The sequence below is a fragment of the Dama dama genome, chromosome 12, assembly GCF_033118175.1.
Source record: "Dama dama isolate Ldn47 chromosome 12, ASM3311817v1, whole genome shotgun sequence".
In the NCBI taxonomy this organism is placed as follows: domain Eukaryota; kingdom Metazoa; phylum Chordata; class Mammalia; order Artiodactyla; family Cervidae; genus Dama; species Dama dama.
In genome coordinates, this window is record NC_083692.1 from 63,347,831 (window position 1) to 63,419,919 (window position 72,089).

The window sequence follows — 72,089 nt, forward strand, 5'->3', positions numbered from 1 at the left end:
TGATGAATGTTCACTAAACTTATTGTGGTAGTCATTTCATGATGGTGGTGGTGGTGGTTTAGTCACTAAGTCGTATCCAACTCTTGTGACCCATGGAGTGTAGCCTACCAGGCTCCTCTGCCCATGGGATTTTCCAGGCAAGAATACTGGAGTGAATTGCCATTTCCTTCCCCAGGGAATCTTCCTGACCCAGGGATCAAACCCGTGTCTCCAACATTGCAGGCGGGTTCTTTACCAACTGAGCCACCATGTAAGTCAAATCATTACGCTGTATACTTTAAACTTATACAGTGGTCTATGTCAATTATATCTCAATAAAACTGAAAGAAAAATTTTAAAAAACGCAAGAGTTAACATCAGCAGCCTACACCTTATACATTCCAGAACTACTGACTCGAGGGGAGTCATTACAATTTGACATTTAATTTAAAACCTTTATATATGAAACAAGCAGAATTCATATGAAATTAAAGCAAATACTAGATTTAAGCAGGATAAAAATAGATCAAATGAAAAGTAAAGATGAAGACACTTGGTACTAAGTAACATAGGATCCTCAAATTGGTGCTTCTCACATTTTTCTTCAGATAATGATAGTGGACAGTGAATATGTTCCCTAAGCCCTTCAGAAAGAAGAACTCTCTTTGAAATTATTATTTCTCTTAAAATAAATTTTTGTAAATTTTATACTTTACAATAAAATACTCTGAGAAAACAAGGCATGTGTGTCCTGTGCCCTGGTATCCCTATGGTGGTTACACAGGTGTAAAAAGAACAGAACTAAAACACACAAATTAGAATTATGAAAAAAAATATGATAAAATAGAAAACACAAAAGAGTCAATCCATAATTAACATGTCAGATTCAAACAATATGGCTGATCTCTAAGTCACGGTCTGGTAGGGATATCATAATGTCCCTAGGAGACTTGCCCTCATCTCTAGATTAAGATAGAAAATGCTGTGGTATATTATGATAAATCCCAATAATTACCTTGTCATAAAACTCATCACACTACTATAACTTATGTGATTTTCTCCCTTCTCCATGAGTAGGCTTTATAAGGCCAGGCAAGTTGAACTTATTTACCACTGTACCCCCAGTGTCTTAAGCAATGACTGTAAACAACCGTTTTCCATGAAACGCAAAGCTATTGCTAGCCTACACTGAATATCTGATTGCCAGTGCTAGGACTTAAGAAAACGTATCAAAAAGGAAATAATCCATAATATTTACATTAGGGACAATAAGAATGGTTTTTTTTTTTCTTTGCCCTAATATTATAGTTTTTGAGGGGGGGGGGCGGGTTAAGCTTAAAGAAAAATTTACAAAAATTTGAAAGGGATAAGATTGATATCACAGAAGAGTAAAAAGCAAGACAGTTTTTCTTCCTCTTTCTTGGTTCTTGTCTCATCGCAACAAAAATTTGGAACCATGGACGAAAGTGAAACAACAGACAAATTACAACTAAGTTTGGCTCAAGCAGACAGATCTTTTATTAGACAGACACTCTCAAGACATGGGAGCAAGCCAACCCCAAAGGAGTCATCCTCCTCCTAATGATCCCTCCTGGCCTTCACCTTTTTATATGTCCTGTCTCTTCGTTTTGGTTGTGCCCTGTGTAAAACAGGGCTTGTGCCAACCACCAGTCAATGAAAGGGAATGCAAATGGGCAAAAGCTCAAGGCCAATTGACAACTGCAAGCTATAGAGCAGCGGGCCTTGTTGTGTATGTCTTCCCATAATTCAGTCTGTTATAATCAGATGTATATATGTAGGCCTCAGTTCAGTTCAGTTCAGTCACTCAGTCGTGTCCAACTCTTTGCAACCCTGTGAATCACAGCACGCCAGGCCTCCCTGTCCATCACAAACTCCCGGAGTTTACTCAAACTCATGCCCATCGAGTTGGTGATGCCATCCAGCCATCTCATCCTCTGTCGTCCCCTTCTCCTCCTGCCCCCAATCCCTCCCAGCATCAGGGTCTTTTCCAATGAGTCAACTCTTCACATGAGGTGCCCAAAGTACTGGAGTTTCAGCTTCAGCATCAGTCCTTCCAATGAACACCTAGGACTGATCTCCTTTAGGATGGACTGGTTGGATCTCCTTGATTTCCAAGGGACTCTCAAGAGTCTTCTCCAACACCACAGTTCAAAAGCATCAATTTTTCGGCACTCAGCTTTCTTCACAGTCCAACTCTCACATCCATACATGACCACTGGAAAAACCATAGCCTTGACCAGGCCTAAGGTTACACAAAGAGACAGACATGACTGAGCTACTGAACTGAACTGACTGAAGGTTACTTGAGGAAGTTCCATACGTTAGTTTGTATCCACTGTGTGCATAGGGCCCATGTGCAGGAGTTGGAAAAGCCTCTGTGGTTATTTTGTAGCCTATCTGTGAGATCTCCTGGGTGTGTCTGGGATGGGGTTTAGAGGTCAGCTTGCACCCTTTTCAGTTAGGCCACCCCTCATTGCTCATGGCTAACTTCCTATCTAACAGAAACAAAAGAAGAATATTTCAAAACCTGGAACTGTTTTTCAGCAAAATCATTAAGAATATAATGATCAAGACAAGAAGCCATGGGAGTTAGAAGATGAAAAATATTTTTAAAAGATAAATAAATTTGAAAACGAAGAACACTAAAGGTAAACATTGCTTTATTAGATGACACAGCTTTGCTTATATGAGATTTGAACACTGAATTTCAGATGGATTTCAAACTATCAATAAAAAACAATGAAGAAAAGAAAGGGGATTGGAAATGTAAATCCGAGTAATTATTCTTTCTTGATCTTCTTGAAAGAGTATGTTATGTGCTTGGTGACAATATAAAATAGGAAATATTTTGAAGTATACGTACTGAAGTAGTTATCTGGAAGCATATCATGGATAATATTAGAAATTTATGGCATTTCTGAGCAACTGAGCAAGGTGACAAAAACACAGATTTTCTCTCCCCCTCAAAAGGAAATGATATTAATAAATATTTCATTTTTTAAAAACTAGAAAAACAGGAAGAATGCCAGAGAAAGCAATAAGGGATTCCTGGATAATATGTAATAGATGAGAGTAAACTGATGGGGAAATTCAACACCTCCAGAAACCCACAACCACACAAAAGATACAAGAAGAATTTTCCAAACAAGGAATTCTCCCAGCAAACCATAGATCAGAGGTATGAGGGTCTGGGGATATAGGAAAGGAAAGAGCTATGGGGATTCTACCAGGTAATTACTGTAAAGGGGCATCAGTTCAGTTCAGTTCAGTCACTCAGTCGTGTCTGACTCTGCAACCCCATGGACTGCAGCACACCAGGCCTCCCTGTCCATTACCAACTCCTGGAATTTACCCAAACTCATGTCCATTGAGTTGGTGATGCCATCCAACCATCTCATCCTCTGTCATCCCCTTCTCCTCCTGCCCTCAGTCTTTCCCAGCATCAGGGTCTTTTCATATGAGTCAGCTCTTTGTATCAGGTGGCCAAAGTACTGGAGTTTCAGCTTCAGCATCAGTCCTTCCAATGAACACCTAGGACTGATCTCCTTTAGGATGGACTGGTTGGATCTCCTTGCAGTCCAAGGAACTCTCAGGAGTCTTCTCCAACACCACAGTTCAAAAGCATAAATTATTTGGCGCTCAGCTTTCCTTACAGTCCATCCATACATGACTACTGGAAAAACCATAGCTTTGACTAAGCAGACCTTTGTTAGCAATGTAATGTCTCTGCTTTTTAATATGCTGTCTAGGTTGGTCATAACTTTCCTTCCAAGGAGTAAGCATCTTTTAATTTCATAGCTGCAATCACCATCTGCAGTGATTTTGGAGCCCAAAAAAATAAAGTCTGCTACTGTTTCCACTGTTTCACAATCTATTCACCATGAAGTGATGGGACCAGATGCCATGATCTTAGTTTTCTGAATGTTGAGCTTTAAGCCAACTTTTTCACTCTCCCCTTTCAATTTTATCAAGAGGCTCTTTTGTTCTTCTTCACTTTCTGCCATAAGGGTGGTGTCATCTGCATATCTGAGGTTATTGATAGCTCTCCCAGCTGTCTTGATTCCAGCTTGTGCCTCATCCAGCCCAGCGTGTCTCATGATGTACTCTGCATATAAGGTAAATAAGCAGGGTGACAATATACATCCTTTTCCTATTTGGAACCAGTCTGCTGTTCCATGTCCAGTTCTAACTGTTGCTTCCTGACCTGCATACAGATTTCTCAAGAGGCAGGTCAGGTGGTGTGGTATTCCCATCTCTTTCAGAATTTTCCACAGTTTATTGTGATCCACACAGTCAAAGGCTTTATCATAGTCAATAAAGCAGAAATAGATGTTCTTCTGGAATTCTCTTGCTTTTTCAATGATCCAGCGGATGTTCACAATTTGATCTCTGGTTCCTCTGCCTTTTCTAAAACCAGCTTGAACATCTGGAAGTTCACAGTTCACGTATTGTTGAAGCCTAGCCTGGAGAATTTTGAGCATTACTTTACTAGTGTGTGAGATGAGTGCAGTTGTGCAGTAGTTTGAACATTCTTTGGAATTGCCTTTCTTAGGGATAGGAATAAAAATTGAACTTTTCCAGTCCTGTGGCCACTGCTGAGTTTCCAAATTTGCTGGCATATTGAGTGCAGCACTTTCACAGCATCATCTTTTAAGATTGAAAGAGCTCAACTGCAATTCCATCACCTCCACTAGCTTCATTTGTGGTGATGCTTCCTAAGGCCCACTTGACTTCCTAGTCCAGGATGTCTGGCTCTAGGTGAGTGATCACACCATCGTGATTATCTGGGTCGTATAAAGGAGAATACTTGCATCTAATTCAATTTGTGTCCAAGATAATGTTCTAAATAAATTTTAAGATGGGAATTCTAACTAAAGATACATTTTGATTGGGCAGTGGGACCAGAAAAGTGGCCAGTAACCTTACAGCTGCTAAAATGAAAAGGAAGCTTTCATGTTGCAAGAAAAAAGAGCTACTTGCCCAAACCACCTGTCCACATCCCCTCCCACCCACACATCAGAGATACAGCTCTATAATGAAGACAGAATTCACTGTCTTACAAACATATTTTTTAGGAACTCCTTGCCAGGATAACAGGGCTAAAGAAACATAACTCACAGAACAATTGGAACTCTCCTGCAATAGTAATGGCAGTGTCAATTAGCACATCCACTTTGGAACCAATTTGGTGAGAACTATATGTCCCTTCTTTCCTCTGATATGTCCTTCACACCTCTTTATGAGTTATATAAAGCAATTATCCTTCAATTGAAAATATATAAAAAATTTTTTAAAAGAAGTTAATTTAAAAGATCACAATATGAAAGAAAAAAGTTTTAGAAAAGATAGGAAAACTGAACTTTCACATCTAGTAATGGCAGATGAATCAGACCAAATCTCTTGTTTAGGCCAATTAGAAAATTTTACCAAAATATAAAATGTATAAAATTATCTATTGAATGCATGGGTGTATTAACATTACAGTGAAGAATTACATAGTCAAAATCTATGACAGATATATCCAGAAATGATTTTTGCCATTTTGTGGGCATTTGCCATTTCCAGAAAACACAGATGAGAGGTTAAGCAGCACTTCTGAAAAGCTCAAGTTTGAAGACAGGATTTCATGAAGGATTAGAGCCCTAATAAAGCCCCCACAGTTTCCTTTAGAAACTGCAAAGGGAATGAAGTGAAATAGAAGTAACAAAATTCTTGCACAGAATGTAGTCCAGCATTCAGTCATTTGCATGGCCCCAAAAAAAATTACCAAATATTCAAATTGCTACTTCCCCAAGGCACTTTGTCAGAAATAGTCTTTTGTGAAGGCAAATATCATCATATAGACCTTAAATATTTTACAAACAATTTTTCAATACAATGGCAAACATTAAAAATAAACTGGCAAATGAGAAGATCAAGACAGCATAGACAAGAAGAAGTAGAATCAACAGACCATAAAAGCAGGATCACTAAAACTATAGATATTTAAATGGTCAGATATAGATTTTAAAATAACTGTTCTTATCAAATAAATAAATTATTAAATTCAAACCTTAAGCAAAGAGTTAAAACAGAAAAATGGCATAATCTTGAAAGAAAATCAAGTAGAAACTTTAACATTAAAAAATACAACTGAAATTAAAAACTTTGTGAATGGATTTAAAAGCAGATTTCACACTGGTAAAGTGAGACTATATTAATGGAAGATATGCCAAATACCATAATTAAGCACAGAGACAAAATATGAAAAATATCAAATGAGGAGTAATAAGAGACAAGTTACATATTATAATTAATTGTAGGGCCATGAGAAAAAGATAAAGAAAATAGAGTAGAATTAATGTTTGAAAGATGATGGCTAAGAACTTCCTAAAACTGTTAAATATATCAATATGCAGATACAAAAATCCATATAAGCCCAATTGAGATGCCAATAATCCGCCTGTCAATGAAGGAGACACAAGAGACACGGGTTTGATCCCTGGGTTGAGAAGATACCATGGAGTAGGAAATGGCAACCCAGTCCAGTATTCTTGCCTGGAAAATTCCATGAACAGAGAAGTATGGTGGGCTGCAGTCCATGGGGTCACAAAGATTTGGACACAATTGGCACACATGCCACAGAGACATTAAAATGGAACTATACAGTGGGAGTAGATCTTCAAGGACCTTCACACAGAGAACGTGACTGGCCAGAAAATCTGTCAGAGAAAGAAATCTAATTGTGTGAAGTGCTCCTTGACAAAACTCTTTTGATGTAACTTTAGGTAAAAGGGGGTAAAAAGAAAGATTCAATTACAGTATTTTTTGATTCTCCTCTTCAAGAGAAAGAGTCTTTGAAGCTCAGGCAAATCTCAGTCTAGGATTTACATGGTGTTAAAGAGGTTATGAAGCAAGAAGTTTAGGAAAAGTCAGAGGGGTTTCTAAGATTTACATTGGGAAGAACTGATAGAAGCCAGCAGAAAAAACAAAGGAAAACAAAAACTAGAATGGGTCCTGAAAGTGAGATATGAGACATGAAAAATTCAAGACTCTGAGAAAATTAGTTTGAGAAAGAGTTGTATCAAGGAGATGTTTAGAGAAAATGAATTTGAGACATTTTCATAAAAGTAGTCAAAAAGGTAAGATAAAATATTAATTGCTGAAAATATATAGACTCTTACTATTAATATGTGCCAGGCACACTTCTAAGGACTTATATACATTAAAATTTTCAGTCACTATAACAAGACAATGAGCAAGGTACAAGTAATTTATACAGAGGGTTTAAATTCCATCTCATAAGTATATAAAAAGAGAGATGGGGAAAGCAGAATCTAAGAAGTTATAAAGGACATTTACTTGGGTGTTATTTTTTAAACTGCTAAATATTTAAATTTTCCTGTGAAAGAAGTTTCTTGCAAGGCTGCTAAAAGTGAGCCACACAACAGCTGTTACATACACATTACATCAATGGTTCTCAAACTTTGGCATCTTATCAGAATCACCAGGAGGGCTTCCCTGGTGGCTCAGAGGTAAAGAATCTGCCTGCCAATGCAGGAGACATGGGTTCGATCCCTGGTCCAGGAAGATTCCACACGCCTTGGAGCAACAAAGCCCATGTACCACAACTATTGAGCCTGTACTCTAGAGCCACCACAACTACTTATCGCATGTTCCTAAACCACTGAAGCTCTCACCCTAGAGCCTGTGCTCTGCAACAAGAAAAGTCACCACAGTGCAACTAGCCTGCACACTGCAACTAAAGAGTACCCCACTCACTACAACTAGAGGAAAGTCCATGCAGCAACAAAGACCTGGAACAGCCAAAAATAAATAAGTAAAGTTATTTTAAAAAAAAAAGAAGAAGAAGAAGAATCATCTGGAGACACTGGCAAAAATCCAGAGGTCTTGGCCCCATTCCACTCCAACAAGCCTGGCCCTCCCTATCTTTTATTAGCTCTGTAAGTGATTCCAAGTTACACAAAAGTTTGAGAACCACTGAGCTCCATAACATTTGCTGTTGTCATTTATACAGCTTCCTGTTAACCCCTAGATTATCAGGGGAACTTCTTATAAAGTCTACTCTATCCTTTAGGTCTCTTCTGTCTAAATGATAAAGCTCAAGCTCATTTGGAGACAGGACCTGTTAGAGTACAGGCCAGCCTAAGAATCCAGTCTCACTCATAATTCCTCCAGTTTTCACTCTCTTCCCCAACCCACTGGAACACATGCTGCAGCCTCAGTAACTATATTACTGTTCCCAATATTTAGCCCCTGCTATTGGATCTTACTTTGCAAATATGATTCCTTCATCCTGGAAGAAGCTTTCTACTCTGCCTAAAACAAAACTGACCTGAAAATACCTTTCATCTTTCCTAAACTTTTCAATTTCTTTTAAGCTATAGACTGTGAGCAATAATGATGAGTCAATGTCAATTCATCAATTGTAACAAATGTGTGGGATGTTGATGGTGGAGGAGATTGTGAGTGTGTGGGGACAGGGAGTATATGGAAACTCTACTTTCTGTTCAATGTTGCTGTGAAGCTAAAACTTCTCTAAAAAAGAAAGCCTATAATTACTATGTTAGTATGTTGGATGTATATGTATACAAATAAAATCATCAGATGTTATAGATTGCAAAATAGTACACACAGTGAAATTCACATGCTGTATATAGTTACTTATATATTAAATTAATGTAAAATAAGAAAAACAATTTCAATTAATTGTTTCACTTTTTTTAATTAACAATTAATTTCACTTTTTATATTTTTCTTTACAGTTGCTGAATTTCACAGGAAGAAGGTAAATAAAAGGAAGGAGATAGGGCAGAAAGAGGAGAGGAAGATGGAAAGCAATTATGCCATTTTCCTCTATATATGAGAAATTCACATTATAACTCTAAGAACCGCTGTTTAAGGAGCAGCTCTCAACCTCCATATTTCATTGTTATTATGATGATAGGCTTGAAATATACTTTTTGAGAATGTTAGATTATTTTTGTCCATAAAGACTCCTATAGTTTGGGCCTAACTAAAAAAGTCATCTTTCTCAAGCAAAGAAATACAAACTTCAATATTCATTTCAATCTGCTTACCTCACAGAAAGCACCCATTATCCATTACATGAATACAAGCCAAGAAAATAGTTATAGGCTAGATTGAGTTGGCTCTAAAAATGCAATTGCAAAATTCACAATCTGCTCTGCAGGCCTTCAATTCTACTTATGTAATGATTCTACACACACAGCAGTTTTTCAGTATGTTCAGAGGCAATTAACAGAAATGTTACCAACTTGTGTGTTTGATAAATCTGTTTTAAAGACACAAAAAGCAGATAGTTTAACACTGTAAAGGTGAATCTTATCCAAGTTCAAATTCAGATAGGATAAATGTTAGAAACCAGGTAAATGAATATTTTACATCTTAATTTTCATTAATGTGCCATATTGGTATAAGTCATTTTCATTTTTGGTTTACTTTTTTCTCAAAATAATACATATCTGATCAGTAGCATTTTGTAATCAACCATATGTCTCAAAAATCTATATAATACATGGTAGAGAAAGAATCCATGGATCTGTTTATTCCTATTTTCTTTTCCTACTTGGAAGGAATAGGAGAAACTATAATATTTCACAGAGGAATAGTAATATAAATGTGCACATATTTTAGAATAAACAGAAGTAAGCACATACTTCTTAACTTGCACCAAATGAGAGTCATCAGAGTTTAAAACCATCCTTGTGCAGTGCAGAATTGAGGTAAAACAATAAAGGTAAGCATTTGCACTGACTTTTACCATCAGGATTTCTAAACTAACCATTTGCTTCAAAACACAGACTAGACAAACAGATTGTCAAGCTTTCACTGTTCCTCTATAAGATTCTGGCCAACTGTCTCGCTGACCCAGCTGTCCCAGATGACCTCTCAACAAGGACCTTCTTTTTTTTTTTTTTTTTTTCATTTATTTTTATTAGTTGGAGGCTAATTACGTCACAACATTGCAGTGGGTTTTGTCATACATTGACATGAATCAGCCATGGAGTTACATGTATTCCCCATCCTGATCCCCCCTCCCACCTCCCTCTCTACCTGATAAGGACCTTCTTCACTTACAACTCTGCAAGCAAGCTAAAATAATGATAGAAAATGAGGGAAAGTCAATATTGAAACTTTAAATATATTGGCTCATAAAAATATAAGCCTAAACTAACTCAAAATCAGTATCTTAAGGATGAAATTTTTAAAATTAGAAATATAAGACAAGTGTTTATTCACAAAGAAAATAAATCACATTGTTTCTTACACTACTCATATATTTAAAAAGAGACACAATGCTTTAAGTTAATTGTGTGGAGACATGTAGAAATCAATGCCTTTAAAGTACCTGGTCTTAGAAACAGCTGCCTTAAATAATGCCATTTGGGGATCCTGATGCATGGTCACATGAAGCTCTTTGCTTCCTCTCAAACTCGTAACACTTGGCCCCAAATTTCCTCTCTCGGTCTTTCCACCATCAATTCGGTCACTCAGTTGTGTCTGACTTTGCAACCTCATGGACTGCAGCACGCCAGGATTCCCTGTCCATCACCAACTCCTGGAGCTTACTCAAACTCATGTCCATCGAGTTGGTGATGCCATCCAACCACCATAGATAGCATATTTAAGCAACATGTTGATGTTGTATTGACTACCTACAGCTTCCAAGCATGTGCAAAGTGCTGGAAATTCAAAAAGAATAAAATGTGAGCCCTCCCTGAAGATAAATAAAGACACTTCTGTGCATAAGGAAATCAGATTCAGACATGCAAAGATCATTGACAGAGGAATGTATGTTCTGTTCTCTGCAACAGAAATGACATTTATCTGAACCAGTACAGTGTCAGGAAACACATGCAACTTGTATATTGACAATTAAACCAAAATAAGAAAGCTATTCCTAGTAGAAAGGGCACGAAACAAAACAAAGAATAGCAGGAGAAAGTGTTACTCAGAGAGCCACCTGAGTGACTGGACTACAGGCCTAATCATGGAAATTTTATGAACTGCTCTTCTTCTGAGATCTTAATGGGAACTTGAGGCAACCTGAAGGCCACTGCTCAACAGAACAAGCAGGGGAAGGAGAGCCAGGTTACCTCTGGTTTTAGTCTTCTCTGATAACACACCAATAGGCACTGTCCACATAGGCTTGTCTGACTTTTTCAGTTGAACTCCAGAGTGGTCTTAGCACAAAAAGGTTCAGTGAAGAGAACTGAGAACCTGCAGCTCCAGAGGGCACCAGGCATTGGGTCATAGCAACAGGAAATGGAGCCTCAGTGCCAAACTTGGATGGAGTGAGGCAGCTCAAGGCCTACAAAGTCAGATGACAGCACAGTAGGACCCCTGCCAACCAAGGCAAGCAAGACATCATGAAAGGCTTCAGTTCCTGTGATGCAGTATAGCTGGTCTCTGGGAACACATCAGCAGTCAGTCAGCAAGGTGAAAATAGATAATGAATTATAAAATAAAGACAGAAAAGACAGTTGCATTTTGGGTAATTTTACCTCCATTCTCTTTTCCTCCCTCTGCCTCTTACTGAAAGAGAGAGAGAAAAGGATAGAAAGAGAGAATCAGATTATACAACCCATTTGGAATTAGAGAATAATAATACATACATCACTCAAACAAGTAGAAGATTAAACATTTTTATGTCTGAGAAATTCTCAGCTAAATGAGGGTCTGAGGACTCAACAAATGAAGCCAGATATGTCTATTGCTTCTGTCTTTTAGCACCACATGCACCTGAAGGAGGAAACAGACAGAACAGGCTCCATCTTGAAAGCAGGACTCCATCTTGGGCCGGACTGTGGACTGAGTTATATGCCCAGTATCTATGGAAACGACATACCAACTGGAAAACCAGGCCCTCTGGATGGAAGAGCCCCAGGGCTCGTACCTAGACTCTCTGTTGCCTAAAAGAATACCCTAATTATCTGCGTAACCGAATAGAATCATAAATTCTATTATGCTTATTGGGGTATGACCACAGACCTATTGATAATTGTCCACTGTTAACTACCTAGGCTTGAAACATATGAATCACGAGTTAACCTTGATTGTATCTTTCTTTTCCTTTGTTCAGACTAGTTTCAGGGAATTTGAGGAGGTGGGTTTGGGCACGTACACTTAGGGTATATAAGGTTTTCAGAAAAACTGGTCAGGGTCCTTGGCTAAGAGGAGATTCTGCCTTGGGCCCACTGGTGTAATAAGCTGCACTTCACTATCTGCATTGCCCTTCTGAGTGAGTTTGTTTCCCAGAACGCATGGCTACAACACACCCTTTGCTACATTTTCCTCTTTTCTTCTCTTCCCCTACTTGCAGCCCAAACCAACCTTTCCCTTTCCACTCCTCAATACCAAAAAATGGAAGACATGGGCAGAATTCAGAGAAAGAATGATGCATATTAAGATGGAAAGAAAATATGGAGATTTAAAAAGACAGTCTGATTGGAAGGGAGCAAGGACAAATGGAAAGGTTGAGAGAGGAAGAAAAAGGAGGCACGGTAAAAGGGAGAAGATGGCAAACAGTGCATCATGGTTTGTTTTATCTTCAAATATTTTAAGATTTTAAGAAAAGAAAGATGAATTGAAGACGTCAGGATGCAATGATCAACAAACCTCATTTTGCATGTCTAATTTCAAAGAAGTCACATTCTCTTATGAGGTCAACAACTATGTCCTTCTAAAGTAAGACCAAAAATGAAGATAGGGTTAAGTCTCCTTTATATATTAATACTGAACAAAGACATTCTTTGGTTCACTGAATTTGAATTTAAGTCTGTGAAGTTGGCAAGGCATTGTCTGAATTGTTTTTGATTTCTTAAAATGTTCTAAGGGGCCCCTTAACTACAATTTCCACAGGAAAGGAAGCATTAGCAGCACAATCACCCTTTAATTTGATCATTGTTAAGGCTCTGTCACCTCCCCAGGCTACAAGAGGGATCCCTTTCTTCTTTCTGGTTCATCACACTGTATTCCAGCAAGTGCTTGAGCAAATACCAGGGAGTGTAAGGCCTTTTTGCAGGGATCTTTCTTCCCAGCCCCGCCCCATGCACTTCTGGGTTCAATATGCAACTTAATTTGATAACTAAAATTTACTTTGTGCAACTCATTTCAGTGCATTAAGTACATTATCTCACTTAACCCTCATCATAGTCCCTTGAGGTAGGTAATAATATTTATCCCTCTTCCATAAAGAGGGATAGGGCAAGACTGTTGTGTTGTGTGCACTGAGTCCTGTCCGATTCTTTGGACTCTGTAGAGGCTTCACAGACTCCATAGAGCCTGTACCCCTTTAGGCTCCTCTGTCCATGGGATTTTCCAGGCAAGAATACTGGAGTAGGTTGCCATTTCCTTCTCGAAGGGCAAGGCTGTGCATGTGCACAAACACAGGTACACATTCAATTAGCACACATATACACATGCACATTCTCTTACTTGACTACTAACTAGGTCAAATGATCACAGGTCCCTTAAGACCTTCTTTACAACTCTATCCATGGCCCTCCCTTGAATCTTCATGCCTTGCATGCTTTCACTTGAGGTTTTGCCACAGACTATTCTCTGCATAGTTTCTAAATCCCTACAGTTTTTCTGCCCTAAGGCTAGAGCAATAAACAATACACAAATTTCAGAATTGTGCTGCCATTATAACCTCCAGAGAGGAAGCAGGTATTTGACAAGTGGTTGCTGCTATTCCACATACAAAGTTCATGAATTTCACTTATAAAATCACCAACTTTTCCTTATAATCTAAATTTTGCAATTTAAACATGCAAACATTTTTCTTCAGTCCTTTGTCATTTTTGGTTAAGAAACCACTGAAGATAAGCATCAACAAAAAATGGGAGTAAACCAAGTAAAAGAAAGTTGTGGCATGCAAGAAACAGTGGATCCAACAAAAAATGACAAAGGGAAGCACCAAAATTTTGGTTATGCACCAGAGTAGAGGACAACCAGTGTAGATTATGACAAAAGGAAATAGGACTAGGAAGTGGAGATCTGCAGGGAGAAAGGAAAAGAAATTGATAGATTTGATGCATGTGTAACTAAAAAGTTATCAATATAAAAGAAAAATTAATGATAGATAATACAGAGGACAAAGCAAAAAATGCAATTTCATGCATGTGGAAAGCACATTATATGCAAAAGGAAACAATTATGATAAACTTCATGTCTCCGTAGTGAAAAATACCAATATATGTGATGACCAAATATTTGATAAGTTGCTAGTCAGAATTAAAATGTACTACAATTACAATATATACACTGGATTTTGAAATCTTAACATGAGAAAATGTATAAATATCTCACTAATCATTTTATATTGATTACATGTTGAAATGATGTGTGTGTGTGTGTGTGTGTATGTGCTTAGTCACTAAGTCTTGTTCAACTCTTTGCAACCCCGTGGACTATAGCCCGCCAGGCTCCTTTGTCCATGGGATTCTCCAGGCAGGAATACTGGAGTGGGTAGCCATTCCCTTCTCCAGGGGATCTTCCCAACCCAGGGATTGAATCTGGGTGTCCTGCAGTGCAGGCAGATCCTTTACCAACTGAGCCAAATATCTCATTAGTTATTTTATATTGATTACATGTTGAAGTGATAATATTCTGCTTATATTAGTTTAAATAGGTTATCCTATTACAATTAACTTATCAGGTTTCTTTTCATTTCCTCAATGTGACTGCCAGAAATTTTTAAATTTTATACATTACTCACGTTATATTTCTATTGGATGGTGCTGTTAGATGAGTGTCAGCAGCATGAATTTGTCTTCTTTTCCTGTCACAGGTGAGACATAACTTTGACTGTGAAGACTATTCATAAGAAACCAGATTTCATCAGAGGTGGAAAATTAGAATAACCATTGTGTTCAAAGAGATCAACAGTCTGAACTGCTACTCAATTCTATTAATACAATGAAAACAGCTCTAACACTATTTCTGAGGGCAGCCATCACTGATTATTTCATGGTCAATCATCTTGAACATTTTGTGCCTCAGGAAGGCATGTCTCAGCATACGTTCATTAACCCGATGGTAATATTTAAATAGTTAAAGCTGGCTATGACCAAAGCCCAATGAGACTGTCAACATGAGGATTCAGAAGATGTCTGGGTAAAAGGCTATTCAAGGGCCACCACTGAATATTAAATTAAAATATTTAGCCTTCTCATATTTTTTTTCATATTTTTATCTGTCAAACTAAAGTCTGTAGACTAACTGGAATCTATACCAAAAAGTAGCAAACTTTTAAAATTCTGGTTAATATAATAAGTCTTCATTGGCTTCCATTTTTAAAATAGTAGATAACCCCCACTACCCCTTGTGCAATTCTATTTTCATTTTTTCTTGGAAAGTTTTCACATTTTGTTCTTGTGCAAAAAACCAATTTAAATTCCAACTCATAATTTTTAGGATATAAGCAAATTCTCATGATCTTCAGTGTTTGGCAAAAGAGGAGAAAAGGCCATATAAACAATGATTTCTTGGTTATTTTTTCAATCTTTAAGCAAGGCCCATAAAATCTAACCAATAAATTTAATACAGCAGAAAGAATCCCTTCAGGTAGAGCAGGTAATATTTGACCTTTGGTGTGTCTCTCAATTACTGGCTGCTGCCAGTAATAATTATTATCACTTATTATCAATAATTATAATTATTAGTTATAATTAGCAATAATATTTTAGGTCTTTGAATTGATGCCAACTTCCTCCACCTCAAAGCCTTTCCTTGAGGACTCTTCCTCCCACTCAGTCCAACCTTCATCCATAATTATTTCAGCTTTTTTTTTTAATGTCATTTACTCAGGAGAAAGTTTTCCTTGGTGCCCTTATTTTCTCTGAGCCACTCAAAATAAGACTGACTTCCTTATTATATCTCTCATAAGTTTGTCATAACTGCGCATTAAACAACTAGTGAAACTAGTTATTTAGTCAGTCTCTGCAAATGGATTAGAAATTCCATGAGCATAAATATCACTCTTACCTTGGTAAGCTCCCAACTGTGTCTAGCGGTCAGCACAGCACTTAGCTTACAGTCAGTGTTCTACACAGAGTCCATTATCACCTCTGCGCCTGCATCTAAATAAGAAATTCTCACAGGAAGTATAAAAAATAGAAAATATTCTTTTTGACATTTTTACCACATCACCATTATCATTTTAAAAAAGATTGCTAATTAAACTCAGTTAAAGGTAATCATATTATCACTGGTTAGGGCTGAGCAGTGCAGGAATTTTTATTTAATATTATCAGTTTGTAAATAAAATGCATACATAATTGCATGTAATTACAAGTATAGCCATATTGGCTAACTTTGCATCAGAACTTGAATTAAAAGTTTCAGTGACACATTTTACTCTTATGGCATTTTGATCATCTCCAAGTAAATAAACCCAGTATTCTGGTAGCCAGATCCAGCTTATTTCCCTCAGTTACCACCACTAATGGCAAACTAGCTTGAAGTTCAAGGAATGAATCAAACATTTAAGTATTAAATAACTTTTCTAATTATTTTCAAACTGAAAAAATTTCGAGCTTTCAGAATACAATCAACCAAGAGGGAAGAAAATGCTGCATGAAAAGACAAAGCTAATTCAATCATAATGTACAAGTGGAAAAGAAAACAAGTATTTCTCACCTTGAAAAAATGATGGTGATAACTAAAATCAATCTATTTCATTATTTAACACATTCCATTATAAGTTCAGTGTGTGTTACATTTACTTCTAAATAGAATAATTGATTTCTCATGAATTTGAAATATGCTCACTCATTAAGAAAAAAACAGATAATTAACTAGTTTATTGAGCCTGTCGAAAACTTGGCACATTAATATATTTTCCCTTAAAATTCCCTCACTTAATATCTCTCTGTGGTAAAACCTCAGAAGTATAAAATTTTTCATTTAAAATGGCAGCCCATTTAACTTTATTCTTTAAAATATTCAAGCTGTGTTAATTATATATATATATATTTGTAGTTACTTAATATCCAATTATTAAGTATCATCTGATTATCCTTCTCATGAGCCTCTTTTCTGGCCACGTTCACTCTATTTTCCACTCTCGAACTATGAGTTTCTTAAACATGCCATACTCCCTCTTACTTTGAGCCTTTGCCCTCTACTAGAAAGTTCTTCTCCTCTCCGCCTTGTTATTTCCTACTCCTTCTTCAGTCTGAGTTTGTCTCAAGTGTCACTTTGTTTAGGAAGCCATTAGTGCTCTACAACAAATGAAGCTCTTCATTATCCCAGGTTTTGTGCATTTGGGAGCTGCAAGCCTTCTCCTACAAAGTAGACAGGACAGTAAATGTTTAAATAATTATTAATGGTTGTTTTGAAGAAGGAATTCATAGGGCCTAGACTCCATCGTAGGCCTGTTCATGCTGACCATGCTCAGCCACCTCTCCAATGGACTCTGAACTCTGTGTTTAGTGCCTATGGAAACGACAACAGAAGGATAAGACCCCCTCCGGACAGAGGAACTTTGAAGATCTTATCCAGGTTACTATCGCCTAAGAGAACACATACACTAATCACCCCTTTCTCCAGGCAGGCCATAAATTTTCTGTACCTATCGGAGTGTAACCTCAGGCTTATCAATTATCAGCTAATTGTTTAACTGTCTGAGCACATGGCACATGAGTGATGGGGTTATTGGGATTGTTATTTACCATTCCTTTGTAAATCTCAAGGAATTTGGGGTGGTGGGTTCAGACACGTACACACGGGGTATAAAAGATTTCCACAAATGCTAGTCAGGTCCATGGCTAAGAGAAGACTCTGCCTCGGGCCCGCCGGTGTAACAAACTGCACTCCACTATCTGCATTGTCCTTCTGAGTGAGTTTGTCTCCTGGAACGCGTGGCTGCAACAGTTTAGCATCTATCTCTAAAGAATCACTCGTGTAAATTTACTGATAAAGAATCCCTAAGTTAAGATGCCATCCCTTTTTCTGAAGTCACTTACTCACCCTTAACTTTATGGAGAGGAGGTGCAAGCAACAAAGCCTGTATCAGAATTGAGAATTTCTAGGTGAAATGTTTAACATATACGTATAATAACCTACATAATGAAACCTAGCATTTCAAACTCTTTAGCTCTTTCAGTGCACAGCTAATATAAGACCCTCAAGCAGGTCACCCCCCCAAATTCCCTCAGACCACTGCTGCCCTCACCAGGCCTCTGTCTCATCCCTTCTTACTCTCCACCTTACAGCAGACAAAAAGAACGTGCTATCGGTCACCTAATTACCTTCTCAGGAAGGGGATATTCCATCCTGCTTCACAGAGAATTTCCTTCTTTCTCTCCCAAACCTTATTATTTATATGCAAAGAGTATGATTCTGCTCACTTGAAACAGACAACACTCCAACTCATCCTGAGAACAGTCACAGATGGTGATCAAGATCTCATCATGGGACAAATAACAATACCACCCCCCAAATGAAACAGGTCTATTTGCCCAGAGTTACTTTGTCACTGGGTGGGAACCGTATAGTGAAAGCAATTCTGAACAGAAATTAGGCCTTAAACACTGGTTCTGATGCCATTAGCTAAGAAACCTCAAATAAACCATTAACCTCCCTTTGCCTCTTCTCTTCTGAAAAGTGCTAATAAAAGGGATGGGCTAAATGATGATTTAGGCTTTTTCCAGGTTCACAGTTCTACTTTAATTCTTAAAACTAAATACAAACAACTTGGTTCCATAGTCCCTACACATTTAGCAAGTTCTTAAGTAGGCTTGTTGTATCTGCATTATTACATTTAGCTTGTTTTTGGTGGCTTCATTTAACAGTGTAGCTTGTCAGGAGCACTTGCATTTACATTGTAATGGTCCTTTGGAGCAATTATTATATCAATAGAACTATCATGATTTCAATGCCGCCATAACATCTTACAGACTTAACTAGCTCTAAAGATAAAAGTTTTGTGAGACACACTCAAGCTATTGCACAAAGCAGCAGTTTTTCCAAATATTAAACAGTTGAAGCTTTTAAAAACATTTTGGTTTTATAAGACTAAGGAACATTGACAAACACCAGATTCTCGTGTCAGTGTAGGAAGAGAATATCTACTTAAATGTGTCTACAGAAAAAACATAACACATATATCATAGTCTACTTGGCTGCTCTACAACTTCAAGATCATTTAGCCTATTCATGCTTCTGTGGGCCAGAATTATGAAGATCTAAAGCAAAATATATATATGAAGTCATCATATTCAATGAAATTAATATTAAGTGACTAAAACAATAAATTGATGTTTTAGATTTGTGAATATATTTTCTGAGACTTTGGATATCCTAAAATTCGAGTTCAAATACTCTTTCATAAGTTTTATGTAACAGAAAAAAAGAGGTGTGTGTTCTATCTCTGTGATGTGGTCTTTCTTGTATCAAGTCAGAGAAGTGAGTGAGGGGAGAAACAAGGATCTGCAAAGGCAATGTTACTAAAGAAGAGATTATGGAGATATGGAAGGGATAAATAAAGACTTGAAAAGTTTTATGGCATTTGCAGCAAAGGAGCTCAGAGATTTAGTAAAGAGTCACTTGCCTAGAAATGGGGAAGAGTGAAAAATTTATCTGGGCTTTATTAATGCAATCTCACGTTGGCATGCTTTAAAAAACTAAGTGACTATTTTAAGTTGCTTTTCAGACTATTTACCCATTGGCCTGGTTTTATTTTTGATGGCTAATATCTCAAGGGTAGGCCTTAAATCTGCTTAGATTTATTAGTTTTATACTTATATTTTACAAAGGAATAAAAACTAGCTACTAAAAGTCTACGAATTCCACAAAGCAGTAAGTTTTTGGAGGGATGGTATTGTTCATTGTGAGGTAATCTCACCTTACATGCCCCGTTTTTAGCCAGAGTAGATGTTCAATAAATATTTATAGAATAGAAGATGGATGAATGAGTGGTTTCCAGATTAATACATACTAGAAAAGGCAATTATATAGATAATTTAAGCAAAACTCAAAAAAATTTTTCTCTATTATTTCAAAGTTTAGATGAAATTTTCCCTAGGTATAAATTATTGCAGATAATTTCCTCAATTCTTTACTTTACTTGTTATGATTTAAGTCAATGTTTTCATTAAATAATTTATGAGCAAAACTTTTCTTAGATAACAGAATTCATTCTCAAAAAATGAGTTCGTTTATCAGCTGGGTCTAAATTCTTCCACTTCTTTGATAGGTTACAAACAGAAAGAATAGGTTAAGCCAAATTAAGCAGTAGGTCTTTGAGAGAATATGAATCAAACAGAACAATTTTGTTTATATCTGATGGTGGTTTGCCCTTGAACCACAGTTAACTTTCTGCCAAAGGCAGGGGATGTTTTGCATCTTTATCATAATTTCAGGAATTGCTTCATAACTTGAAGTTAGTATTAAGCAATCACTTAAAGGAAAGATATTCACCATGGCAACTATCTAACAAAGCATAAGTTTGAAAGGTATTAAATAAAAACACATAATTTATCCTACCTTCCACCACTTTACCCACATAATCAATACACACACACAGGCAAAATGCAAAGTAAGCAAACTTTACCTGTGATATCCACCCTTGGTCAACCTTACCTTCACCTGTTCTCTTCTTCTACTTCCCCAGAGATTTAGTGCCCTTATTATCTGACTACTTCTCCCCCTTAGATGGCAACTTGAGCGAAAAATATACCAGTATTGATACATTCATCCCAGCTAAGGCCAGTAGCTAAGAGTAGTTTAATACACTTCAATTATCAGAGGTCGTTTGTGCTTTAACTCAGAATACTTATTCACCATGAAGATGATATGTTGGTAGCTGAGGTGCATTTTGATACCTTTAGGTCACTTTATTCCTCATTTACTTATGTCCAGGATATTATATTGTTTATATATATATATATATATATATATCCTATCTCTCTGCTATCAACACAATATGACAAGAAGTTATTAGTTCATTTAAAATATATAAAATATCTCAAGTAATCATATACCTACTACAATGAGGGTAAGAACAATAAAATAAGTGGTTTATTTTCTATTTTATGCTAAATAATTGAAAGCTTACTAATCTCCAGCATGAATACAAATTTTACTACATCAGGATTGTTCTAACAAAAAACTGAAAATGATTTCTAATCCCACTGATTAATTATACGTTAATATATGCCAAAATATTTGGAAACAATCTCATCATTTTACTGTTTATAAATGACTTCCATAAACCTTTATTGATATCATTAATTTTTTTGTTTATTCTAATTTTCACAGATAGTCAAAAAAACAAACTTTGGCCTGGTTTCTGTCTGAATATTCCAAATTTTTTATGCTCAAAATAATCTTGTTAGCAATTAATGTACATTTTTTACAGAGCAAAGATTATATCAAAAATACTTATACTTTGAAACTAAAATAAAATGTCCTTTTTCCTTTTAGGTTTTACTGAAATGGCCTAACTTTACTACCATCTTAACAAGAGTCTAAATATCAAATTTTTTAATGCAATCAAACTGAACTACAGCTGCCCCAACTGTCCACTCTAAAAAGAAGTCCAAATGATAATGCAATTTCTAAGGGAACTGCACAGAGTCCAGACAGGGAGGTCAGGCCTTAAATAACCTTGCTAAAGTTTCTTTTATTTTCTCCTTGGCTCTCATAGTTGTCAGATTGAGGGGAGGAAAAATAGTTCTATGTTTACTGAATGATTACCAACTTATAAGAACTGCCTGATAATTACATGGCTTGACATGTCTTTTCATTTTTTTATTTTGTAATATTACTTCTTATTCTTTTTTTTCCTGAAAAGGCAATACTTTGAGCTGGGATTGGGAATTAGAGTTTTCTTGCCAGACAAGTAACAGAGATACCAGGTTGATTAGGTGTTGACCTAGATGCCTATTTTTGAAACATTATTTCAGTAGACTTCTGAAAGAGTGGGTGATGACAGATAGTCAAATCAAATCTTCTAGTCAAATTCCCTTCATAGAGAAGGGATAGAAGAGTCCTCTATTTGCCAGCCCCACCCCACCCCACCCCCACTATCTTACATTCAGGCCTATTGATCTATCCTGTAGCCATGAAGTAAAATTTTATTCAACTTGCAAATAAATTTTCCACTTTGAAAAATAGAAAGTAAACAATACAGTGAGAAGGGTAGCTTTTGGATCTCTGGCCAGATCCAGGCTTATCATAATGTCTTAAGATTATAACTCATTGGGCCAACATCTGTACTAGGTGTACTAGGTGCCGGTAAGCACACCTAAAAATTCAATCTTAACATCTTTCCATCATTTGAACTGGACTTTGCTATGCTGTGCTTAGTTGCTCAGTCATGTCTGACTCTTTGCAACTCCATGGACTGTAGCCTGCCAGGCTCCTCTGTCCATGGGATTCTCCAGCAAGAATACCAGAGTGGGTTTCCATGCCCTCCTCCAGGTGATCTTCCCAATCCAGGGATCGAACCCAGGTATCCCGAATTGCAGGTGGATTCTTAACATCTGAGTCACCAGAGAATCCCTGAACTGGACTAGTAACGTCAATCAACTATATATACCTCTGTGTGCTTAATAGTTTAGTCGCATCTGACCCTTTGCAACCTTTTTGACTGTAGCCCACGAGGATCCTCTGTCCATGGGGTTTTCATGCAAGAATACTGAAATAAGTTGCCATTCCCTTTTCCAGGGAATCTTCCTGACCTGGGGAACGAACCCATGTCTCCTATGTCTCCTGCATTGCAGGCAGATTCTTTACCCTCTGAGCCATCGGGAAACACCCAAAATATATATATAGTGAGCCCTAATGCTGTTTCTGAAGGCCCTGTGAAAATTCAGTTCAATAGCAAAATTCAGAATTAATAGAATCATGTTGATGTATTAAATAAAACTCAAAATGCCAGATGAACTGCATAACTCCTCTTGCTAGTAACTTTTGCTACTCTAGTGAACATCCATAACAGGAAGATAGATGAACCAGTAATGGCCCAGAAACCTAGGAAAAATAGGAGCAAAGAAATTTAACCTAAAGGAAGCAATCTCAAAAGCAAAACATTTATTTGAAGCAATACATTAAAGAAATTATTTTCACTGAAATAAGTTACTAGAAATTAGCTACAATTTCAAGATAAAGTCCTCATTTTTAAAAAAATTAGGTGATTAGAATATTACAGTGGAGATAATCTTCAGTTTCTAGATTCTATGATCATGAATTCCTCGGTGTCAGGTATCCCATATGAGAGGATGATGAGAGATTTAAAATAAAACAGTTTCTTTTTAATTTCTAAAATTATATATGTCCCAATAATAAAGCATTTTTTAACTCATCACAACTATCAAGTTCCCAAAATCAGTCACATTTCTATTGGTCTGATAGTCATTTCCATGATTAGCCTGATGCATGACTCAGTACTATAAACATATCACTCAACTTTTATTTCACTTCCACTATAAAAATATAAAGACTCAATATATACATATGCTTTCTCTTGGAAGATGAGTAAAACATGAAAAATCTACATTTAAAAACAGGATATGCTTCAGTGTGCATTTCTGAAGAAATAATGTCCTAGGCAAGTTTTTTATTTAAAATTAGCAAAGTACATGGGGATGAAAAGAAGGCATTTCTCCTTCTTATACCTTTCATTAAGTAATTCTTCAGCTGATGAGATATATATATGTATATATATGCTGTTCTGTGCATAGTCACTCAGTCATGTCCGACTCTTTGCAACCCCATGGACTGTAGCCCACCAGGCTCCTCTGTCCATGGGGGTTCTTCAAGTAAGAATACTGGAGGGGGTTGCCATACCCTTCTCCAGGGCATCTTACCAACCCAGGGATCGAACCCGCATCTCTTAAGACTCCTGCATTGGCAGGCATAAAATCCCCTTTATTTATATTAATCCTTCAGAAAAGTGTTTTAAATTCTTCTAAGAATTTTATAAAGTGAGCAAAATACCCTTTTCAACCTCCTCAAAAAAAAATACTTCTTAATATAATTATGTTCATGCACTTTGAAGTCACAATAGCAATGTTTGTAGATTCAAAGTCATTCTCTTTTAAAAATGAAATGGAGGCTATCTTCAATTCCAGTTGCAAATTGCTGAGGAATTTAACTTTGTTTCATTAATATTCCCTCTTAAAAGAATTTCTAATTCACAGCAGAGGACTAAGCTAAGGTCAGCAATTACGATGGCAGAGTAGCAGAAACTATTAATGACAGGCAATATTGCAGCTACCTTAATGCCCAGTGACAGCAGTTCATGTCAGGCTGTTAAACAGATTAAAGCACATAGTTTGCAGCAAGAAGCTTTCTAAAATCATCTACTTGAGCATTCTATTTCAGCGTAAAGCGCTCACAATGAAGATATGCACAGCCCTGACAAATGGAGAGAACTTTTCCTGGCCAATAAATGAACAGATAAATAAAACCCTCAACTGAATTGCTATTAAGTTCACTTTGAGAATATCTTTTTGAAGTGAAGAGGATATGTGGGTAGAAAATCAAGACAAGACAATTAGGGGACTAAGAAGAGTTAGATAGAATCACGGCATCTGTGTCCACAGAAACAGTCTTTACACCTTTCCAGGAATAATCAAATGCATTATCAACTAAATACTATTCACTATGATTAGTACTGGAGGATCTGTTTAATACAAAAGGCTGCCACGTTTCCCAGTATGCAAAAGGTGAAGCAGATTCATATCATTTCTTTGCACCTCAGTTTCCTCATCTGTCAGGGCAAACACTTCTTACCCTCCCCAAAGTAAAAGCTAAAGCATAAACAAACATCTGATATAACAGCATGCCACTTTTCCCAAGGACCCTTAATCATTTATACAAACCATGAATTCAGAAGTATTTCCAAAAGGCCCCAAGTATAAGAAGCAACAAAAACAAATGAGAGCAATTAAAAATGAAACAACTGAAGTGATCTTATATTTATCAGTTTCACTAACCAGGAAGAAAATAATGATTTTCCCCTGGCAGGTGGTAATGATTTTATTTATTTAAAACCAAGTCTACCAGCAGAGCCACAAAAGACAGAAAAAGAAGGTGCAGAGAGAGAGAATAAGGAGAGGAAAGAGAAAAAAAATGAGAGGAAGAAAAGTTTGGAAAAATGAGGTGGGTGAACCTAGAGCCTTTTATACAGTGAAGTCAAAAAGAGAAAAACAAATATATATTGATGCACATATATGAAATCTAGAAGGATGGTACTGATGAATCTATGTGCAGAGCAGCAATGGAGACACAGACATGGTGAACAGACTTATGGACAAGGGTGGGGGAGAAGGGGAAGAGGGTGAGATAAGTAGAGAGAGTAGCATGGATGCATATACACTAATATGTAAATAGGTAGTCAATGGGAATTTGGTGTATGACTCAGGGAACTCAAACGGGGGCTCTGGGGCAGGGAATGGGCAGGAGGTGGGAGGGAGATTCAAGAGGGAAGGGACATATGTACACCTATAGTTAATTCATGTTGATGTGTGACAGAAATCAAACCAATATTGTAAACCAACTATCAATCAATTAAAAATAAATATTTTTAAAAAACAATGGAAGAAAAGAAAATAGGATGTGCAATAAAATCACAAGCTGAATGAAAGTAAAGCATAAAACTAATGAAGTCAAAGTCCAAATTATCATCCAGCCTTAGACTATGGCCCCAGGTTTGTCACCCAACACACAGGCATGTATCCTAGATCACAGTGGCATGACTCAGAAAGACGTGAATAGTCTAGTACACTGATTTTCAAATTGTTTGACCATGAACCAGAGTTTTCTGGTTGATTTTTAATGCCAGAATAAAACAAGAGCTTTACAAAACAACTTTAAACCTGACCAAGTGTGATAGTCTCTAACATCAACTATCAGGTTGAACTGTGAAATTGCCTTTCATTTGGTGAAAAACAGTAAAATACTTAGAATTCTATTTAATTCCAATAAGCTAATATTTAAACTACATGCTTTTCCCTTTTAAAATGTTGTTCAAGATCCATTAAACTGTTTTCAAAAGTTACTAACGGGTCATGACTCGTGGTTTGAGTCTAAGAAACACCAGACAATTACTAGCACAAAATACTCTCAAATGGAGCAATTTGAATTCAGTGTCAGCTTAAAGGACTAGGATAAGCAATATAATAAGAATGTTAAAAGGAATGGGGTGATACTGTATATAGAGGCAGAAAATTCATATGGTGTATAGTCATAATATACCAAGTTTGATTCTAACTGCTAAGTCAAAACCAAGAAAACAGTGAAAGATCTTGAGCGTCTAGCATCTAGCAAGTACTCAGAAATTTTTTGTTGAGCAAAGAGGGTCACAAAGGGCATGATTGGTATTCTTTTCCCTTCCCCATGTGGCTTCTAAACTAAACCTAGGCTTCTAAAACTAAAAAACCCCTAACTCTCATCCACTTCAGATGCAGCACGTTAGTGTGTTAACACACACTATTTGGTCAAACAGGTACAGCACAGTCCCAGGACTCGGGAATTAAAAAATACATTCTTATCAGACAAAATATTTTCAAAAGCTTAGTGCTTATTAGTTCCCAGGAGCCAACCAGGGTAACCAATAAAATAATAAAAATAAAAGTAATTAATAAGCCAATAATGGAGGTAGAATTGAATACTAAGGAATATTGAAGAAAAATATAGATTGTACAGGTACTACCCCAGACCAAAGGGGATTATGCCACATACTTTCTCCCTGTCAACCATCTACTTTCCTTATCCTTTTTCCTATTCAGTTTCGATTTCATTCCCTATTATCTTACTAGGGCTTCCCAGGTGCCTCAGCGGTAAAGAATCTACCTGCCAAATAGGAGACACAGGTTCAATCCCTGGGTCAGGAAGATCCCCTGGAGAAATAAACAGCAACCCACTTTAGTATTCTTGCCTGAGAAATCCCATGGACAGAGGAGCCTGGCAGGCTACAGTCCATAGGGTCACAAAAGAGTCAGATACAACTTAGCAACTAAACAATTATCTTACTAATACCTCCACCTCACTCCTTGGCCAATTTACTTCCTGAAGAAACTCCAGTTATTCCTGTTAGAAAACGCCGCGGGAGAAAAAAAAAAGCCGCCTCTAATGACCGGTAGTAAAGGCCTTTTATTGAGCCCCGCTCTCGGGCAGAACTCCCGGGGGTGGGTGAGTGAGGAGACAAAGGGAGTCTGCAAGGTATGAGGGGTGGGGAGGGGTTTTATAGTCCGGGCCGGGCGTCCAGGCCAGGTCTTTTCATATAAGGAAGAAAGCGAGGGCTACAGCGGTGGTCAGTGTCCAAGGGCTCTGTGTTGGTACCTGATTGGACAAGGCTGCAGGGGGCCAGCCCCTGGAAGTTTAGCCAGCCTCCGGAATTTGCCTTGCAGCACGTTCCCGGGGCATGCCCCGACCTTTCATCCCGGCCTTTTAGTTATAGGACAAGGGGCGCCGGTTCTTTCTGGCTTCTTCCTGCTGAACGGGGGCGGCGAGGGGTAGGGTGTGGCTGGGATGACAGGGAGCGTCTGCCGTTAATTTTGTCACAGAGTGTCCGTTGGAAGCCCTTGGTACTGCTGTCGCAATACCATCAGCTGAACCGTGTTGAGCCGCTGTTTGACGAAGGCCAAGAGCTTATTTAAGAGACAGGGCCCAAAAGTTAAGAGCAACAAGTGGTCCCATTAAGGTGGAGATCAGGGTGGTCAGCCAGGGGGAGTTTTGGAACCATGATTCGAACCAACCTTGCTGGGCTTCCCGTTCTCTCTTTCTGCGCTCTAGTCCTTCTCTTACTTTGGCCATGGACTCTCTTACTACCCCTGTATGGTCTGCGTAAAAGCAACACTCTTCTTTGAGGGCTGCACAGAGCCCCCCTTGTTGTAAAAAAATCAGGTCTAGGCCTCGTCTATTCTGTAACACCACTTCTGACAAAGAGGTTAGGGATTTTTCCAAGGCCATCATAGACTTTTCTATTCATGCAATGTCTTCATCAACGGCGACTCTCAGGGTGATTAGACCCTGATGTTGTGTAGTCAGGGAAGCAATGCCCGTACCGGTTCCGGCCGCCCCCAGGGCGAACAGTGTTGCTAGAGTAATAGCTGTAACGTGCTCCCTCTTATGTCTAGGAGCTGGGGTATCTTGGTCCCAAAAGTTGTAGAGGACCTCTTCTGGGTGGTATGTAATTTTGGGTACTACTGCTACCATGACACAGAATTCTCTGCTCTGGTCGAAGACAGCCAAATGGAGACAGGGCGTCAGCCCAGTCCTTGAGCATACCCACCACCCCCCGATTTCGGGAATGATATAGGTCTTATCGGTGAAGTTGGTGTCATTGTCAGTCTGGGCGCACAGGGTTTGTTTATCTGTAGGAACCGTGCCTAAGCAGGTCCCCGAACCCCATACTTGTTTCATGGTAAGGCCCACCTTGCGGTCTCCCCAAGAGCACTGTGGTGGGTTAGAGAGAGTGGATAAGTTGTAGGTGGCATTTAAACCCACGGCCTCGTAGTAAGGTGGGTGTGAGGTGTAGCAAAGCCAGCAGGATTGAGTTGCATTAGGATTGGAGTGGTTAAGGGCCCCGTAGGTTTCTTTGATCAAGGCCCACAGGGGTTCTTGGGTTTCTGGTGGGTCTGTCTGGGTTAGCTGAAGAGAGGGGGTAGGGGTAGGCGAGGTCACAACATTTGCGGCATTTGTCCCTTGCGGTGAGGGGCGGGGGGGTGTAATAATCTGGTTGGGCCCCATAACATGGGTCTGGGCGGGTTGTAGGACTTGCTGAACATACAATGTTGCACTATTGCTTCCCATACCATAGGTATCATATATCACTATGCCCCAGTACAGTCTGGAAATCCATCTATTTTCAGTCCGTCCCTGCTGTGTGAATGATAGTCGGATCTGGTCGCTGCATTGCCCTGGGTTGGAGGGTCGTCCCTGCCAATCTGATTTTGGAAGAGGACCCGTGAAGGACATATTGATCAGGTCTGGCCTGGTCACCGACCACTTCCGATACCCATCACTGGAAGTGACACAGCCCCAGGATTTACAGTAGCGGCTCAGCATTCCCCCACAGGTTTTTATGTTTTGTCGCTGATGTCCCGGGCAGGCATAAAACCCGAGAGACCTGACCCTACACTTGGAGTATCCTGATTGTTCGATTAACTTTGTAAGGTTAAAATATAAGTCCGGCCACCACTTATCTTTCGGTTGGGTGGCTGTGGTCCGGTTTAGCTCTTCGTAGGTCTCTCCATTTTTTAAGATCCATGTGACTTGAAAAGGCTGGTGGGGGTTTTGGTAGGTGTGCCCCCCTTTTTCCAGGACCCCCAATACCCCCAGAGTAACCCAGAGTAGAGAGTCCCACATTGTTTTGAGGTTGGGGTGAAGGGGGTGTGGCGGACAACCAGCCCCGTGGGTCTCGTAGGGTTGGAGCTGGTAACCAGGTCAGGGTGTCCCAAGGGAATAGCACCTCAGGAGTAGGAAGCAGATGGCTAGGTATGTGAGAGCCAGGGACAGTCAAAGAGTGGAGGACCAATCGCGGGGGGCTGCGGCCACTAATCCAATGGCAAAAAGTATGGCCAGAGCTGTGATTGTTAGCAGCCACAGCGGGTGATGCCAGGTCAGCATCGGATATCGGGATGTGGTCCCCCAATTATTTTGGGATTGACGACAGAGGGGTTCGGGTGATGGTCAGTTTGGTCGGCCCCGTGAGGGTGGAGCGGTAGGAGTGATTGGGAGGAGGGGCCTGGGCCGGGGCTACCCCTGTCTCTGGGAGACCCGGGGGAGCTCGTTTGAGCCAGGTCAGGTGATACCAGCCGTGTCCCAGCAGTTTGGCTGCCGTGGGAGTGGTGAGGATTACATTATGGGGCCCCGTCCAGCGAGGCTGTAGCAGGCGGGGACTCAAGGTTTTTAGCAGTACCTGATCTCCCGGAGCCAGAGGCTGAGTTGGCCCCTCGTTGTCTGTCGGTTGTGGCAGGACCCGGTCTGTGTGTTCTCTCAGCAAGGATCGTAGGAGGGAGAAGAGGGGGAGGTACCCCGCGAGTGGGGGAGCCTCTCCCTCTGGGAGGTGAGTCAGGAGATAGGGCCTGCCGTAAAGCAGTTCAAAAGGGGTCAAACCTGTTTTGGAGTGTGGTGTGGTGCGAATGCGAGTGAGCGCCAGAGGAAGGAGGTCGACCCAAGACAGCCGCAGTTCTGAGGCAAGCTTGGTCAGGTGCGTCTTGATGATGCCGTTCACCCGTTCTACTTTGCCTGACGATTGGGGCCAATAGGGGATGTGGAGATGCCAGTCGATGCCCAGAGCCGTAGCCACCTGCTGGGAGATCTGTGAGATAAATGCAGGCCCATTGTCAGACTGGAGGGAGTTTGGCAACCCAAATCTGGGAATGAGATGGGTCGTCAAGACTTCTGCCACCGCCGCTGCCATCTCTCAGGCGGTGGGGAAGGCCTCGACCCATCCTGAAAAGGTATCCACCAAGACCAGCAGATAGCGGTAGGTTCGATGTCTGGGCATGTGGGTGAAGTCTATCTGCCAATCTTGTCTGGGCATATGTCCCCTTAGCTGGTGAGTCTCCTGTGGGGGTCGGAGTCCTCCTTGAGGAGAGGTGTAAGCACATGTTAGGCAGGAGCAGTGGCCCGCATATATGGTCTGTCTGAGATGCAGGGGAGAAAAGACAGGGCTGAGAAAGGAAAAGAGAGCCCTTGGCCCGATGTGGAGGGTATTGTGGATTTGGGATATTATGGCCTTAGCCTGGCGCTCAGGAAGCACCGGTTTATTGTGGAGTAGTATCCATCCCGACGGGTGCCTCTGAGCCCCTTCCTGTGCCAGCAAGGCTCTGGCTTCTTCGCTGGAATAATCTGGGTTGAGGGTGGATCTCAAAGTCAGCAAGGGCTCGGGGGCTTGTTGTAAGGTGATTTGTCGAGCCACTTGATCTGCCATATTATTACCCAGAGCGACACTGTCATGAGTATTTTGGTGTCCCTTGCAGTGTATGATAGCGACCTCTTTGGGCAGAGGTAAGGCATCTAACAGTCGAATGATGTGGGGGGCATTACAGATGGGGGATCCTTTAGTGGTCAGGAAGCCCCGCTCTTTTCAGATTGCCGCGTGAGAATGGGCAATCAAGAAGGCATATTTGGAGTCTGTGTAAATATTGGCCCTTTTTCCTTTTGCTAGGTGTAAGGCTCTAGTTAGGGCTGTTAATTCAGCCTTTTGAGAGGTCGTCCCGGGTGGCAAGGGCTGAGCCTCCAGGACTTCTCGGGTGGTTACCACAGCATAAGCCGCCCTTCGGTTTCCATCAGGATCTCGCTTTGAGCTCCCATCGACGAACAAAGTTAGCTCTGGATCTGGTAGAGGTTCAGAAAACAGGTTGTGAGGTGGTTGCATAAGGGACTCAAGGACCTCTGAGCATAAGTGGGCTGGGGGTTCTGAGGAGAGGGGGAGGGAGGGCAACGAAGAAAGCGGGTTTAATTGTGGAGAGCGACTCACAGAAACTTGCGGATTGTCCAAAAATACCAGGTGAAACTGCTGGAGCCTGGATTCGCTGAGGTCAGAGAGAAATCTAGAGGCTAAAAGATCGCCAAGGCGATGAGGTGAGAAGATGGTCAGGGGCTGACCATGAATCAGCTTTTTAGCATCAGCGTACAATGTTGCCGCTGCCGCTAGTGCCCGCAGGCAGGGGAACCATCCCCTGGTTGTGGGGTCAAGTTGTTTGGATATGTAAGCAACAGGCAGCAGTTTGGGGCCAATCGGTTGCACCAGGGCTCCAAAGGCTATCCCTCCCTTTTCATCAGTGTATAGATGGTGTGGATAGTTGGGATTTGGGAGAAAGAGAGGGGGTGCAGCCAATAGGGTTGAGCGTAAAGCGTGGAAGGCCTTAGTCACTTCAGTGGGGGAAGACAGTGGTCCTGTGGGAGTCTCTTTAGCAGCGGCATATAGGGGTTTGGCCAGGGTGGCGTAGTTTGGGACCCAGTGTCGGAAGAACCCCATCAGTCCTAGGAAGGACAATATCTGGTCTCCGTTGGCCAGAGGACAGATGGACCTGAGGAGGCTACACTGATCTGCCGTCAGGGCCTTAGTGGTAGGGGTGATTTGGAGGCCTAGATAGACAACAGAAGTCTGAGTCAGTTGGGTCTTGGATTGTGAGGCTCTGTAACCCTGGGAGCAGAGGAAATTAAGAAGAGTTGCAGAATGTTGTCGGGAGGTTTTTTCTGAGGGGCTGCAAAGGAGCAGGTCGTCTACATATTGGAGGAGGGTGCTAGGGCGGAGCGAGCATCTGGCCAGGTCTTGGGACAGAGCCTGTCTGAAGTAATGGGTACTGTCTCTGAACCCCTGAGGGAGTACAGTCCATGTGAGTTGGGTGGTCAGCTGAGTGTCGGGGTCAGTCCAGGTAAAAGCAAAGAGGAATTGGCAGTCGGGGTGGAGTGGGATGGTAAAAAAGGCATCTTTGAGGTCAATGACGGTAAAATGAGAGGTTTTGGGAGGTATGGAAGAAAGGAGAGTGTAGGGGTTAGGGACAAGTGGATGGGCAGGGACCACCGCCGCGTTGATCAGACGGAGATCCTGCACTAGCCGGTAGTCTCCTGAAGCCTTTCGAACAGGAAGGATGGGCGTGTTACAGGGGGAAGTCGTGGGGATCAAAAGACCCTGTCCTCTGAGACGGTCGATGATGGGCTTTAGTCCGCTGAGGTTATGAGTAGACAAAGGAAACTGGGGCCTGGCTGGGAAGCAGGTGGGGTCTCTTAGCCGGATGAGGACTGGAGGGTGGTGCCGAGCCACCACCGGGACTCGGGTGTCCCAGACCTCAGGATTAACAGAAGAGGTTGGAGGGTCAACAAGTAACATTAGGAAGGCCCCTGACGTGGGAGCCGATCCTGGAGTCAGGTGAAGGGTGGCCTTCAGCTTAGCGAGTATATCTCTTCCCAAGAGAGAAGTAGGGCAGGAGGGGATGACCAAAAAGGAGTGGGTAAATAGGCAGGAATCTAATTGGCAGGACAGTGGTTGCGTTTGGAGTGGACACGAGGGTTGGCCATCAATGCCCATAACCGAAACCTGGGAAGGACGTAAAGTGCCCCTGAAAGAGGAAAGGACCGAATAGGTAGCCCCCGTATCAACTAGAAAGTTGATGGACTTACCCGCTACCTGGAGCGTTACCCTAGGCTCGGCTTGGGTTATTGGGGTCCCCGAGTCTGGGCGGCATCAGTCATCATTGAAGCTCAGCAGTTCCGAGGCCAGAGGAGGGCAGGAGGTCTCCCTGGGGCGCTCTGGTCTCCGGCCCCTAGAGGTCGGAGCCCGAGAGGCCCGGGGACAGTCACTAGCCCAGTGTCCTCGTTGTTTGCACAACGGGCACGGCTTGGAAGGAGGCCACGGATTGGGGCACATCTTGGCCCAGTGTCCTTCTTGGCCGCACTTGAAGCAGGCCCCCGGAGGGGGGTTCTGGGGCCCTGAGCCCACCGCCGGCCGGAGGGTTGCTACCAAGGCCTGGGTTTGCTGGTTTAGGAGGCTTGCCTGAAATTCGGCCTTTTGTTTGAGCCTTGCCTTTCGGCTGGCCTCAGCAGTTTCTTCACGGGCGTTATAAACTTTAAAGGCCATTTTTACCAGGTCTCGAATAGAGGTCTGAGGGCCGTCCTCAGCCTTGGCCAGTTTTTTTCGGATGTCAGGTGCAGATTGGGAGATAAACGATTGGCCAAGGTAGCTGCCCCCATGGGGGACTCAGGGGACAGTCTGGTGTATTGAACAAGGGCCTCAGTCAGCCGATTAAGAAACATGGCTGGGTTTTCGTCGGGCCCCTGAGTCACCTCATCTAGTTTGAGGAGGTTTACAACCTTATGAGAGGACGTTTCCATCCCATCGAGGAGACACTCTATCATATAGCGTACCCGCAGCTGGCCACCACCCCCTTCCTGGTAGTTCCAATCAGGGTCGGTGTCAGGAACTGCCTGAGCTCCCGGGGGACGCTCGGGGGAGGGGTTGGCACAGTGCCGCTGGTCGGCCTGAGCCCTGGCTGCCGTCCAAATGGCCTGCCTCTCTTCGGGGGTGGTGGTAGATCCCAGGATGACATATATGTCCTGCCATGTTAAGGCATAGGCGCGGGTCAGACCAGTAAACTGCTTAATGTACTGAGTGGGGTTGGAGGAAAAGGATCCCAGCTTGGCCTCAATCTGTGCTAAGGCCTGGAGAGAGAAGGGGACGTGGACCTGGGCTAGACCCTCAGCTCCGGCTACTTGTCGCAGGGGGAGTAGCGGGGCTGGGGGAGGGGGCGGGGAGGCACCTGGAGGGTTGCTATGGGAGCGAGTGTGGGAGCTAACCGGAGACGAGAAGGGGGTGACGGGGGGGAAGAGGAGGATACAAGATAGGGTTAATGGCCAGAGAATCTGGGGCCGGCGGTGAAGCCTCAGGGGCGGGAACAGGAGCAAAAGAGGCCGGAGTAGGGTTAGAGGGGGAGAGGTTAGGAGGGGCCGGAGTGGAAGGGGAGGGAGTAGGAACCGGAGAGGAAGGGGAGGGGGCCGTGGGAGAGGCGTAGGGAGGGAGGGCCACCAGATCTTCTGGGGGAACAGAGAAAGCAGAGGACTCAGAAGCGGGAGGGGTTGGCTTAGCTCGGGAGGGTGGGGTCGGGGGGGGCCATGGTGAGTAGGATCTGGCTAGGAGCACACGTAGTGCACAGGGTGGGGCGAGAGCGCAAAGCCCAAAAGGCCTGAACATAGGGGACCTCAGACCATTTTCCCGTTCTCCGGCAGTAATTATCTAAATCACGGAGGACGTCAAAGTCTAGTGTCCCTGTGGCTGGCCATTGTGAGCCATTATCTAGGGAATACTGAGGCCAGGCCTGTGAACACAGAAAAGTGAGCTGCTGGGGGTGGATATCTCTCTTTAGCCCTAGAGTCCGCAGGTTAGCTAGCAGGCACTCTAAGGGGGTGGAGTATTGGGGATCGGGTTTGGAGGCTGTTGATCCCATGGCGACCACGGGGCGTGGAGGCAACCCCCGCTGTCCGAACGTCTTCGGACGAGTCGAGGGGAGCCGGAGGTCCGTGGAGTCGCAGGGAACGTCTTCCTCACGACCACAGGGACCCGGAAAGGCCGAAGACGGAGGCCGAAGCCGGAGGTCTACTCAGCCGCTGGGGACGTCTCCCCACCAGCTGGTGACCGGGAGGGCCGAAGCCAGAGGCCGAAGCCGGAGGCCGAAGCTGGAGGTCTACTCAGCCGCTGGGGATGTCTCACCACCAGCTGGTGACTGGGAGGGCCCAGTAAGTGCGCACTGGTTACGGAGCCCTAGGAGGTGATCGCCAGGGAGGGCAGGCCCCAAAGCCGAAAGGACTTACCCCATATCCTGCCGTCCGGGGGGTTGGTCAGCCGCCTGGGTCCGGGGCTACCGCGGCGGTGGAGCTCGAGGGGGGCCTCAGCGGCGAGTGCCGGGGGCCCCTCAACCCGAGCCCCACTTTGGGCGCCAGATGTTAGAAAACGCCGCGGGAGAAAAAAAAAAAGCCGCCTCTAATGACCGGTAGTAAAGGCCTTTTATTGAGCCCCGCTCTCAGGCAGAACTCCCGGGGGTGGGTGAGTGAGGAGACAAAGGGAGTCTGCAAGGTATGAGGGGTGGGGAGGGGTTTTATAGTCCGGGCTGGGCGTCCAGGCCAGGTCTTTTCATATAAGGAAGAAAGCGCGGGCTACAGTGGTGGTCAGTGTCCGAGGGCTCTGTGTTGGTACCTGATTGGACAAGGCTGCAGGGGGCCAGCCCCTGGAAGTTTAGCCAGCCTCCGGAATTTGCCTTGCAGCACTTTCCCGGGGCATGCCCCGACCTTTCAATTCCAACTATTAATATATACCTGCACGTTTAGATGCAGCCAGCTGAAATCTGCTGGGGGTAAAGATTACATAGTCATGCACATTCAGGTCAGTTCAGTTCATTTCAGTCACTCAGTTGTCTCCGACTCTTTGCGACTGCATGAATTGCAGCACGCCAGGCCTCCCTGTCCATCACCAACTCCTGGAGTTTACATAAACTCATGTCCATCGAGTTGGTGATGCCATCCAGCCATCTCACCCTCTGTCGTCCCCTTCTCATCCTGCCCCAAATCCCTCCCAGCATCAGGGTCTTTTCCAATGAGTCAACTCTTCATATGAGGTGGTCAAAGTATTGGAGTTTCAGCTTTAGCATCAGTCCTTCCAATGAACACCCAGGACTGATCTCCTGTAGGATGGACTGGTTGGATCTCCTTGCAGCCCAAGGGACTCTCAAGAGTCTTCTCCAACACCACAATTCAAAAGCATCAATTTTTTGGTGCTCAGATTTCTTCACAGTCCAACTCTCACATCCATACATGGCCACTGGAAAAACCACAGCCTTGACTAAATGGACCTTTGTTGGCAAAGTAATGTCTCTGCTTTTTAATATGCCATCTAGGTTGGGCATGACTTTCCTTCCAAGGAGTAAGCGTCTTTTAATTTCATGGCTGCAATCACCATCTACAATGATTTTGGAGCCCCCAAAAAATAAAGTCTGACACTGCTTCCACTGTTCCCCATCTATTTCCCATGAAGTGATAGGACCAGATGCCATGATCTTAGTTTTCTGAATATTGAGCTTTAAGCCAACTTTTCCACTCTCCTCTTTCACTTTCAAGAGACTTTTTAGTTCCTCTTCACTTTCTGCCATAAGGGTGGTGTTAAACTTTTTCACAGCAGGAGAATCCTCAGCCTTTTTGATAGTCATAAAAATGTGCCACTTGATCTCCTGCTGTGAAAAAGTTTAACTGACCAATGTCCCCAGCTACTGGGCTCTGAATCCATCCCATGTTTAAGCCTAGGCCACACGTCTTAAGAACTGCTTCTAGCAATGAGTGAGCATACCAGTGGTGCCAATGCAGGGACACAGCCCATTCTTGTGAGATGTGGCATAGTTTTGGCAAGCAACTTTGGCTTGAGAATTCTGCATCAGCCTTGCCAAAACTCTCTAGGAACTGTGCTACATTCTAAGACTCTTCCTACCCAACTCTCCTTTCTTTGCTGTCTCCTGCACAGTGGTTTGATTAGCCTGTTAATCTGAAGACTCTCCCCATGTTCCTTAGCTCCTTCCTCATTTTTCTCTTCACAGATATTTTCCCCAATAAATATCTTATGTTTCTAATCTTATTTTGGCGTTTTCTTCTCAGAGGACCCAAACTAACATAGCCTTCTCCCAAAATAAAATAGCTGACTTTGGGGAATATTTTTAATTACTTAAAACAGTGCCTGGCACATAGCAAGACTATATAAATGCTTAATAAAATAAATAAGTTGAATTTTAAATATCCTACTTCATTCTAAGTGTATTTGTATATTTATAATAACTGAAGATATGTTTCATGTCATTCTCAAGCCATCCTTTTCAATAATTATATTAGTACCTCTGCTTTAGAGTTGAAGAAAATTCAGTCTTAGAGAGATTGAGTGGCTTGCCCAACTTCATAAAACTAGTAACTGACAGAGCACACATTCAAACAAAGGTATTAATAATGTGATTTTAGTTCCTGTACATTTAACCATTATGATTAATCACTCTCTTCCTTTCTGCCATAGCCAAACTTCTCAAAACATTGTCTCTACTTCCTTACCATCTGCTACCCATGATACTGCAAGTTGGTGCTCCAACTACTCTATTAAAATTACTAATCTCTCAGTACGCTCCACACTGAATCCCATGGGTCTCTTGCTTCAACAGTGTTTGGACAGAACAGACATAGGGACACACCTTGCTCCAGCCTCCAACCTTTATTCCAGTCACAACCTTCATAATCAGCCATTCAGCTGTTTTCGATCACCTGGACCGGCCCACACCAGTTTTTGAGCTTAGCTCCTAATTACTGATCAACCATGAGCTCCCAGATTTGTCAGAATTATTCCACTGCCATGAAGGCCACTGTCAACTGCCTGGTCAATATGCATCTGTGGGCCTCCTACACCTACCTCTCTCTGGGCTTCTGTTTTGACCAGGAGGATGTGGGCCACTTTTTCAGTGAATTGGCTGAACTGACCTAAGAGAAGCACAAGGCATCGAGAGTCTCTAGAAAATGCAAAACAAACACAGCAGTTGCAGAAGCCATCTCAAAATGAGTGGGATAAAATCTAGGATGGTGTGGAAGCCACCATTCTCATGGAGAAGAACCTCCACCAGGCCCTTAAGATCTGCATGGCCTGGGGTCCCCCCACACAAACCCCACCTCTCTGACTTTAGGGAAAGCCACTTCCAGGAGCAGGTGAAACTCACGAAGATGGGTGGCCACCTGACGAGCCTCTGCAGGCTGGCTGGTCCCCAGGCTGTGCTGGGTGAATATCTTCGAAAGACTCACCTTCAAGCATTACCAGGAGCCTCTGGAACTCAGTAGCCTTTGAGGAACCCCCTAATGTCAGGGACTTCTGCCTGAAGCCCCTCTCTGCAGCCACTAGGTAGGTGTTTATCCACTGGAACCCTCTCTCAAACCTTGGACCAAATAGAAACAATAAAGCTTTTTACAGCAAAAAAATAAAGAAACAAAATAACTCTTTCCAAGACCAATGTCTCATTTTCCAATGCAAAGTATCAATACATTTCTCAGCCTCTATTTAACTTGATCTTGCTGCAGCATTCAACAATGTTGAGTACTCTTTTTCTTAAGATATTATCTTCCCTGGTCCAGGTGACTTTTATTCCCAGTTGCTCCTCTACCATCTGGCAGTATCCACCTGCTTCACTGACTCAGCCTCTATAGCTCTCCTGAATGTCAATATTTCCTCAGATACCTGTCCAATACTCCCTTCCATGGCTTCAATCACTATCTTGTACTTATCCTTCCCATATCTATATATCTCAACAAAATCTTGTTCTTGAGCTCAAACCCATAAACCAGCTGTCTACAGGATATTACCCTTCACTGAGACACTGGCACTTCACCCTTGGAGTGAACCAAAGGACATCGTCTCCTCAAAAACCTGCTGCAGCTCCTGCTTACTCCAATCTCATTAATTTATATTACACTTATCACAGTTTCCTAATCCAAAAGCTGGGATATCATCTTTATCACTTTGTTCTCTTTCACCACCCACCTACAGTTACTATAAACCTCAAACTACCTTCCAAATTCATCTAGTGCTCTCCATTTCCACCTTACCATCTTCATTCAAGTCACTACCATCTCTTAACTGGATTATTGCAACAGATTATTGGTATCTTTACTCTTGTCCCAATCCAATCTAAACTAATCAATTTCAATAGTGACTATTAATACATGTAAACATAATTAACAAATAACCAAATAAGTTATGCTATATAAAGCCCATCATCATTATCTGTTACTGATCTTTCCTTAGTTATCTCTCACCACTTATACTCCAGCAATACTGAGTTGTCTTCAATCTCCTGAACTCATTGTATTCTCTGTTTCTAGGATTTTATGCATACTGTTCTCTCCAACTCAAAATACTCTCCTCCTTATACATCCCCACCTTTCACCTGGCTAAACTCTCCTCCTCCTTCAGACTTTTGCTCAGAAAGTCTTTCTGGAAAGTTATACCTAAGCCCAGACAGCAATTGTTTCTAAGATTTTCCCAGGAACTGTTCCCAATATTTCCCTAATATGATTACATTCTGTATTTTAATTATGTTTCTTACTACCTTCCACATTGAGTCACCATTCTAGAATGTCAAGAATCATCTCTTAGAAGCCCAGTACCTGGGACAATACCTGGCATAGCATAAGTGCTTGATAAATATTTGCTGTGAAAATGAGGTAGCTGAATCTTTATAGAACATGTTTGCAAAATGCAAACATAAGAACTTGACAGGTAAATCACCAACAGCGGTCTTAAATTTTACTTCTAAACTCACAGAGAACAATTCAACAAGCTCTAAAAAAGCATAAGTTTTAATATTGAAATTTAACAAAAAAATATGAAAATGTTTCTCACACTCCACTTCCCTTCCCCTGCAAATAATATCTGCTTAGAAATAATTTTAATCTTCCTAAACAACTACTGCATAAAGGGAAAATCAAAGTGGAGGTTATGAACTAAACGGCTTTCCCACATAAAAACTTCAGTTTTGAGTTTTTATCATAAAAGACTCTAAAGGTGTGCATCAAATTCCAATTCTTCCAAGAACATAAAAAGCTGAAAATAGTATCACTTCAAGCCTAACAATAAGAAAAATCCAGATAAGCTAAAAAATTCAGCTTTTTTTGAGCTCATCAAAGAGCTTAAATCATAGGTCAATCAAGTATCTAAGAGAAGATACACATAGACTTCCTCACCTGTGGAAAAAGGTGGGAGTAACCATACAAAACAGGTAAGAAAAAGTCAGATAAAATTTTAACAAATTCTTAAGCCCAAGCATGAGCTAGTGCAGAGCAAAGAATCTCTAGTACCCACAGAAACAAGAAGAATTTATACTCACTATTAAGACCTTTCTTTAAAACTCCATGGCATGGGAGTTGTGCAAGAAAACAGATAGAACCTCCCTCGGTAATACAGACATACAGTTGGGGATTACTCAGTGATAAGGACAAGGGGAAAAAAAACAACTAACTCTCTGCTTCAACTCTTCTTTCAAAAGATGTAATCCTCCAGGGTAAGGGGAAACAAACCTATTGCCTTTAGGACATAGACAAAGGCTCATTGCTGCTTGGGAAAGAATAGATAAAGCTTCTATTTGGGGGGGAAGAAATAGGAAAACAGTCCTCAACCCAGGATCTTAAACTAATAGTAGTAGATGTCACATACCACTGGGGCATACATTCTCCACAGGATAAATACCTTCCCCAAAGTGGGCAACACTACATTATTTGTAGGCAAAAAATAAAATAAGATAAAATCTAAAATATTAATTCATTGTGGCCTTCCAAAGGGCCACAGTATATAAAGACACACAGTATATTTCTGGTATTAAAATTTCACAAGGAGTCAGAGGGAAAAAAAGTATCTTAAAAGACTCCTTAGTAGATGATATTTAAAAAAAAAAAAGTTGAGAATCACTGCACTGGGTGAAGGGAAGGATACTTTCTCCTGATTAAAATCTTTAATATATACAGGGCAGAGTTTGAAGAAACAGCAGGAATGCTAAGAAGATCTCACCCCAAAGGCTCAACTCCAGTCTCTAAGTAAAAGGTATTTTGAGGGAAGTTTGAAGCCTTTGTTGAACTGAAGGTAATCATAGCAACAATAAAACCAAATTTCAGTTCAACTCCTGACCAGCTTGACTCAGTCTTCACACATACTTCCTGAGAAGAGGCAAGCTCATTCCCACACATAAATATTATTAACTTCAGTGTCTTTTGTTCTACAGGATGTCCAACATTCACTCAATTAAGAGACTAACAAACAAGCAATCAACAGAATCAGATTCAGAGATGACCTGGATGTTGGAACTATCAGACAGAGAATTTAAAATAGATATGATTAACACATGAAAGGATATAGCAGGGGTGGAGGGGGGTGGAAATGTGAACAATTTGTATTCATAAATGGGAACTTTTAGCCAAGAGACAGAAATATAAGAAAGAATCAGATGTGGCTAAGATGGCAAAGTAGAAAGACCCTGAACTTTTCTCCCACAAGCACACCAAAATTATAACTAATTACAGAGCAACTTCTATGAGAATGAACTGAAGATTAGCAGAAAAGATTTACCACAACTAAAGATATAAAGAAGAAGCCACATTGATGAAGATAGGAAAAGAAGAGATGTCGTTTAGAGTACAGTCAGGAACCTCAAGCCTGGGTCAGTGACACACAAATAGGAGGAAAATCACAATCTTAGAGGTCTTCTCAAAGGATCTGAGAGTTCAAGACCCACATCGGGGTCCCCAGCCTAGAAGTCCAGCACCAGGGAGACTTATGTTTGGCTTTGAAATCCAGCAGGGCTTAAATTCAACAGACCCAGAGAAATATAGGAAACAGACTTGGCTCATAAGTGCACACACAAAATTTCACACCTTGAGTCCCAGCACAGAAATAATTCAAAAAGAGCCTGGGTCAGAACAACTTGCTGATTTTGGAGAACCTTCCAGAGAAGCAGAAGTCAATTGGGACTCACTTTGGGGATGGAGATAATGGCAGCATCCATTTTGGGGAACTCATTCTATGGCAATAAATTAAGTGTTGACAAGCACAATTCTGGAATTTTCCCTCTAGCCTATCAGTACCAGAAGCTTACCTACCCACCAGCAAGCCAGAACAATCCCCACAACCACTGAGTCATGCACCTACTTATAGCCAGTAATATAATTATAGTCATATAGTTTTATAGTTATAAAGTTTCATGTATATAGTTATACATGAACCTCATGGTAATCACAAACCAAACATCAACAATAGATACACACATAAAACAAAAAAGGAATCCAAACATAACACTAAAGATAGTCATCAAATCACAAGAGAAGAGAGTAAAAGAAGAAACGAACAAAAAGTCCTACAAAAACAACTTCAGGAAAAAGTTTGATAAAATTCAACATCCATTTATGATGAAGTATCAACAAAGTAATCATAGAAGTAACAAACCTCAACATCATAAAGGACAAACCTACCGTGAACACTACACTCAATGGTGAAAAACTGAAAGCATTTCTAAGATCAGGAACAAGACAAGGATACATACATTCACACTTTTATTCAACAAAGTGCTGAAAATCCTAGCCACAGCAACAGACAAGAAAATGAAATCAAAGAAGTACAAATTAGAAAGGAAGATATAAAACTGCCACTGTTTGCAGGTGACAAGATACTACATACAGAAAGTGGAAACAGTGGCAGACTTTACTTTCTTGAGCTCCAGAATCACTGTAGATGATGACTGCAGCCACAAAATTAAAAGACGCTTGCTCCTTGAAAGAAAAGATATGACCAACCTAGACAGCATATTAAAAAGCAGACATTACTTTGCCAACAAAGGTCCATGTAACCAAAGCTATGGTTTTTTCAGTAGTCATGCATGGATGTGAGAGTTGGACATAAAGAAGACTGAACACCGAAGAATTGATACTTTTCAGCTGTGGTGTTGGAAAAAACTCTTTAAAGTCCCTTGGACTGCAAGGAGATCAAACCAGTCAATCCTAAAGGAAAACAATCCTGAATACTCATTAGAAGGACTGCTGATGAAGCTGAAGCTCCAATACTTTGGCCACCTGATGCAAAGAGTCGACTCATTTGAAAAGACCCTGATGTTGGGAAAGATCATCAGGCAGGAGGAAAAGGGGATGACAGAGGACAAGATGGTTGGATGGCATCACTGACCCAATGGACAGGCATTTGAGCAAACTCCAGGAGATGAAGGACAGGAAAGCCTGGCATGCTGCAGTCCATGGAGTCGCAAAGAGTCAGACACAACTGAGCAACTGAACAACAAGAAAGATACCACCAAAAATTATAAGAATTAATAAATGAATTCAGTAAAGTTACAGCATCCAAAATTAATATACAGAAATCTTTCCTGGAAACTAATTACAAACTATCGGAAAGAGAAATCAAGAAAACAATCTTATTTACAATAGACGGAGAAATATACTGTGTTCAGGGATTGGAAGAATCAATATAGTGAAAATGAGAATACTACCCAAAGCAATCTATAGATTCAATGGAATCCCTATCAAGCTACCAATGGTATTTTTCACAGAACTAGAACAAATAATTTCACAACTTGTATGGAAATACAAAAAACCTCGAATAGCCAAAGCAATCTTGAGAAAGAAGAATGGAACTGGAGGAACCAACCTGCCTGACTTCAGGTTCTACTACAAAGCCACAGTCATCAAGACAGTATGGTACTGGCACAAAGACAGAAATATAGATCAATGGAACAAAATAGAAAGCCCAGAGATTAATCCACATACCTATGGACACCTTATCTTTGACAAAGGAGGCACGAATATACAATGGAGAAAACACAACCTCTTTAACAAGTGGTGATGGGAAAACTGGTCAACCACTTGTAGAAGAATGAAACTAGAACACTTTCTAACACCATACACAAAAATAAACTCAAAATGGATTAAAGATCTAAATGTAAGACCAGAAACTATAAAACTCCTAGAGGAGAACATAGGTAAAACACTCCCCAACATAAATCACAGCAAGATCCTCTATGACCCACCTCCCAGAATATTGGAAATAAAAGCAAAACTAAACAAATGGGACCTAATTAAGCTTAAAAGCTTTTGCACAACAAAGGAAACTATAAGCAAGGTGAAAAGACAGCCTTCAGAATGGTAGAAAATAATAGCAAATGAAGCAACAGACAAAGAATTAATCTCAAAAATATACAAGCAACTCCTGAAGCTCAGTTCCAGAAAAATAAATGACCCAATCAAAAAATGGGCCAAAAAACTAAACAGACATTTCTCCAAAGAAGACATACAGATGGCTAACAAACACATGAAAAGATGCTCAACATCACTCATTATCAGAGAAATGCAAATCAAAACCACAGTGAGGTACCATTTCACGCCAGTTAGAATGGCTGCTATCCAAAAGTCTACAAGCAATAAATGCTGGAGAGGGTGTGGAGAAAAGGGAACCCTCTTACACTGTTGGTAGAAATGCAAACTAGTACAGCCACTATGGAGAACAGTGTGGAGATTCCTTAAAAAACTGGAAATAGAACTGCCATATGACCCAGCAATCCCACTTCTGGGCATACACACTGAGGAAACCAGAACTGAAAGAGACATGTGTACCCCAATGTTCATTGCAGCATTGTTTATAATAGCCAGGACATGGAAGCAACCTAGATGCCCATCAGCAGACAAATGGATAAGAAAGCTATGGTACATATACACAATGGAATATTACTCAGCCATTAAAAAGAATTCATCTGAATCAGTTCTAATGAGATGGATGAAACTGGAGCCCATTATACAGAGTGAAGTAAGCCAGAAAGATAAAGACCAATATAGCATACTAATGCATATATATGGAATTTAGAAAGAAGGTAACGATAACCCTATATGCAAGACAGAAAAAGAGACACAGATGTATAGAACAGACTTTTGGACTCTGTGGGAGAAGGCAAGGGTGGGATGATCTGAGAGAATAGCATCGAAACATGTATATTATCAAGTGTGAAACAGATCACCAGCCCAAGTTGGATGCATGGGACAAGTGCTCGGGGTTGGTGCACTGGGATGACCCAGAGGGATGGGGTGGGGAGGGAGGTGGGAGGTGGGTTCAAGATGGGCAACACATGTAAATCCATGGCTGATTCATGTTAATGTATGGCAAAAACCACTACAATACTGTAAAATAATTAGCCTCCAACTAATAAAAATAAGTGAAAAATAAATAAATAAATAAATAAAAATAAAATGAAGGGAAAAAAATGAAACATGTATATTATCAGTTGTGAAACAATCACCAGTCCAGATTTGAAGCATGAGACAAGTGCTCAGGACTGAGCACTAAGATGACCCAGAGGGATGGGATGGGGAGTGAGGTGGGAGGGGGGTTCAGGATGGGGAACACATGTAAATCCATGACTGATTCATATCAATGTATGGCAAAAACCACTACAATATTGTAAAGTAATTAGCCTCCAACTAATAAAAATAAATGAAAAAAATAATAATCTTATTTGCAATTCCATCAAAAGGACAAAAATACCTAGAAATAGATTTAACCAACAAGGTAACAGTTTTATACTCTGAAAACTATAAGACATCAACAAAAGAATTTGAAGACAACACAAACAAATGGAAATTTATAATGTTCTCATGGATTAGAGGAATTAATATTGTTAAAATGGCCATACTACTTAAGACAATCTACAGATTCAATTCAACCTCTATCAAAAGGCCAAGGGGAGTCTTCACAGAACTAGAATAATTCTAAAATTTGTATGGAAACACAGAACACCCCATGTAGCCAAAGTAATCTTGAGAAAGAACAAAGCTGGATGTATCAAGCTGTCTAATTTCAAACTATACCATAGAGCTATAGTAATCCAATAATATGACAATAGCACAAAAACAGACACATAGATCAATAGAACAGAAGAGAGCGCCCAGAAATAAACCCATGCTTACAGGGCCAGTTATCTGTAACAAGAAGGAAATAATATACAAAGGGGAGAAGATAGCATCTTCAACTAATGGTATTTGGAAAACTGAACAGCTACATGCAAAAGAATGAAACTGGACTACTTTCTTATGTAATACATGAAAATTAAATAAAAATGGACTAAAGATATAGCTGTAAGGCCTGAAATAATAAAACTCTTAGGAGAGAACAAACTGTACACTTTCTGACATCAATGTGAGCAGTATTTTTCTGGATCTGCCTCCTCAGAAAAGGAAAACAGAAGCAAAAAGTAAGAAATGGGATTACATCAAATTAAAAAGCATTTTCATAGTGAAGGAAATTATTAAAACAAAAGACAACCTACTAAATGGAAGAAGATATTTGCAAATATATATGTGATGAGAGGTCAATATCCAAAATATATAAAAGGCTCATACAAATCAACAACAAAAAACAAACTTGATTAAAATGAACAGAGAGAATTCCCTGGCAGTCCAGTGGTTAGAATTGGGTGCTTTCACTACCGTGGCCCAGTTTTAATCTCTGATCAGAAAACTAAGATCCACAAGCCACGAGGCACAGCAAAAAAAAAAAAAAAAAAAAAAACACAGAGGACCTGAATAGACACTTTTCCAAATAAGCTATATAGAGGGTCAACAAACATATGAAAAGAAGTTCATCATCACTAATCATCGGGGGAATGCAAATCAAAACCACAAAGAGATGTTACTTCACACTTGTCAGAATGACTATCATCAAAAAGATGACAAATAACAGTTGTTGGCAAGGATGAGAATAGGAAACCCTCATGCACTGCTGGTGGCATTGTAAATTGGTGCAGCCATTATGGAAAACAGCATGATTCAAAAATTTCACTTCTGGTTATTTACCCAAAGAAAACAAAAGCACTAATTCAAAAAGGTATATGAAACCATTGTTCATGGTAGCATTATTCACAATAACTGAGATATGAAAGAACCTACGTATCCACTGATAGATGAATAAAGAAGATGTAATATGTGTACATATATATACTCACAATAGAATGTTACTCATCCATGAAAAAAATTAAAAGATCGCATTTACGATAATATGAACAGATAGAGGATATCAGACTAAGTAAAATAAGTCAGACAGAGAAAAGACAAATACCATAAAATTACCACATATATGGGATCTGCATATGTGGAATCTAAAAAACAAAACAAACAAACACAACAAAATGAAAACTCACAGAGAACAAACTGTTAGTTGCCAAAGAAGAGGCACTCGGTTGGGTGGGCAAAATAGGTGAAAACGGTTGAGAGGTACAAACCTCCAGTTAAAAACTAAATAAGCTCAGGGATACAGCATAATGATCATGGTCAATAATATTGTAATAACTTTACATAAGGACATGATGGTTCCTAGATTTATCACAGTGATCATTTTACAGTGTATGAAAATGTCAGATCACTATGTAGTATATCTGTTACTAACATAATATTGTAAATCAGTTTATTTCAATTTAAAAATATGAAAGCTTTGTGCTTAGTTGCTCAGTTGTGTCCAACTCTTTGCAACCCTGTGGACTGTAGCCTGCCAGGCTCCTCTGTCCATGGGGATTCTCCAGGCAAGAATAGGAGTGGGTTGCTGTTAACTTCTCCAGAGGATCTTCCCAACCCAGGGATCGAACCTGGGTCACCTGCATTGCAAGCAGATTCTTTACCACTGAGCCACCAGGGAAGCCCTTAGAGTCAAATAAAAATGCTACAAATAAAAACAATGGTAACAAAAAATAATCTCTTCAAAAGATGTGTCAGTAGACTCAATACTGCTGAGGGGAAATTTTCATAATTTGAAGTTAAGTTAATAGAAATTACCAAAATTGAAGCAGAGCAGGGGCAGGAGAATAGCAACAAAAAGAAAAGATCATCTTAAAGCTACAGGAGACTATCTAAAAGTATTTGTTCTTGTTGTTTTAGTCTCTGTCGTGACTGACTCTTTGAGTCCCCAGACTATAGCTCACCAGGTTCCTCTGTCCATGAAGATTTCCCAGGCAAGAAAACTGGAATGGGTTTCCAATTCCTCCTCCAGGGGATCTTCCTGACCCAGGGATCAAACCTGCATGTCCTGTGTCTCCTGCATGGCAGGCAGATTCTTTACCACTGTTTCCACCTATGAAGATACATGTACCCAAATGTTCACACCAGCAATATTTAAGTGTCAATTAACAGATGGATGGATAAAGAAGTTGTGGTATGAAATGTACAATGGAATATTGCTGGTCAATTTAAAAAAAAATGAGATTCTGCCACTTGAAACAACATGGATGGACCTAGAAGGTATCATGCTTAGTGAAATAAGTTAGACAGAGAAACACAAATACTATATGTTATCACTAATATATGGAAACCAAACAAAGGGATATAACAAAACAGAAACAGACTTACATAGAGAAAACAAATTGCAGTTAACAGTGGGAAGAGGAAACAGTGGGAACAAAATAGGGATAGGGGATTAACAGGTACAAACTACTATGTATAAAATAAATAAACTACAAGGATACAGTGTACAGCACAGGAAATCACAGCAATAATTTATAGTAATTTTAGATGGAATATAATGCATAAAAATATTGAAATACTATGTTGTACACTTGATACATAATATATTGTGAATCAACTAATGGCTCAGTCAGTAAAGAATCCACCTGTAACCCAGAAGATCTGAGTTTGATCCCTGAGTTGGGAAGATCACTGGAGAAGGAAATGGCAATCCACTCCAGTATGCTTGCCTGGGAAATCCCATGGACAGAGGAGCCTAATGGGCTACAGTCCATGGGGTCGCAAGTGTTAGACACAACTTAGTGACTAAACCACCACCACCGCAGCAGCAGCAGCAGCACTAGATACATACTATACTGTAAATCAACTATACTTCAATTTCTAAAGCTGAGGTATATCCATATACTGAAATCCATATCGTCACTAAGTCATGTCTGACTCTTGCAATCCCATGGATTGTAGCCTGTCAGGCTTTTCTGTCCATGGGATTCTCCAGGCAAGAATACTAGAGTGGGTAGCCGTTTCCTTCTCCAGAGGATCTTTCCAACCCAGGAATCAAACCCGGGTCTCCTGCATTGCAGGCATATTCCTTACCAGCTGAGCTATGAGGGAAGACGTTATAGGGAAATACTACCCTACAATAAAAAAGAACTACTGAGTTATGCAATAACATGACTGAATCTCAAAGACTTTAGACTAAGTGAAAGAAACTAATCTCAAAACATTATATGTTGTATGCTTCCATTTATATGACATTCTCAGAAACTAAAAGTTACAGTGACCATGAACAGATCAGTGGTTTTCCAGACATCTGAAGTGGAAGGAAGATGTGACTACAAGGGGATAGCCCAAAAACATTTTTTGGAATGAAGGAACTGTTCTGTATCATGAAAATATCGGTAGTTACAGGAATCAATACATGTGCTAGAATTCATAAAACTCTGCACTAAGACTATATTCATAAAATGGTTACATAATTAAAAATAAAAAGGAAAATAAGCCAGAGAGATATGAGGATGTCAGACCTTTACATATATTCATTGTGTTTGCTTTGGGTTTTTGTTTTAATTCAGGAGTTTTAAAAACTTCTTTTAAAAATATTAGCCTTGAGTTGAGGAGAGGGTGAGATGTATGGAGAGAGTAACATGAAAACTTACATCACCATATGTAAAATAGATAGTCAATGGGAATTTGCTGTAAGTCTCAGGGAACTCAAACAAGGGTTCTGTATCAATCTATAGGGGTGAGATAAGGAGGGAAATTGGAGGGAGGTTCAAGAGGGAGGGGACATATGTATACCTATGGCTATTCATGTTGAGGTTTGACAGAAAACAACAAAATTCTGTAAAGCAATTATCCTTCATTTAAAAAATAAATAAGTTTAAAAAAATATTAGCCTTAGATCAGTGGGTATTAACATGTGGCCTCTAGACCAGCATCATCAACATTACCTGGGGTCTTAAATTCTCAGACCCCATGCCAGACCTGCTGAGTGAGAAACTCTCAGAGACCTAAAACAGAAATAGGTTTAGTAAGTTTTCCAGGTGGTTCAGATGCACGTTAAAGTTTAAGAACCACTGGTCTATAAAGAGATTTCTCTCAAGCTTGGTACTATTAACATTGTGGTCTAGGTGATTCTTTCTTTTAGGGGGACAAGGAGGATTGTCTTGTGCTTTGCAGCATCCTGGCTTCTACCCAGTAGATAGCAGTAACAACCCCCTACCACCCATCATGATAATCAAAGATATCTCCAGATATTGCTAAATGACTCTGTGGGAGAAAAATTGCCATGGTCAAGAATCATTGCCCTAGGGTAAAACCCTGTTTACAAAAGTTACCATTTTTCCTTCTAAGTTTTAACGCACATCCATTTTCTTCATTGGCTTCCCATTTCCACATATCTTCTCTTCTGGGCACAAATGTCCATAAGTCATTAATTGTTTTATATCACAGTAAATTTAAGTTTCATAAGCTAGAAATAAGCTCTGTTAGAAGTGGATGTGAATTAAACAAAAGCTACAATTCAGAGTTAATCTCCTGGTTATTTGTAGTAACTGCTCTGCCAGTAAAAACTTAGTTAGGTCCATGATGGACGGGACTGACTTTAAAAAGCCTATAAATACAAATGCTGAGGTTTTGTTTTCCTAAACATTCAGGGGAAAGGCATAGTATATAATTAGTCACTATCTCAAAATATTGCTGATTACTCCCCCTTTGCAGAACAAAATTACCTACCCAGATAAATTCAAGTATATATTACAAAGCCTATTCTACTTAAAAGTTCAATTCCAACGTTCTGGGGACACACTTTCAATCATCTCTTAATCCTGCCCTCTCATTCAGCCCACATTCTGCCATTTTATTGACACATGGACTGTGAGACACTTTGTGAGTCCAGTTCAGTTCAGTTCAGTCGCTCAGTCATGTCCAACTCTTTGCGACCCCATGGACTACAGCACACCAGGCTTCCCTGTCCATCACCAACTCCCGGACCTTGCTCAAACTCATGTCTATCAAGTCGGTGATGCCATCCAACCATTTCATCCTCTGCCATCCCCTTCTCGTCCTGCCTTCAATCTTTCCCAACATCAGGGTCTTTTCCAATGAGTCAGTTCTTTGCATCAGGTGGCCAAAGTATTGGAGTTTCAGCTTCAGCATCAGTCCTTCCAATGAGTATTCCATACTGATTTCCTTTAGGATTGACTGGTTTAATCTCCTTGCAGTCCTAGGGACTCTCAAGAGTCTTCTCCAACACCACAGTTCAAAAGCATCAATTCTTCAGTGTGCAGCTTTCTTATGGCCCAACTCCCACACCCATACATGACTACATAGCTTTGACTAGATGGATCTTTGTCAGCAAGGTAACGTCTCTGCTTTTTAATATGCTGTGTAGGTTGGTCATAGCTTTTCTTTTCCAAGGAGCAAGCGTCTTTTAATTTCATGGCTGCAATCACCATCTGCAGTGATTTTAGGGGCTCAAGAAAATAAAATATCTCACTGTTTTGATTGTTTCTCTATCTATTTGCCATGAAGTAATAGGACGAGATGCTATGATTTCAGTTTTTTGAATGTTGAGTTTTAAGCCACCTTTTTCACTCTCCTCTTTCACTTTCATCAAGAGTCTCTTTAGTTCCTCTTCACTCTCTGCCATAAGAATGGTCTCATCTGCGTATCTGAGGTTATTGATATTTCTCCTGGAAATCTTGATTCCTGCTTATGCTTCATCCAGCCCAGCATTTTGCATGAGATATTCTGCAAATAAGTTAAATAAGCAGGGTGACAGTATACAGCCTTGACATACTCCTTTCCCAATTTGGAACTAGTCTGTTGTTTCATGTCCAGTTCTAACTGTTGCTTCTTGACCTGCATACAGATTTCTCAGGAGGCAGGTAAGGTGGTCTGTTATTCCCATCTCTTGAAGAATTTTCACAGCTTGTTGTGATCCACACAGTCAAATGGTTTAGTGTAGTCAATGAAGCAGAAGTAGGTGTTTTTCTGGAATTCTCTTGCTTTTTCTATGATCCAGTGGATGTTGGCAATTTGATCTCTGGTTCCTCTGCCCTTTCTAAATTCATCTTGAACATCTGGAAGTTCTCGGTTCACATACTATTGGAGCCTAGCTTGGAGAATTTTGAGCATCACTTTGCTTGCATGTGAAAGTGAAAGTGAAAGTCGACTCTTTGAGACCCCATGAACTATGCAGTTCATGGAATTCTCCAGACCAGAATACTGGAGTGGGTAGCCTTTCCCTTCTCCAGGGGATCTTCCCAACCCAGGGGTCAAACCCAGGTCTCCCACACTACAGGCGGATTCTTTATCAGCTGAGCCACAAGGGAAGCCCAAGAATACTGGAGTGGGTGGCCTATCCCTTCTCCAGCAGATCTTCCTGACCCAGGAATAGAATCAGGGTCTCCTGCATTGCAGGTGGATTCTTTACCAACTGAGCCATCAGGGAGATGACTGCAATTGTGCAGTCACATTTTTTGGCATTGCCTTTCTTTGGGATTGAAATGAAAACTGACCTTTTCTAGGAAGAAGAGAAGTGAGCAAAACTTATAAAGAGTAGAAGACAATGAAGTAGGAGGAAAACTGGACAATTTGGTATAGAGGAAGCAAAAAAAGAAAAAAAAATGTTTTAGCAAAGTATGCCAAGTGCTGCTGGGGCTTTAAATGAAATAGAGAATTATTTAAATGAAAATAGAGAATTCCTTATTCAATATGACAAAGCATTATTTGGTGATTTGAGACCATAATAACAGTTTCAAGAGACGGATGGGAATGAAAGACCAATTGTGCAATTCTAACAAAATGTGCTATGAAAAGGATCAGTGATAAAGGGAAGTAGTTGAGAATAAGCATTCAAGGGTTTTTTTTGTTTGTTTGTTTATTTTGTCTTGTACGTGGGCTTGTGATTCTGACAAAAGATAGGAGTTCATAATTCAAAATAAAGAGATCTTTGCATGAAAATTGTTTGAACAGCAGGAGATCTACAGCCTGAGTGGAAATGATGGTAGAATTCTTTCCCTGTCTTCTTCTTACTCAAAATGACAACTTGATAAGCACTTGACAACTGACCATACCTTCTTCATGAGAAACACCCCTCTCTTAGCTTCCATGCCTCCACCTTTCTTGATTTGCATTTTCCCTCTCAGCTATGCCTTTTCAGTATCCTTCTTGACCAACCTCCAAGAACTGGATTTCAACCTGTACTCATTAAACTTCACCTACACTCATTGAGTCTTCTCATTGCTCTCTTTGAGTTCCATGCCCTTAAATATATCCTATATGCTTCCAGTTCCCAAATATACCTCCTTAGCTCTGAATTTTCCCCTAAGTTTCAGACTCCTACAGGCAACTGCCCACTCTACTTAGATGTCTAATGCCTAATAGGCCTCTCTAACTTACATTGTCTGACTTTTTTTTTTTTTTTTTTTTTTGACATTATCCAACTCTCGAGTCCCTCATGCCTCCTACTCCCAACAAATGTATTCCTTCCCATCACAGGAAAGAGCATCACTATTCACCCAGGCCAAGAACCTAAGAGCTGCCCTTGACCTCCTTATCTCCTATATCCAATCAGTTCAACATCTCCTATATAGTATATGTTCAAGCCATCAACATCTGTCCACTGCCAGGATCTCATCTAAATCACCATCATCTCTTGCCTGAGCCTCCATAATAATCTCTTATCTGGTTTTCCAGCCTCCTTTCTTCCCCTGCCTATCCTGAAAATTATTCTCCACAGAGTATTCATTTAAAACATAAAGCATATCAGATCACTCCCCTCTTAAAATATTCTTAGCATCCCTCTGCTCTTAGAATAAAATTTAAATTTCACATCTTGGCCCACAAGGTACTGTGTACCTTGATGCTTCTCTTACCCTCCAAAATTACCTGCTTCCTCTTCTCCCTCCCTCTCTCATTTTACTTCAGATATATTGGTCTGCTTTATGCTCTTCAAATATCCAAATCATTTTTTCCTTTGAGTCTTTGAGAATGCTGTTCCCTCTTCGCAGAGCTCACTCTTTCTCATTTTCCCAGATTCAATTCAAATGTATCTCCTCAGAAAGCCCTTTCCTTTCTAAACACCCTCTCATATGCCCTCACTTTATAAACTGACTCAGTTCATTTTCTGTATAATACCTGCCATAATCTGTGATTTTTTTTTATTTATTACTTTACCTATTTTTGTTTTTCCCAATTACCTCTCTTGGACCCTGCTCTTTCAACAGCATCCAGACCAATGCCTGGGACAATCTGATATTCAGAAATCATTTTTTGAAAATTAATGAATAAACAAATGAAAAAACTTGTATAATAAATTGCTTTTGGCAAATTCATGACTGATCATTTCCTTCTAATTGCTCAAACTGATTATTTAATTACCTATTTTATCATGCTAATAATCCATGTCAAGTTCAGCAATCTGTAGATCCTGGAGTCTACTGTTTATCTTTTAGAAAATCAGGATACTTATTCATAATTTGCTTTCTATTCATTTCCTTATATAGCCCACAAAATGAAGACCAACTGAAATCATAATTGCTGTGGGATTTTATCTTCAAATCCTTTCAGCTCATATATTTCATCTGGGTCTGAACATACTTCGTCTGAGCCTGGAGACCTGAACTTACTGAAGGAAAATGAATGTTCCCCATCTCCTCACCTGCCTGAGACTTCAATTTCTCCTGAACATTATATGCTCTGCCCTTTCCAATTTTAAGATTTCTCCCCTTGATGTAAAATGAAAGTTCAATTGAAACTGCATCATTCTATCTCTAATTCATCTGTGAGCATTACATGATCTTCAGCAGAACCATTGTCTTCTCTCCTTCTTCAAACCCAAATCAGAATTTTAATATTTTTCTAGCATTTGTGTGAAATTTATTTTACTCAAGCTTTAGCTACCTTAAAAAAAACTTTTTCACCTTTCCTTATCATAAGTCTTTCCTTTCATTATATGTAAATATATATATATTCCATTATAAATATGTGTACCTCTCCATTATATATATGTCTCATCCATTAAATATGTATGTTTTCCCTTTATATATTTTCATTTTAAATTATGCGTGTGTATATGCATGTAGATAGATAGATAGGTAGATATAGATATATCTCATAGGTAAGTGGATAGATTGGTCTATCTTTTAGATTTATACCAAAAATTATTATCTGGTATTCTTACAATGACCTCTCTTTTCCCCTCACTTTAGATTTATTTGTTCTTAAAGTAAGAACAAATTTTTAGAACCTTGTTTCCCTTGTAAGCAACACCTTACTCAGAATCCCAGATCAAAGGATTATACTTGTATTTCTTATGAATTTACTTTTTTAATTTTCCCTAAACTGCCAGAAATTTTTTATTAATCTAACATTTCTTCCCTTTTTCTAAGCATAAGTGAAAGTGAAGTCGCTCAGTTGTGTCCGACTCTTTGCGAACCCTACCAGGCTCCTCTATCCATGGGATTCTCCAGGCAAGAATACTGGAGTGGGTTGCCATTAAGCCCCATCTTAAAAAATCAATATCTTGTAGCTAACAACCCTATCCCAAGCAAAGATGATATCTTCAGAAACAAGAATGTATTAAAATGAGATCTACATTGCTTGGCAGTCAATATAGCAGACACCTTTTATTATTAGGGAGGACTTACTACTACAGTGTAGAAAGAGAAAACAGGACAGAACAAGAAAATCTTTTCTTGATTCTGTCTTGCCAGAAGGCTGCTAAATTCATGCCAGTGTCTAGTGTTTATGACATACAAACACAAACGCAATTGCTGAAGTCTCCTTTCAAGAGAGTAATTGTGACACTGATTTCCCACATCCAAAGAAAAGAAATTCTCCTACTATCTTTCCTCCTCTCTGGAGGAATAAAATCCAAATATTTGTTATAAATCTCCTGGCACATGAGTGGCCCCCACTCTCTCTTAATAAAAGGGCACATTTCACTTTTCTCCAGGCAAATTTCATGTTCTTTTAGTCCCTGTTGTCCCAGACACCTTTTCTCAATGTCTTGCATCCCTAGGAAAACTCCTGTATCAAAGAGGCAGGTGTTATTACTTCCTGGTGAAGAATTCATTGAGCATATTAATCTTGACTCCTTGATAAAGAGAGTTCTCCTTGATAAAGAGAGTTCTCCTTGATAAAGGAGAACTTTATCCTTAATCACCATATGTGCTCCACTAGACAATCACTTTAGAGTTCTATTTTAGAACCTTGTAATCCCATGATATTTGCTATCATCTGACATCTGATGTGTTTTTGTCCCCAAAGTTTTTCATTACTTCCATTTATAAATTTTCCAATCTATTATCCACTGCACTAATTCATTAGCAGTAGAAACTCGTCTTTCTGCCACTTTGTTCCTCATAGTAATGGAACATATCTCCAGCCTTCCACATCTGGCTATTGTTCCTCTATTCTTTTTAATCAAGCCCAAGTGAGATTTGAGTATTTCAATATAATCCTTCGGTGGTTGTTGTTCTCTTTCTACCACAAGAAGTAATAACAATGATGCTCTTTACTGGTGTTGTTTTGTTTTGTTTGCTTCTGCATCCTCAAATTTGCTTTCTTAACTCTAGATTCTGTCTTATAAAGTCCTCCATAGTGAGAGATAAGAAATCAAAGTCCAAGATCTGCAATGAATATCTATTGTCTAAACAAATTCTGCCCTCTTTCAAATCCTGGACAGGGTTAAGGGTTATTCCACACAAGGAAATCTTCCATCAGTCCAGATTGTAATCTGAGCTTTATTTATCTGTAATTACTCCCGTTTGATTCATTTTTACTGCACTTCATAACTAATGCACATTCTCATGGAGGTAATATCCCAATCTCATAAATTCCGGCCATATTTCCCCAAGGGATCTAGCAAGTGTGTGTTTCCCCTACCTACAATAACTGTGGTCACCCTGAAACTCATCTAACAATGTCCACAATGATTGGTAGTGAAATTTCCAGCTTAAATAGCTCATGTCTGTCCAAATATTCTATAATCACTAGCGCAACTTTTCCAGTCATCCAGGAGAGACTCAAAAAGCTCTCAATATTGACTCCCTGTCTACAACTTTCAGAAGGCATTCTTTAATGTTTCATAGTCCTGGATAAACTTTAGATCAGTTTGTTGAATTTTCTCTCTGAGATCTCACTCCTTATTATTTGTTTTATTTCTCAGTCCCTAGGAATAGTTAAATTAATCCTCTCTTTAGACAGGGTTAACAATGTATGTGTTTTCTTTACCCTTTCACATGTATGTACCCTGACATCTAATGTCTTCAACTCTCTCCCCAAAATAATTTCTCTCTTTCTCCAGCTAAAGGCAATCTCACCCTTCCTGTGCCTTCCACTGCCCCATTGTTCTTCCTATCACTGCCATACCTATAACTATTTTGTGGCTGAGTCTATTCTTTCCAAGCTTCTAAGCAAATCTGAGTCCTAGAGGCAATGTGCTCCATACATATTTCAAGTGTCCTTTTTAGCTCTAGTTTGTAATTCCATAGATTTTTTTTCTTCTATCTCAATCTAAGAAAATGACCTAGACACTATATAATAAAGGCTAATATTCTTCTTTATATGTTCTTTGATATATCACCCTCAGGTATTGGTGAAATGCCCAATGATTAAGTCCACAGGAGCAACCCTGGTAACAAATAACTCCCTTTGAAAGAAAAAGTAGAAATGAACATGTCAGTTTTCTTATTTTTATGGAAATATTTGATATTGATATTTTAATTTTGTCTTAAGATATAATCAAACAAAACAAAAGCAATTTATTTTTTAAGGTGGGAAACTTTTTTAATAACTTCTTCATTCATCTGGCAAGTCTTTATTTGCTTGCCCCCTAAGGTGTACCAAGCACAGCATTAAATATTTGAAATATATAGATGTGCAAGTCACTGGCCCACCCCTTGAGACACAGAGAAATAAACAGGTAGTGGCAATTTACAGTGATGAATTTACGTTGGGTGAAGATGCCATAAAAGCATTGAAGAAGGACAGTTTACCTAAATGGAGCTGATGTTTTTGGAAGAAAAATGAACAATTATTGGGAAAGTATTCTTAGAGAAGCTGAAATTTCTAAGAGCTATTAGGATAGATGAAGTAGCAACAGGATAACAGTCCAACAAAATGTGCCACGGAGATAGAACATATGCAAAATAGAATAATAGAGACAAAGGAAACAATAGCAAAGAGCAATGAAACTAAAAGTTGATTCTTTGAGAAGATAAACAAAATTGATTAAAAAAAACTTTCTTCTTTTCATCAAGAAGAAAATAGAGGACTCAAATCAATAAAATAAGAAATAAAAATGAGAAGTCACAACTGACACCACAGAGATACAAAGGATCTTAAGAGACTATTACAAGCAACGGTATGTAAATAAAATGGACAACATAGAAGAAATGGACAGTTTCTCAGACAGGTACAACCTTCTAAGACCAAACCAGGAAGAAATAGAAAATATGAACAGACAAATCATAAGTACTTAAATTGAAACTGTGATTTAAAAACTTCCAACAAACAAAAGCTGACAGCCAAACAGCTTCACAGGCAAATTCTATCAAACATTTAGAGAAGAGTTAACACCTATCCTGCTCAAACTATACCAAAAAATTGTAGAGGAAGGAACACTCCCAGGCTCATTCATTCTATGAGGTCACTATCACCCAGATAACAAAAACAGACAAAGCTATCACACAAAAAAGAAAACTACAGGCCAGTATCACTGATTAACATAGACAGAAAAATCCCAACAAAATTATAGCAAACTGAATCCAACAACCCATTAAAAGAATCATACACCATGATCAAGTGGGATTTACCTCAGGAATTGCAGGGATTCCTCAACATACATAAATCAATCAATGTGATACACTATATTAACAAAATAAAGAATAAAAACCATATGATCACCTCAATCCCTGAAGAAGGAAATGGCAACCCACTTCAGTATCCTTGCCTGGACAGATGCAGAAAAATCTTTTGACAAAATTCAACACCTATTTATGGAAAAAAAAAACTCTCCACAAAGTGAGCATAGAGGGAACCTACCCAAACATAATAAAGGCCATATACAACAAACCCATAGCAAGCATCATTCTCAACGGTGAAAAACTGAAAACATTTCCTTTAAGATCAGGAACAAGACAAGGATTTCCACTCTTACCACTTTTATTCAACATAGTTTTGGAAGTCCTAGCCATGGCAACCAGAGAAGAGAAAGAAATAAAATAAATACAAACTGGAAAAGAAGAAGTAAAACTATCACTGTTTGCAGATGACATAATACTATATATAGAAAATTCTAAAAAGGCTCCTAGAAAACTACTAGAGCTCACCAATGAATTTAGTAAAGTTGCAGGATACAAAATTAATACCAGAAATTTCCTGCATTCTTATACACTAACACAAAAGATCACAAAGAGAAAATAAAGAAACAATCCCATTTATCAGAGCATCAAAGAGAACAAAACACCTCAGAATAAACCCTCCAAGGAGGCAAAAGACCTGTACTATGAAAACTATAAGATACAGATGAAAGAAGTCAAAGATGATACAGAGAGATATATCATGTCCTTGGATTGGGAGCATCAGTATTATTAAAATGACTATACTACCCAAAACAATCTAGAGATTCAATGCAATTAATCCCTATCAAATTACCAATAGCATTTTTCACAGAATTAGAACAAAAAATTTTACAATTTATATGGCGACACAAAAGATGCTGAAGAGTCAAAGCAATTTTGAGTAAAGAAAACGAGCTAGAGGAACCAACCTCCCTAACTTCAGACTATACTACAAAACTACAGTAACCAACCAAGACAATATGATGCTGGCACAAAAACAGAAATATAAATCAATGGAACCATCACCTAATCTATGACAAAGGAGGCAAGAATATACAATGGAGAAAAGACAGTATTAAATAAGTGGTTCTGGGGAAACTAGACAGCTACATGTAAAAGAATGAAATTAGAACATTCTCTAACACCATATAAAAAATAAATTGAAAATAAATTAAAGACCCAAATGTAAGACTGGTCACTATAAAACTCTAACAGGAAAACATAGGCAAAACAGTCTGACATAAATTACAGGAATATCTTTTTTCATCCAACTCTTAGAGTAATAAAAATAAAAACAAAATAAACAAATGGGACTGAATTAAACTTTAAAGCTTTTGCACAGCAAAGAAATCATAAATAAAACAAAACGACAGCCCATAGAATGGTAGAAAATATTCGTAAACAAAGCAACTGACAAGGAATTCATCTCCAAAACATACAAACAGCTCATACAGTTCAATATCAAAATAAACAATACCAACTTAGAGGGGTGGGATGGGGAGGGAGGTAGGGAGGTTCAAAAGGGAGGGGATGTATGTATACCTATGGCTGATTCATGTTGAGGTTTGACAAAAAAACAGCAAAATTCTGTAAAGCTACTATCCTTCAATAAAAAATAAATAAATAAACAACCCAATCAAAAATGGACAGAAAATCTAAATAGACATTTCTCTAAAGAAGACATACAGAAGGCCAACAGGCAAATGAAAAGATGTTCAACATCATTAATTATTTGAGAAATGCAAGTCAAAACTACAATGAGATATCACCCCACACTGGTCAGAATGGCCATCACCAAAAAATCTACAAACAATAAATGCTAGAAAGAGTGTGGAGAAAAGGGAACTCTCCTTTACTTAGGGAATGTAAATCAGTACAGCAACTATGGAGAATAGTATGGAAGCTCCTTAAAAAGCTAAAAATAGAGATGCTATATGATCCAGCAATCCCACTCCTGGGCATGTATTCAAAGAAAACTATAATTCGAGAAGATCCATGCACCACAATGTTCCCTGAAGCACTATTTACAATGTCAGGATATGGAAGCAACCTACATGTACATCGGCAGAGGAACAGATAAAGGGATAATGGAAAAGGATAATGGAAAATTACTCAGCCATTAAAAAAATATATATATATAATGCCATTTTCAGCAACATGGATAGACATAAAGATTTTCATACTGAGTGAGGTAAGTCAGACAGAAAAAGACAAATATCATATGATACTATTTACATATGGAAATATCCTCTTTTAAAAGGGTACAAATGAACCTATTTACAAAACTGAAATGGAGTCATAAGTATAAAAGACAAATTTATGGTTACCAAGGGAGAAAGGAGAGAGATAAACTGGGAGACTGGAATTGACATATATATACTACTATATGTAAAAGATATAAGCCTACTATATAGCACAGGGTACCCAGTCCTCTGTTATGACCTATATGAGAATAGAATCTAGGAAAGAGTGGATGTATGTATAACTGATTCACTTTGCTATACACTAATACAACACTGTAAATCAACTATATACCAATAAAAGTTAATTTCAGAAAATCCTAAAAGAGGGAGCAGGAAGAAGCAATTTTCAAGAAATAAGTAAAGCGTGCAATCAAAAACATAATAATAAAATCAATACAACACTTCTTACCAATATATCAATAAATATTGAGGATTTTAGGAATGTTTTGAGTATTCAGAGATGACAAAAACTAGACATTTCTACAAATAGTAATGTCCTGAAGCAAGAAAAGGACCAATCCCAATTGAGAGGGAACCGGAGATAGAATGAAACATGTGAAGGAGTATTTTGGTACTTGGACAAGGCCATTTTAGAGAGAATTCAAACTGGAAGAGCAATTGCTCTCTTGGCATAATAAACAAAGGATGCTTATTGTTCACTCAGATGCACAGTAAGTGGATATTAGTATGCTATTTTTGGTATTCATGGTTTTTATATTTAGTGTATGCTTAAATTAACCACACAGTAAATGTACTAGCACTCATTTGTGTAAAGGGCTGGGGAATGGACTTTCTCCTTTCACCATAAGGCTTCAAATTAAAAATCTCTCATAGATAATCACAAATATACACAAAAAGACATATATCAAACAGATTATTACTCATAAGTACAGTCACAGTCCTGGCATCATGGTCAGCAATTATTTCATATATTTACTATATACTGGCATACTGGAAAGAAGTTTGGCAATATATATCAAGAACCTTAAAATGTTTATAAACTTTGATCTAGTTTTTTTTTTTTTCAGAGAATATATCCTCAAAACAAATACAAAACACAAAAAAAGCTTAGTGTTCATATTATAGAATGATTAGGAAATCATGGTGTCCTCATAAACTGGGATGTACTGAGTAGCATGTTAGATGGTTAGATCTATCAATACTGGAGGAGGGATGATATCAAGTATTGTCAGAAACAAGTAAGTGCTCAGTAAATTCAGGATAGACTACACTGATAAATGCAAATTTGTGGAAAATCAGATGAAAAAGGGAGAGAAATCCTGCAAAAATTTTACATTTTATTAACAATACAGTGGTGAAGTCCCACAAGACCTCTGCAGCAGCAGGTAACCTGGTAAGCTAAAGTGTCTGCAAATATTGAATGGAATATGCATCTCTTTCTGTTGTCCTAAGATTGGGCCCACCTCCTTATACTAAAAACATTTGGAAAAAAATCCATATGTAAATGAAGTAATTACTAACTAGGAGTGGACCAATATTTTCTAGTCAGCTGTACTTTCGGGAGAGTTCTGGGAGGAACCTCCTGAACTAGCGAAGTGAAAGGTTCTAAATGACACAGCGAATGAATTGGGGTTTATGTATCAAGGATTTTGCTGTAGCTGAGTGCTCCGGAATGACTCAGGCAAGGCAGATCCATTGTTACTAAAGCTGACTTGGTAATAACCCATATAAATAAACAAATAGAGTTTTGTTCATTCATCAAATGCATTCTATCTGGCTACATCAATATTAGAAAGGAACTTTTAGCTGGAAAAAGGCAAAGCTCATTCTCCTGGCAGCCTGGGTAAATTGGCTTAGGAGTGGATCGACTGCAGCTGCCTGCTGATTAGATTGCTCACCCAATTGCTTGCTAAAACCCAGAAGGGTTGACTCCACTCAAAATCAACACCATCATTTTCTAGCCATTCTATAATATGAATATTAAGTGGGTAATAGGCACTAAGCCAGGAGCCAACAGAATATTATACAAGCATTAAACATGTTCATGAAGAATTTCTAATAAAACTGGAAAATTATTATATAAAAAGAAGGATAAATTTATATATTCAATATAATCTCAATCATGCACAATATTAGGAACAGAAAAAAAAAGTGTTACCAGAGTTCTTTCTGGTGGTGGCAATATAAAGGATTTTTATTTTCTTAATTCATATCAGAAATTTTTTTCTATGAAGAGCACACATTATTTTATAAATAAAGGGTGAGGAGAGTGGATAAGAGGTAAGCAGTTCATTTTAACAAGGTCCATTTCTTTCTGAATATGCTTCCTACTATTAAAGATCAAATTAATTGAGGTCCACAACAGAGAAAATAATTTAAAAATTTGTGAATTGTATTTCAGCTTACACTTCAAACTCCAAATGCCTAATCAATCCTATTAAAAGTATGTTTTTATGAAAAGTAAGCAAAAAATTAATTTGAAATTTATATTATTCTTTTCCATGATACAAATGTTTCCTGAGTCATAGGAAACTGAGATGGTATAAGCTTTTCTTCTTCCTCTCTCTTTTCTCAGTGCAAACTTTCATTTTAAACAGAAGACATGACATATGAGTAATCTAAGCTTTCATTCATAAAGTGGAAAGATGCTGCCACCTACCCTTTCCTATGTCCCACTGCTATCCAGGAAATAAAAACACTGAGGAGCTGAGAATGACCACCACTGACCCAAGCACCTAGAATATGTATTTGTGCTCCAGATTCTACACTTTCTCTGACAACTTGGAATGACAAACTACTGAGATGTATATGTTCCTGAAATGTAAGTTGCTGTAGTTCTGCCATTTCTTTCATAAACCAAGAGATGTTTAATAAATAGGCCCAATTCACTTTATCTATGAGTAACCAAGTCATCAGATGTAGGACTCTTATCTGTGTAGGAGCACAGGGCATACCATGCCAACCTGTCTCTTTCCACATCCCTAAATTGGAAAGTTAAGCTATTTATCCATTATCACTTTGCCCTGAGGGTTGTTCACTGACTGCTTTCTTTGCAATATCCTAAAAATCACCTAGTTACAATAGGATTCTGAGATCATCCGGCTTCCCTCATGGCTCAGATGATAAAGAATCCACCCGCAATTCAGGAGACCTGGGTTCAATCCAGGGTTGGGAAGATCCCCTGGAGAAGGGAATGGCAACCCACTCCGGTATTATTACCTGGAGAATCCCCAAGGACAGAGGAGTCTGGTAGGCTTACAGTCCATTGTGTCGCAGAGTCAGACACAATTGAAGTGACTAAGCACAGCACTGAGATCATTAACTTATATCTCTAACTCCTAAACTCCCTCTAACAAGTTGTGACATACAGATCCCGAAAAATCTCTCTGTGCAGGGGGACTGCCGAGAAGCAACTTTGTGGGTCAACCACTGCTTCTAACCTGGATCAAAGCTAAGGTTAACTGGTAAAGTCAAAAACCCTACAAACATAAGTGATTAATTACTATTAAATCTCTAATTTTGTATCATATCTTCAGAAAGGTCTGAGTGTGGAAAAAAATTATAGGATCAAAAACATTGATTTGAAGACCTGAAATAAGACAATTTCTGAGACAAAACAAATCCTAAGAAGCAGAAATTGAAGGGACATCAGTTTTGACCAAACCTCTATAGCAACGTAGAATTTTAAATGAGATCTGTACTATTAAAATGGCTAAAAAAGAGACCACTCTTATATAATTAGTTTTGTGCAATGATGTCTCTACTATTTGTTTCTCTGAAAATTTTACTTCTGACATTTCTCTACAGTTACCCATATTCCCTCCATAGTCAGTTATCTAATCTAGTGCCAAATTTTCCCTTGCTAATTTATGCCACTCCCAGGAGATGAAATAGAAAACTTGGAAAATTTTACCCCAATCTTCTACTGCAGATTTCAGCAGCAGTTGAGTAAGACCCAGGAAGAAGGAATAAACTATCACTCTCAGCCTATAAGATACTGAGGGAGTGTCATATTATATCAGGACTGCCCTATCTTCATATCCCTGGAATCTGAAAACCCTCCTAGGCAGTTAACCTTAAAATGTTCTTCTGCATTTCCTTAACATCTTCCTAATTCTTTTTGAACTTCCTTTATTCATTGCAAAGAAACCTCCCTTAAGCTTTCCTTATTGGAATGCAACATTGATTTAGGGAAAATAAAAGCATCAACTAATTTATAGCCAAGATTTTAGGCTTGACTTTTCCCCCAAGAAGCTTTATTAGCCTGTAAAACATAACCAAAAGCCTTAAAAGAATCTAAAGCCACCTAATCATAAAAAATTTTGTATTGGCACATTCTGGGAGTCTTGTTTATCCCACAAATAGAGCCATTCATTATGTGGTTTTGTTTCCCAGCATCTCATTAACTTATCTTGCACAGCACATCTAAAATAGTCTCTTCTGCTTTTTCTTTACAATTCATAATTATCTTTGAAAATGGTTTTCAAATACATCAGAGCTCCACCACATTTCAAGATCAAAGAGAAATATTGAAAATGTAAACACAGTCCCAGGGAGTGCCAGGAGAATATTTCCCATCCTTCATTCATCAATATACTGCGCTACACAAGATAAAATATACAACATGCCCCCTGCCTTCAAGAAGCTTATACTACCACCTACCTGAGGAGAAGGCACACACAAAACAACAGTAAGCAATACAAATAGCATCTACTAAAGCCCAAAGGTTGACAATGACAGTGTACAATGTATATTATAGTGTCGTTGTTCAGTCCCCGAGTCATGTCCGGCTCTGCGATCCCATAAACAGCAGCACGCCAGGCTTCCCTGTCCACTATCTCCCAGAGTTTGCTCAAACTCATGTCCACTGAATCAGTCATGCCATCCAAACATCTCATCTTCTGTTGACCCCTTTGCCTCCTGCCCTCAATCTTTCCCTCCTGCCCTCAATCTTTCCCAGCTTCAGGGTCTTTTCCAATGAGTCAGCTCTTCAAATCTGGTGGCCAAAGTTATTATCGTGTATAATACTACATATTATAGTGTACAATACAAAGTTATTATAGTGTATAATATGTAGTATACACTGTATATTATAGTGTACAATATGGTAATTTGGAGATTAGGAAAAATTAAGTACTGAGGTCCAAAAAGCAGGTTTCCAGAAAATAGATGTGCCTTAAGATAGCTAATATGTAGACAGAGTGATTCAAGACATAGAGACCAATGTGTGTTTGTGGAGCACTGAGAGTTTTTTGTTCAGAACCAAGGGTACTCTGGAAAGTCCTGGAATACCTTGAAACAGATAAATGCAAAAATGGAAAGCACAGCATACCCATTATATTACTGTATAACAAATTATCCTAAAATTTAATGGCTTAAAACAACCATTTTGTTATCCTCATGAATTTGGTGTGTCAAAAATTTAGAAAGAATAAATTAGGAATGTTTATGTCAATATGTGCTCCATATTGACACTGACCTCACCTGGGAAGACTTGAAGTCTACAAACTAGGGCCATAAAAAGGTTCATTCACTCACATTCTTCTAGGCTAGGATGACTTAAAGATGAGGACTGCTGACAAGAACCTGCATGTGGCCTCTCCATATGACTTTGCTTCCTCACAATATGTCAGAATTCTTTCATGGCAGCAGCTCAGGGTTCCAAACAGTGGTGTCACAGGAAAGAAGCTGCATCATCTATTGGCTCAACTCGAAATCACAGTGTTATTCCCATCATACTCTTGGTCAAAGCAGTCACAAGCCTACATAGATTCAAAGAGTGATATCATAGAAACCACCTCTCAAAGGGTAAAGAGTTAAAGAATTTTGAGGCCATGTTGCAATATCAACAAAAACAGGTTTCCTGAATATTTTTTCCGACAGCATCTAAAATACTTCACAATTTCACAAATTCCCATTGATATACATGAAAGGAAAAAGAGTAGAAAATAAGTGTCCAAGGTTGGGATTGTGAGGCTGCGCCATGACAGGCAGCCTAGATTAGGAGTAGGCCTGGTTTTCCAGGGTAACATGATTATCAGGCCACCTGGAGCCAGCCAATCAATATGTGCCCAGTAAGGAAAAGGGAACCTATCAAGGGAAAGCTGAAAAGCCAGCGAACGAGCAAGTTTGAAAAAATCCCGCAAAGGTTTGAGCCAATAAGATTACTTTGCAAACATGTAACCAATCCACTTAAGCCAGCTACCAACTGCTTATGCACACCTTATAAATTGGGTAACAGCTCGGGCTCAGCACTTTCTGACCCTGCACCACTGCGTTGGTTGCGGCAGTGAGCCCTGACTCGAGTCAGCAATAAATTTCCCTTTTTTTGCGAGTTGCATTGTCTTGGAAGCCGCCTCTCTTCCCGCTCAGGGATTTGGACATCGGGCATAACAGAGATTACCATATATCTCAGTTCTCCCAGGAACAGTCTCCATTTACACACATCTCAAAGTAATGATTAACTGCCCCCTTTTCACTCTTAAAAGTGCCCAGTTTAATAAATTACAGGATCATCTTATTTGATTTTAAGTTCCTGTAATTCAAAGACCATGACTATACTTACAAAGTGAAATTCACATCCTTGTTTCTCCAAAAAAACTCTTTAAAGTATCCAGGTTATTTACATGAATATTCCAAATGCACTTACTTTTTGAGCAACATGCAAGTTACTTTACCAGTATGTGACGATACCAACCAGAAGCTGATAATAAGAATGAGGTCATACCAGGACCATGTAATTCTAAGGCTCTCTGCTAACCTAGGTCCCACAACAGAGAACAAGACAGAGTATAAACCCAGTTTTGTTTGTTCATGTAAGGAATCAGCACCATCTATGCTAATACTTGTAGAATTCTAAATTTTGCAGAGTAGCAGCATCTCCATGCTTCTATAAAGCTTTACGTGACAAAAATACCAAAAAGATCCATATAACCAAACTGCACATTACTGATTTCAAAGGAAGGTTTTCTTACTTTACTTTAGAAAAGGGGCAAGTCAAAGAACAGTTGAATACTTTTTTAGGTACTCTTTTAAAAGACTGAAACTTATTTATTGTAATTTTAAGCAAGGGGGTTTATTTTTCCTAAGTAGAAGACTTTTTTTCTCTTGGACACTATTGAACAAGACAGGCTACCTGCTGACATTAAATTGCAGGTTTTTACAATTTCAGTTAGCACTTTCCCATGAATGTAAGGCCATTTTGTTATGGCTTCTAACAGAGTTTGCTATTAGTGAAATCACCATCTTTAACATAAAAATCAACAAAGAAGAAATGTGAAAGAACTTGGTTTACATTAAACTAAGAAAAATGTATTAACTATGGACGCTTAATGTCAGGCCACAAAATTTTTGGCCTTGCCAGCAATGGGGTCTTCTCCCCTATCTCTGCCAACACTGGTGTAACAGGAGTTTCCACCAAAATGTCCATTTAGAGATTTTCCACTAAGAGTTTGTCTATTACTCCTCTAGATTGAATTAACCAGTTTCAGTTCTTCTTGAAAGTTGGGGAGGACTACATGGACCTAACCCGCCTTAATCTAATCTTACTATGCTTATGTGAAGGATCTCACTCAGTCACTCAGTCATATCCGACTCTTTGTAACCCCACAGACTGTAGCCCACCAGGCCCCTCTGTCCATGGAATTCTCCAGACAAGAATACTGCAGTGGGTTGCCATTTCCTACTCCAGGGGATCTTCCCAACCCAGGGATCAAACCACATCTCCTGTGTCTCCTACATTGGCAGGCAAATTCTTTACCAAAAAACAAAACAAAGCCGCAATACTGCTAGCACATCTCAATCCACAACAATATCTAGACAAAGCTATTAAGAGTTCAATGCTAGTAAGGAGCCATTCCAAACTCATCTCTGGTTTAAGTTCTAGGATTCAGTATACGCCAGATTACAACTCTCACTTCATCTACAAACCTCTTCCAGTTAAGGTTCTGTGACAAATCCACCCCCAGGTTCAGTGACTTGTTAGAACTCACAGGACTCACAGGTAAAATTTATTACAGTGAAAAGACACAAAGCAAAATCTGTAAAGGCAAATGGTATATGGAAGGAAAAATCAGACACAGTTCCCAGGAGTCTGCCTGCATAGTCAGATGGGATTAATTCCTCCAGCACCAAACTGTGTGATATGTGTGAAATGTTGTCTACCAGAGAATCTCATTAGAAACTCAGAGCCCAGTGTTTCTACTGAGGGCTGCTGAACATATACCAAAACTCCAGACTCTCAGAATGAAAGCAGGTGTTAAGCACAAGCCATATTGCTTGAATAAACATTCTAGGCACAGTAAACCATAAGTTAGGAAATGGTGAAAACATTCTCCAAATCTGAGAACCCAGATGCCAGACAAGGGCTAACTTTGCAAGCAGACTTCCCTGATAGCTCAGTTCGTAAAGAATCTGCCTGCAATGCAGGAGACCCCAGTTCGATTCCTGGATCAGAAAGTCCCCTAGAGATGGGATAGGCTACCCACTCCAGTATTCTTGGGTTCCCCTTGTGGCTCAGCTGGTAAAGAATCCACCTGCAATGTAGAAGACCTGGGTTTGAAACCTGGGTTGGGAGGATCCCCTAGAGAAGGGAAAGGCTACCCACTCCAGTGTTTGATCTGGAGAATTCCAAGAACTGTATAGACCATAGGGTCTCAAAGAGTTGGACATGACTAAGCAACTTTCACTTTCTAAAGATAGCAGTCCCAGGCCAGTTGTGTTAACTTTTCTATACAGGTTCCCTGGCCACTGAAATCTAGGACCCCTTTCTTGATACCAGGCCCCCTGGAAGATTAAAGCCTCCCAAATCTTTGCAAACTGCCTGCAGCCTTTTCTTAAGGCCTTCAGGTGGATTTTTCAGGTTTTGCTTTGCCCCAGCTGCCTGATTATTTGCACTGCAGTCAAAACCAGGAGAGTCTTGCACTCCTTCTGATGCCCGTGTTCAATGTACAGTGATGGTAGAGAGCCAGCCAAAAGACTCCACCCACCTTTGTGACTGTCATGTTTATTCCTCCTAGCTCTTCCCCAGAGCTGTCCCTGTCACCACTGCCACCTCTCATTTCTAGCAGTGCTTTCCCTATTAAAACATATGGCAAACCAGACAAGAGGATTTTAAGAACTAAACCAAGCCCAGACAGTTCCAACAAGGGAATACACCAATATATTGGTTTACGTATGCAATTCTCCAATAACACATTTCTAAAACAAAGGGGCTGCTTTGGCACCTATTTCATGTTACTTAGCAGGCCCTTATGTAATCTCTTCCCCTATGAGTTCTGTTCAGCCACCTGGAAGGTGAGCGAAGATTGGAACATTTTAATATATTCTACATAAAATTATCCTTCAGGGAATTTCCTAGATGCTCCTAAATTTGAAAGCAAGAAATGAACCTTTTATAGAGCTCTGTGGCCGCAGGAAAGAAACCTTAGACAGAAACTTTTCTGCCCCTCTGGAGCATCATTTGACATTGCAATTTTGTACCAATCTAATATTCAGGCATATCTGCATCAGTGAGACTCAAAATTCCATTCTCACAATATTAGCTCTTTGCAACACAACATCTCTTATACCTCCCATTTCCATAAAGCCCAAGTTGCACTTTAGAAGCTGTTTCTCCCAAAGATCATTTTTAATTCAATTTAAATTAAGCAAATGTTCACTTGAGCTGCTAAAGCTCTCTTAAGGACACTTAAATTAACTATAATTATTTAAACATTCACATACTAGTATGCAGTTCTCCTGATTTATCCTCCAATCAACATAATTCAAAATTATATCCATGGAGAGAAAGCTAATTTATGTCCTTTATAGGAATAAAAACTATTTATTTTGAGGGTTATTTTAAAGAAAATGAAATGATTGAAATTGTCTCCTAAATTCTTCACCTTTGCATCACAGTCACAATGCATTCCACACATCTTTGGGTAGTTTTAAAACTTTAAATTCTTTAAATTTTGCCATTTGCAGCAACATGGATGGCCTTAGAGAGTATTACATTAAGTGAAATAAGTCAAAGACAAATACTGTATGACATGATATATGTGGAATCTAAAAATTACACCAAACTAGTGAATAAAACAAAAAGAAGCAGATTCACAGAAATAGATAACCAATTAATGGTTACCTGTGGGGAGAGCAAAGGTAGGAGGGGCAATATAGGGGTAAGAGAAGAAAAGAGATTATTATAGGATTTTATGAAATCATATGTGTGAAACTTCCAAAAATTATAAAGCATTATAGAATTTAAAGAATCTTTCATCTAATTTTTTTTTAAAAAAGGAGATTTGTCTCAATTTTCCTGTCTCCTATTTTACAATAGCTTTGAAAGCTGTTACCATTGGGAAAATCAGAGTAAGGTATACATAGGATCTCTCTTCATTATTCCTTACAACAGTATATATATCTACAATTATCTTAAAGCAAAACATTTAATTTTAAAAATATTAACCTATTAACATAATTTTGTGTTAGAAACCAGCTTTTAACTGACAGCAAGGTCACAAATCAAATAAATATAGAAAGACCATGTAGTCTAGAAAAATGGCCTTCAGAATTAGAAAGCTTCCATTCAGTCCCAGAAATCTGGCACTATTACATGCTATTAAAACTCTGTAATCTCTTGGGTCCTCAGTTTTCTCATCTTTACAACAGAGATAGTAATGCTTGTTTTGCAGGGTTGTTGTAAGGAATAAATTAGATAATCAGTGTCTGGCACCTTGATTCACACTCAAGAAATGAGAGCTATTTTGTTAAGAGGTAAGCAATGAAGCAGTAAAACATTGGAGCTTCCCCCAAGAAGACAGAATTTGGGGATATACTGGGAGAGGTCCTGGAAGCTCAAGGCAGCATGTAGCAAACAGATGCTGGAGAACCGTGGGGGCCAAATCTTTTACAACATCTACCTCTTCACCCCACTCTGGAACGCTCTCCCCAGAGGTCTATTTGGCCAGTTTTTTCACTTTATCCAGGTCACTGCTCAAATCAGCCTATGGAG

General features: G+C 39.5%; 1 protein-coding gene across 1 annotated transcript; it reads right to left on the reverse strand.

Moving 5' to 3' along the window:
- Window positions 1–27,966: 27,966 nt before the first annotated feature.
- On the reverse strand, window positions 27,967–29,349 carry LOC133066840 (MLV-related proviral Env polyprotein-like). The gene has a single exon (XM_061158240.1). It carries the CDS (start codon window positions 29,347–29,349, stop codon window positions 27,967–27,969), a length of 1,383 nt encoding a protein of 460 aa, XP_061014223.1.
- Between the last annotated feature and the right edge of the window lie 42,740 nt (window positions 29,350–72,089).

Bases quoted from the DNA above. Each gene is read 5' to 3' on its own strand.
- LOC133066840 (XM_061158240.1), bottom strand. From the start codon at position 29,349: ATGTGGGACTCTCTACTCTGGGTTACTCTGGGGGTATTGGGGGTCCTG.